The 70,000-nt window shown below is 40.6% G+C and overlaps 8 protein-coding genes, 3 long non-coding RNA genes and 1 pseudogene across 11 annotated transcripts in view; 5 read left to right on the plus strand and 7 right to left on the minus strand.

Moving 5' to 3' along the window:
- The first annotated feature begins 7,505 nt into the window (after positions 1-7,505).
- LOC9647454 lies at positions 7,506-8,477 on the plus strand (annotated as a pseudogene).
- Positions 8,478-25,291: 16,814 nt separating this feature from the next.
- Positions 25,292-27,920, plus strand: LOC112350328 (LRR receptor-like serine/threonine-protein kinase GSO2). Its single transcript, XM_024686302.1, has one exon. The coding sequence runs from the start codon at positions 25,292-25,294 to the stop codon at positions 27,830-27,832; it is 2,541 nt and encodes an 846-aa protein (XP_024542070.1). The 3' UTR covers positions 27,833-27,920.
- A 209-nt stretch (positions 27,921-28,129) lies between these two features.
- On the minus strand, positions 28,130-29,339 carry LOC112350329 (pentatricopeptide repeat-containing protein At3g24000, mitochondrial-like). The gene is made up of 3 exons (XM_024686303.1): positions 28,946-29,339; positions 28,712-28,833; positions 28,130-28,510 (listed from the first exon to the last, which is right to left on the minus strand). Exons 1-3 carry the CDS (start codon positions 29,337-29,339, stop codon positions 28,130-28,132), a joined length of 897 nt encoding a protein of 298 aa, XP_024542071.1.
- An 895-nt stretch (positions 29,340-30,234) lies between these two features.
- Positions 30,235-30,672, minus strand: LOC112350370. The gene is made up of 2 exons (XR_002993746.1): positions 30,517-30,672; positions 30,235-30,465 (listed from the first exon to the last, which is right to left on the minus strand). It is a non-coding gene; the product is annotated as an uncharacterized LOC112350370 (long non-coding RNA).
- Positions 30,673-34,069: 3,397 nt separating this feature from the next.
- Positions 34,070-37,671, minus strand: LOC9647215 (DNA mismatch repair protein MSH3). Its single transcript, XM_024686449.1, has 11 exons — positions 36,674-37,671; positions 36,453-36,614; positions 36,235-36,399; positions 36,084-36,182; positions 35,822-36,019; positions 35,551-35,760; positions 35,337-35,508; positions 35,073-35,305; positions 34,964-35,020; positions 34,755-34,904; positions 34,070-34,702 (listed from the first exon to the last, which is right to left on the minus strand). Exons 1-11 carry the CDS (start codon positions 37,667-37,669, stop codon positions 34,292-34,294), a joined length of 2,853 nt encoding a protein of 950 aa, XP_024542217.1. The 5' UTR covers positions 37,670-37,671; the 3' UTR covers positions 34,070-34,291.
- A 4,268-nt stretch (positions 37,672-41,939) lies between these two features.
- LOC112350330 (probable LRR receptor-like serine/threonine-protein kinase At1g34110) lies at positions 41,940-43,251 on the plus strand. The gene is made up of 2 exons (XM_024686305.1): positions 41,940-42,398; positions 42,502-43,251. The coding sequence occupies exons 1-2, from the start codon at positions 41,940-41,942 to the stop codon at positions 43,249-43,251; spliced, it is 1,209 nt and encodes a 402-aa protein (XP_024542073.1).
- Positions 43,252-49,081: 5,830 nt separating this feature from the next.
- Positions 49,082-49,619, minus strand: LOC112350369. The gene is made up of 2 exons (XR_002993745.1): positions 49,437-49,619; positions 49,082-49,364 (listed from the first exon to the last, which is right to left on the minus strand). It is a non-coding gene; the product is annotated as an uncharacterized LOC112350369 (long non-coding RNA).
- A 4,777-nt stretch (positions 49,620-54,396) lies between these two features.
- Positions 54,397-56,904, plus strand: LOC112350366 (LRR receptor-like serine/threonine-protein kinase FLS2). Its single transcript, XM_024686445.1, has one exon. It carries the CDS (start codon positions 54,527-54,529, stop codon positions 56,639-56,641), a length of 2,115 nt encoding a protein of 704 aa, XP_024542213.1. The 5' UTR covers positions 54,397-54,526; the 3' UTR covers positions 56,642-56,904.
- On the minus strand, positions 56,854-58,354 carry LOC112350331 (pentatricopeptide repeat-containing protein At3g24000, mitochondrial-like). The gene is made up of 3 exons (XM_024686306.1): positions 57,710-58,354; positions 57,143-57,520; positions 56,854-57,009 (listed from the first exon to the last, which is right to left on the minus strand). The coding sequence occupies exons 1-3, from the start codon at positions 58,352-58,354 to the stop codon at positions 56,854-56,856; spliced, it is 1,179 nt and encodes a 392-aa protein (XP_024542074.1).
- A 115-nt stretch (positions 58,355-58,469) lies between these two features.
- On the minus strand, positions 58,470-59,965 carry LOC112350332 (pentatricopeptide repeat-containing protein At2g33760-like). Its single transcript, XM_024686307.1, has 3 exons — positions 59,830-59,965; positions 59,396-59,533; positions 58,470-59,221 (listed from the first exon to the last, which is right to left on the minus strand). The coding sequence occupies exons 1-3, from the start codon at positions 59,963-59,965 to the stop codon at positions 58,470-58,472; spliced, it is 1,026 nt and encodes a 341-aa protein (XP_024542075.1).
- A 3,322-nt stretch (positions 59,966-63,287) lies between these two features.
- Positions 63,288-63,838, minus strand: LOC112350371. Its single transcript, XR_002993747.1, has 2 exons — positions 63,498-63,838; positions 63,288-63,452 (listed from the first exon to the last, which is right to left on the minus strand). It is a non-coding gene; the product is annotated as an uncharacterized LOC112350371 (long non-coding RNA).
- A 5,014-nt stretch (positions 63,839-68,852) lies between these two features.
- LOC112350365 (LRR receptor-like serine/threonine-protein kinase GSO1) overlaps positions 68,853-70,000 on the plus strand; it is a 2,338-nt gene continuing 1,190 nt past the window's right edge. Inside the window, exon 1 of the mRNA XM_024686444.1 lies at positions 68,853-70,000. This exon is cut by the window's right edge and continues 1,190 nt beyond it. Coding sequence (XP_024542212.1) covers positions 68,994-70,000 — 1,007 coding nt within the window. The 5' untranslated portion in view covers positions 68,853-68,993.

Raw genomic sequence — 70,000 nt, forward strand, 5'->3', positions numbered from 1 at the left:
ACTTCCATCATTATCCATCAGTGAAATACAAAGTGGATGACTTGGTATTAATTCATTTTCCTAATGTTACAATATATGGTTTGTCTAAGGGGCTCCTTATTCAGTGGAACAAACCATATTAAATATTGTGGTAAGTTAAACTACACATTTATAAGGTTTGGTAAAATATTCAACAAACCAATCCTTTAGATATGCAATAACTTAAACGCTTTGTATAAAGGGATCAAGCACCACCTACAGATCCACCAATGCCTCCTCTTGATGTTCCTCTAAATCCTAGCCTATCAACCTGAAAACCTTAACTACCTTTCATCCTTCTAAAAACATAATGTGAGGTCTAAGTGTATAATTATGATGTTGTATATAAATATTAGTATAGTGGTATTTTGATAGTCATCAGATTGACTACAATTTAGACCACTTACTTTTGTATATAAACTATGGCTTCACTAAGAGTGCTACTTAAGCTATAAATGAGGCTAGAAATAAAACCCCTTTTAATGGCATCTTTCTCAATATTAAATCAAGAGAGTAATAAATAGCTCAATGAAGTTATCAGTCTTTATATTTTTTCTTAGTGAAAATTTGATAACTAAATTATTTTATTAATAGTATATACTTAATATACATATCCAATCAATATAATTTATTGGGAGTAGGTAAAAATACCATAATATAACTAGTAAATTTTAGAAATATAATAAATTTACTTTTAAATAGGACAGAGAAAAATATAATTAAATAGAGAATGGATATAAGTGACAATACAAGTGATAAAGAAGAAACCATTGATATTTTATCCACTTGAAAAGTTCTTCACCACTTAAGAAATAATAAGCTTAAATAGAATATTAATTATATAGTATATTTTAATTCCTTTAAAAGAATTAAATATCCTCAATTTCTTTAAAGGGAGAAATTAAGAAGCATTTGAGGTGGTATTACTTAAAAAACAAGCAAGTATATTCCTAGAGGCAATTCCTCCTTTCCTCTATTTGTTTTCTTCCAATGCTTGGGCTTCTTCCCATCAATCTTCTTGTAGATTCAATGCTGCCCATTTCACTCCACCCACAGCCCCTTGAGATCTACAAAGAGATCCACCACCTTATGCACAAATTGGTAGTTGGCTCCATTAAAGTAATTGTGCCCAAACATGATGAATCTGCCATTGGGCCACATGGGTGAGTGTTAGGATCCTATCCCTTACACCCTAAGCCAACTGGCTAAAGGGGTGATCACTTGATTGTAGGGCCTTTTCTTTATCCTATTATCCTGATCTAGTGCCTAACAATCCTCCCCCTCGTCAGGGAATGATCGTCCGCGATCATACTTAGGCCACCCTCTGATCACTATGGTCCTTCTTTTAGGGTCTACCAAACCTTGGTTCTCCCTCTAGATCCACCATGTTGAATATTCCTTCAGAATATTCATGCCCCACTTGTCAGCCACAAGAATCGAACTGGGCTCCGATACCAATATTATGATCCGGCGCAAAAAGACAGAGATCTAGTCACCCTAGACTATGCTACGCCACCTCTTGAGGTTCCTCACCACCCAACCACCCCCGAGCTACCTCAAAAGCTCCACTGTGCCACCGCTCCTTTGTGAGCCCTAGGGTAGGTTAAGTCCCTTACCCTAACATGCTTTAATATACCCTTGAGCCTCCCTTTGACCAACGTTGACCACATAGTCAAAGTTGGTGCCTAACAGTGAGCATGCGAGATTGATGTCCATCCATGTCGAGTGGAAATCATGCCAACATCCATTTCAATCAAATTTGCCGAGATCCCCAACATGCACAGCTTGTAGAGCCCCATGTTGGTGGAGAATGGCACTGGCACAATGTTGTTACTAGCATTGGAGAAGGCCATATTTTGCAAAAATTGGTTAAAGAGCATCACATTGCTGTGCACCTGGAAAAATTATAAGTTGATATGGCTCTTTGTTTTACTGTAAATAAAGGATCATATTAGCTTTTAGTTTTTCTAAGTTCAACAAAATATGTAACAAAAGGTAATTATGGATGAAATTTGAAGGGTTTTTTAAGCATGTAAGTCATACTTCTATTGAATTCTTAAATAATATATATTTATTTTTATTATATTTAAATGGGATTTTTGATAATTCATACAAAGATAAACCTTAATTAAATTGTATAAAAAACTTCACATTGATGTTAATCATATTAGTCAAACAACAATACTTAAGTAATCTAATTTAACAAAATTTAATTAATTTATACACTATCATTAGTTGTGAGTGCTTGGAATATGGAAAGGGAATACAGAAAATGTGCATCTCAATTAGCCCAAATACCCTAGCTTATATACAAGAGCGAGTGGTCCAGATTGAAACCAATCCGACGGCTACTAAAATCTTACTACGCTAATATTAGTATACAGCATCGTAGCCATACACTTGGCCCTCACATTATCCCCTCCTCTCGGAATAATGGAAGACCATCAGGGTTCTCTTGTAGACGGGCCGGGATTGGGAGGAACATTAGAAGGAGGCATACTTGCCGCAACACTCGATATAGTCCTTTCCACTGCGCAAGGAGCCCCTTAGATAAACCACATATCGTAAGATGGGGAAAATAGACTAACACCAAATCATCCACTTTGTACTCTGCAAGTGGAAGATGATGGGAGTTGTAGTGCCATTGTTGTCCCATTTGTACATGGCCTAAGTGTGTGGCAAACTTAGCTCGGACAAGTGGAAGAATGCTCGTTAAATACTGATCCCACGACCAAGCATCGGCAGCTCATGGCAAGGTAAACCCAGCTCCATTGGTAATATTGAATCATAACCATATAAAAGTTTATATGGTGAAGCACCAATAGAATTCTGCACCCCTGTGACATATGCATACCGAAGAGATGGCAAATAACCATTCTAATCCGAATGCTGAAAGTTCATATACTTCGTAATCATCCTTTTGAATGTCTGAACGAGCTGTTCCACCAGACTATCTAATTGTGGATGATAAGCACTTGTGAAAGTGTGGCGTATCCCCAACCGAGACGTCAAAACATGAAATGCCTTAGCCACAAATGCAGGACCATTATCCGAAAGAATTTGCTTTGAACAAGAATGCTGGAACACCACTCGATTGAGGAGGAAGTATCCAACAGCAGTTGCAAAGGTGCTAGCAAGAGCACCAACTTCCACCCAACGAGTCAAGTAGTCAGAAGCAATAATAACATACTCATTGCTAACAATCGACTGTGGAAAGGTCCTATAAGATCAAATGCTACTAACTCAAATGGACGGGAAATTACAATTGACTCCAACCGTCCTTCTGCAACACGAGGAGGAGTATTACGAACTTGGCACCAAATGCAGCTATGCACATATCGAATAATATCATGTCGCATCTCCGGCCAATAGAAAGACCTGTGTAGCTTCTTGGTTACACGACGATGTCCCATATGCCCACCTAGAATAGGAGAATCATGGTAGGCATGGAAAAACTGCGAAATAAAGACAGAAGACACCACCAGCCGTAAATGATTATCAAGATCCGTCCCCACAAAATAAAGAAGGCCGTCTCTTCAAGGCAATATTGAGAATGTAAATGCCAGAAAGGCAAATCATTAGCAAGTGATGCAGGATTCTCAAACCCATCTCGAATCTTTCGAATCCATGGCTCAATCTTTTGAGCATTGCAAACCTTATCAAGAGAAAGTAAATCTTGCTTTGCACCTTGTAGACATTGAACGTCAAGTATAACAACTGCCGATGACAATGAATCCTCGTCTAAAATATCCACAGATGTAGGAACAACAAGTTCGTCAAAAATATGAGAAGAGAGTGGAAAAGGAAAAGGAGCTCGAGAAAGGATATCAGCATTAGCCATAGAACTCTCTAGGTGATGAATAACATCAAAATCAGTTATTTGAAGCTTCAAAGCCCATCGAGCAATACGACCAACCAGGTTCTTCCACTTCAATAATGAAGTAATAGCAGCATGGTCACCTTCAAGTAACGTCCGAGAACTATGTAGATATGCATGAAGTTTCTTGAAACCCCAGACTATTGCTAAATACTCCTTCTTTGTTGTGGAGTAGTTTATCTCCGCTAGTTGTAATGTACGGCTTATATATGCAATGGGATGGTGCTGACTAGGCACATTCGAGCTCTCTTGCATCAATACACCTCCAAGACCAATGTCAAAAGCATCCACACGCAAAATAAAAGGTTGAGTGTAGTCAAGATATGCCAAAACCAGAAGAGTTGTTAATAGCTCTTTGAGATCCACGAACACCCACTCACAATCCGGAGACCAGATGAAAGATGACGCTGATGACTTCAGCAACACTCGCAACAGTGCAGTGCAATCAGAAAGATGATCCACAAAACAACCAAGATACTGCACCTTGCCCAGGAAGCATTGCACATCATTCACACACTTCGGAGTAAGGAACTTTAGAACAGCCACAAGTTTGTCAGGATCAACTTGCAAACCCTCACGAAAAACACAATACCCAAGATAAATTGTGTTTTTGGACCCAAACACACACTTCGACCGCTTCAGCTTTAAACCAACATCGCATAGCCGATCCAACACTTTACAAACATCATGAATGTGTTCCTCCCACGTCCCCTCCAAGTGGATCAAGACATCATCAATGAAGTCAGTAGTCACCTTTGGCATATCGCAAAGAACCTTGTCCGTTATCCGCTGAAAAGTTACTGAAGCATTGTTCAAACCAAATAGCATCACTAAGAACTTGTACAAACCAAATAGTATACAAAAAGTAGTCTTAGGAATATCTTCTTCGGCCATCGGTACTTGCTAGTACCCAGAAGTAAGATCTAGCTTGTTGAATCAACGACTTTGCCCCAAGCAATCCAAAGGATCAGTAGTGTGATGAAGAGGGTACACATTTAGGATCATCACTTTGTTTAACAAACGATACTCGATGTAGAAACGAATACTCCCATCAGGCTTCGTCACAAGATGAGGTTCATATGCCCAAGGACTCCACGACTTCTGAATAACACCCTTTTCCAACATCTCTTTGACGTTTGCACGTAAAATCTTAATCTCCTTGGGTGATTGACAACAAACAAAAACCTTGATTCAATGAGCATCCTCGGTTGGAATCGAATGACATGTGGCAATCTTAGCTTTAGATGATAGGTCAAATTCAAAGAGATTAGAATACTCTTTTATGAGCTGGTCAACTACTGCAACACAAAGATTGTCAAAAGGATTGGAAAAGGGAAGAGCAGAATAAGACAGAAACATAAGAGGAAATAGTGGGGGAACAAAAGTAATGGAAGTAGAGGTAAAAGTAGAGAGACAAAGAGGTATGGAAGTGAGAGGAATGGATGAAACATAAGGAAGTATGAGACAAGGGGGAGAAGCTTCAAAGTCACACTTAGCATGATTGCGCTGTAACCAATCCATACTAAGAATGAGGTCAAAAGCTTGACTCGGCACCACCTGCAATGACTGCAACTCAAGCTCAAGATCGCCCACATACACAACCAGGTCTGCCTCATCCCGTGCACATACATATGTACGGCTGTTGCCATAAAGAATGAAAACTGGTTCCACCGCACGATGCAAGTGTAGATGGCAACGTGTGGCAATAGGTCGAATAATAGAAGATAAACTTGAACCTGTATCAACCAACACAGAGAGAATAATAGGAGACCTCTTGTTATAAAAATGAGCTTGGAAAGCAAACACTGGATGAACCGATACCAAGTGAACCCCTTGATGATACTCTCGAAAGAAAGATGGAGGGGTCACTAACTTATTTGTGCAAGGTCCTCTATTACTTGTGCGACTCCTCATTTCCCAAATGCATCTTGGTGTCCAAACCTTCCACTTCAGTAGCACCAACGGGATGTTGCTGACGCCAAAGTCTCCACCTAGGAAATAGAGGTCGCTAATCCGGAAAATGCTGACAACGCCGATAAGTATGACCAACTTCATCACACGCCCAGCAGCGAATATCACGGCCACAACTACGTCCTCGCCCTTGTCCTTGGACTTGAGTAGCAGTAGCATCAACCTCCATTGGAATATAACCATCACCCATAGGAAGTGGAGCTGAAGGATGTGTAACGAGAAGTGGAAGAGGCGACATCTCATAACATTGTGCCAAGTGGAGAGCATCATCAAGGGTGGCAGGAGTAAGTGCATGCACAATTCTGACAAGATCTTGACGAAGTGCTGGCCATAACATTCCTAGTTTGATCCGCTCCGACATATTTGGCTCCACACGAAGCAAAAGACTTCGGAAACGAATGCCAAATTGCATCACTGACTCAGATGGCCTTTGGCGAAGATGATGCAATTGTTGGAAGGCATCATCACAATCGTCGGCATGTCCGAAGGCGCATTTGAAGATGTCAAGGAGAACACTCTAATCCCCACGAGTGGCTTTGCTCAAACCATTGTACCACTATAATGCTATCCCTTGAAAACACATGGGAAACTCACGCAAATGTTGAGCATCATCCCAAGAATGATATGTGGCAATCACCGTGAAGTGATCGAACCAAAGGTACATATCATCCCTAGGATTTCTGCGAAAGAACTCCGGCCGAACGTGAGGATTGGCACCAAGAGCAGGAGGAGTTGTACCATGTGTTGTGAATGCCACCATCAACTGAGTTTCGTTGTTTAATTGCAAATGCATAGCATCAAGCAATTGTACCAACTGCTGCTCCAGAGTCAAAAGAGGAGATTGTTGATTTGCCATGAAGATGAACAAAAAAGAAATAGCAAAAGAAGAGAAATGATAAAAAGCTAGAATGAAATGGTAGATCTAGACAATGCAAAAAGCTAAATCTAAACTAAAATCATGAAAGGAAAGAATAAAAGAAAGGAAATGGAAAAAGCTAGATCTAGACGATGCAAAAGCTAAATCTAAACCAAAATCCTAAATCCAAACACTCTTTAGGGACAATCAAAGTTGCCCCTCATCTCCACCAATGTGAGTGCTTGGAATATGAAAAGGGAATACAAAAATTGTGCATATCAATTAGCCTAAAAACCATGGTTTGGATTGAAACCAATCCAATGGTTACCAAAATCCCATTACGCTAATATTAGTATATAGCATCATAGCCATACACTTGGCCCTCACATAGTGTAACTAAAAGAACAAACACAAAGAATACTTGTCTAAAAAAAAAACCTATTCTTTACTTTTGTCTTTAAGTAATAGCTTCTAAAGTGAAACTTTGAGGAGTAGTGACTATGATGTTGTATAGCCTCCTAGATATCAAGAACATTTAAGATCCTATACTATTTTATTGCAGGTGCCATAGCGTAAGAAAGAATAGGGGGTGAGAGAGCACAAGATAAGGACATGAATCTGTAGAAAGATGCTTGTTGAGAGCTCTCACCACCTTTCTGAATTATTAAAAATAGCAGATTAAGATTCTTCTACCTAATCAGACATCCATTACAAACCATGGTCAGCACTCAGACTCAGAGTGTATGGAGTGAATATACTTGATGGGCCGCCCTAATCACGTGAATGGCAAGGTCCATGCTCGTGATCAACTCTAGCAGCTCATCGATCAAGTGAGTAAAGATTTTTGTGAAGAAAGAGTTCCTCTAGAGGGTCAATGTATTGTAGGTATGCCCTGTATCATCTGGGAAGAGTGGCTTCTTGCATTTTCCAGGGCAGTGTGGAAGGCATTGGAACTTCCAAGAGCTCCATCTCCCACAAGAGCATCTCCACTGCCCAAGATCTAAAAATCATGGTATTTATGTTTCAGCAATCTTAAAGCCTTTGTACATGGATAGCTGGGTTGCTAATAGTTTTTGGTTTTCTTCCAGGGAAAATGTATTGGAGACCACGAAGCTGGTCTCAAGAAAGTGATGGATTTGCTCCAGCAGCCACAAAATGTTTGCACTGTTGGGCACCAAGTCGTTCACGGCAATGAGAAATTTAGCAAACCAACGCATATAACGCAAGAGGTGAAGAAAGCAATTGAGAGGGCTATTCCTCTAGCTCCACTTCACAATCCAGCAAACTTGGAGGTAACAGATCTTTACTTTCTTTTTCCAAAAAGAAAAATCCATTTATTTGTCCCATTTTTTCTCCAACCTTTCTCTTAAAATGATCACAAAAACTTTCTAGGGAATTCGAATTGCTGAGGAGCTCTTCCACTGCCCCCACATAGCCGTCTTTGACACAGCCTTCCACTCCACCATCCCCCAGCTATCATACATGTATAGAATCCCCTAGAAGCTGTACAAAGAGCTGGGTGTACGGTGCTATGGCTTCCACGGGACGAGCTACCAGTTTCTTCTTGGCGAGGCCTCCTGCGCTCTTGGAAGGCTAGCGCTGGAACTTAATCTCATTGCCTTCCATCTCGGCACTGGAGCGAGAGTGTGTTTGATCAAATATGTGGAATTGATTGATACAAGCATGGGAATGACTCCACTCGAAGGTTTAGTGATGGCTACTCGGAGTGGTGGTGTTGATCTTTTAGAGACTTAATTATTAGTGAATAAAGCTTATATTAAAACACAAAAGTATTCCAAATAAGTTATCATCCAATCAATCAATAGTAGAGTACATGAACCACTAAGATCAACATATTTGGAAAATATAGGATTCACCATCCAACAAAATTCAATAGCCAGTGTATCATCAAGGAAACTTAATGATAAAACTTAACTACTAAAGATTGTAAATAGCATGTCAAACAACTTACAAAAGATAACTTAAAGAACACAAAGTATCATTAACTAGCAAGTAAGATGCTCGTGAATGTACCACTTAAAGGAAATAACATCCAATCTATTGAATGTATCACCTAATGCCAATCATTGCACTAGCTATTTTGAATAAATCCCAGTCAATAATATGAAGGAACTCAAGTTGCTTAAACAAGTGTTAGCAACATCCTATCAATGTCTCAAACCCGAAAGACCAATCCAAAGCAAACCACAAAAACATGTGGTATTGTGAAAAGCCATAAGCCATTAAAGTAAATAACTAACTATCACAAAAGATCATCAATCATCCTATGCCATCCGCCTCTATCCTTCACTAGAGCTAAGAAAAAGGCTCCGATACTAAATTGTAAGCCATAAATTTTTCCTTTCCAATTTGCCAGGTTACCTTGTCTATCTGACCAACACTGCCTTGGCTTTTGCCAAATTCCCTCACCAAGGTTCCTGCCTATGGTACCAACTCCTACTTGGTCCTACTTGGTTTCAGTTACTCACTACATGAGCAATAGAGCGTTAACCATCCATTCATGGATTCCCAAATCTCTCCCAATCCCCCTCCCCGGGTTAGATTGAACTTAAGGTTCGACTACACTCCCCATAAGCACAAGTAGCCAAGCACACCAAGCCTCCAAGTTCCTAACATCCCTTGGTACCACAATACTTGATCATGGGACCCTCTAAATCCCAAGTCTTGAGTGCAACACATGCTTCAGGACGCCGGGGCGAAACACGATGGCCTAACGGCCTCTACCCCCCCCCAACGGAAAGGCCCAATGAGCCACAAGGTACTCAAGTGGGGCACCACTCCACATGAGCCGAGAGCACCATAGTCGGTTTCCCTTTCAGGAGTGGGAGCTGCTCTTGAGCACTTCCTTGGGTGGCCCCTCTGGCACCATCCGAGTCCATGCTCACTCCCACCCAAGGCCCCTCGGCCCCGGTCTCAACCTCAAGTCAGTTTGGAAGCACCACTGAAGAGTTCCTTCAAGACTGGTTCTTAGACCTCACTATCCTTACTATACGAACATCTCTTTTTATCCTATGACTTGTTGACTATGTCTTCGGGGGCATCCCCCAACTTAGCAGTGTGCCTAAGTTAGCCTCCCCGGCCAAGAGTCCATAGCAACGGAATATAGGTGTCCCTATACCCCTCACCTCACTATGCTTTAGTATAGGGTCGGGACTTGAACCCAGCCTTGCTTTACTAGGGGGTTGGGACTCGAACCCAACCTCCGTAGAATATGTCTACGGATTTGACATCCCCGCAAGGAGTCGGGTATAGTTTCCTACGCCTGGTTGACCTAGCTAGCCCATGCTAATTAGCTTACCTTCGGCGTGCCTTCGGGTCCCAACATACAACTTCACAAATTGATACTTTAATTGAACTTTGCATAAATACATAGAGTTCTGCCTTGTAGAAATTCCTCCACTAAATCTCGCTCATTCGCTAGGTTCTCCTTCGGTTCCCATGTTTCTTCGCAGTGTGGAAATCCTTTCCACTTCACATGGAACTCTCTCACCTCGCGTCCTTGTCACTTGCTCTTGTGTGCATTGATGATGGCCTCGACTTCATATTCCTCCTCCCCTTGGATAACCTCAGGTAAAGGTGTTACTTGGTCCTTGTGAAACGGATCTTCAAAGTATGGCTTGAGTAAGTTCACATAGAACACTAGGTGCATCTTCCCCATCTCTCGAGGAAGTCGGAGACGGTAAACCACTTTACCGATTCGTGCCTCAATCTCGTAAGGCCCTGCAAACCTGCTTAAGGAACTCAAGATCAATTCAATTCTAGGAATACATGCATTTTTACCTTTGGGTCAACTTCCAGCTGATCCCACTTGGCAGCCTGAGGTTCTTGGTGTTCAACCACACCTTCTTCCCAACTTGGAACTCTACATTCCGACGCTTCTGGTTCGCATATTTGGTTTGCCTTTGTTGAGCCCGTTCCAAGGAATCCCTCACTAGATTCCAAATGTTGAATCTTTCCGCCATGAATGCCTCCACTGCGGGTAACTCTCCATGGTACTCAACCATGCCAAGCTCCATAGGACCTTCAATAGCTCGCCCATTGATGACTTCCCATGGACTCACCCCGATACTCGAATGTGGTGAGTTGTTATAACATATTTCCGCAAGTCTCAAATGACTTACCCAATCGGTCTGGTCTCCTGAGACATAGCATTGCAAATAATCCTCCAGTTGCCTATTCACCCTTTCTGTTTGTCCGTCTGTCAAGAAGTGTTAGTGCCATCAAACTTGACTTAATACCCAATACCTATCTATGGGTGATAAGCTGTGCTGAATTTCAACTTGGTGCGATATTGTTCTAGAAGAGTTCTCCAGAACCTACTAGTGAAGATCTTATCTCAATCTGAGATGATCTCTTCCGGCCTTCCCTGCACTCGAACCACTTGTTCGAAGAACAACTTCGCTACACCTTCCGCATCCACTTCCGTTGTGGTGGGTATGAAATGTGCCATCTTCGAAAATCGGTTGGTGCTTGAGCTCCTCGAGTTCTTTTTGGTTTGGCCCCTTTGCTAAATGTGAACCCCAACCTTATCGTGTTCCCCTTTCGTAGGTTATCGTTGAAATGCACCTTGATGGCTGCATCCAACGCTTCCTTGTAGTTGGTCGTGTTCCAATGCATTACCTCATCGCGAGCCTAGGTTTGCAAGCTTGATATGAAGGCATGGAACGCATCCATATCCCCCATGTCTGTGACAAGTATCCTCTTTGCCATAAACCCATTCACATACTTCTGAATGGTTCCAGTCTACTTTAGCCTACTAAGCTCGTTTTTTAGATGTAGAGTAGCATTTGGAGGAACGTAAGTCACGCGGATCCTTGCCTTCATCATTTCCCAAGTGGCCACCGGTCCTTCGTTGGCCTTTATCGTTCCCCACCAAGACTTGGCATTATCTGCTAAGTATGGTTTTGCACATGGGACCTTCTCTAAGCTTGGTAACCGCAACGCTTGAAAATAGTCCTCCATATTGTAAAACCACTCCTTCACCACCTTATAGTCATTCACTCCCTTGAAGATCGGTGGGGGCTTTGGTTTGTACTTGGGACTGATTCTACTTTGGTCTGTTCGACCTTGTTTGGTTTTGCCTCAGTCTCTACCGAAGGGTCCACACCTTCTACACTGCCAGCATCCGCAGTTTTTTGCCTTTTCTTCCGCTTTTTATCATGCTTTAGCTTGCATCCGAGAGTCTTCAGTAGGGCATTGGTCTATGCCAATTGTCCTTCTAGAATGTCCAATTGAGCCTTGGACAACCGAACCTTACTACCGGACTCTTGTTTGGAAGTTTCCTCACTGGAGTTCTCCTTATGCAAGGATTCCTCATCCATAGCCTTTTGTTCGACCAAAGGCTCCAGCTCGGAAGGAGGTTCCATCTCCGCCTTGGTTTGTTTCTGCCCTGCCTTTGCCATCTCCCAGCAATCCGCCTCTATCCTTCGCTAGAACTGAGGAAAAGGCTCCAATACCAAATTGTAAGCCACAAATTTTTCCTTTCCAATTTGCCAGCTTACCTCGTCTATCCAACCAACACTACCTTGGCTTTTGCTAAGTTCCCTCGCCAAGGTTCCCGCCTATGGTACCAACTCCTACTTGGTCCTACTTGGTTTCAACTACTCACTACATGAGCAACAGAGCATTAGCCATCCATTCATGGATTCCCAAATCTCTCCCAATCCCCCTCCCCGGGTTAGATTGGACTTAAGGTTCGGCTACACTCCCCGCAAGCACAAGTAGCCAAGCACACTAAGCCTCCAGGTTCTTAACATCCCTTGGTACCACAATACTTGATCATGGGACCCTCTAAATCCCAAGTCTTGAGTGCAACACATGTTTCGGGACGCTAGGGCGAAACACCATGGCCTAACGGCCTAGTATGGGTACCTCTACCCCCCTAGAAGCTGTACAAAGAGCTGGGTGTACGGTGCTATGGCTTCCACGGGACGAGCTACCAGTTTCTTCTTGGCGAGGCCTCCTGCGCTCTTGGAAGGCTAGCGCTGGAACTTAATCTCATTGCCTTCCATCTCGGCACTGGAGCGAGAGTGTGTTTGATCAAGTATGTGGAATTGATTGATACAAGCATGGGAATGACTCCACTCGAAGGTTTAGTGATGGCTACTCGGAGTGGTGGTGTTGATCTTTTAGAGACTTAATTATTAGTGAATAAAGCTTATATTAAAACACAAAAGTATTCCAAATAAGTTATCATCCAATCAATCAATAGTAGAGTACATGAACCACTAAGATCAACATATTTGGAAAACATAGGATTCACCATCCAACAAAATTCAATAGCCAGTGTATCATCAAGGAAACTTAATGATAAAACTTAACTACTAAAGATTGTAAATAGCATGTCAAACAACTTACAAAAGATAACTTAAAGAACACAAAGTATCATTAACTAGCAAGTAAGATGCTCGTGAATGTACCACTTAAAGGAAATAACATCCAATCTATTGAATGTATCACCTAATGCCAATCATTGCACTAGCTATTTTGAATAAATCCCAGTCAATAATATGAAGGAACTCAAGTTGCTTAAACAAGTGTTAGCAACATCCTATCAATGTCTCAAACCCGAAAGACCAATCCAAAGCAAACCACAAAAACATGTGGTATTGTGAAAAGCCATAAGCCATTAAAGTAAATAACTAACTATCACAAAAGATCATCAATCATCCTATGCCATCCGCCTCTATCCTTCACTAGAGCTAAGAAAAAGGCTCCGATACTAAATTGTAAGCCATAAATTTTTCCTTTCCAATTTGCCAGGTTACCTTGTCTATCTGACCAACACTGCCTTGGCTTTTGCCAAATTCCCTCACCAAGGTTCCTGCCTATGGTACCAACTCCTACTTGGTCCTACTTGGTTTCAGTTACTCACTACATGAGCAATAGAGCGTTAACCATCCATTCATGGATTCCCAAATCTCTCCCAATCCCCCTCCCCGGGTTAGACTGAACTTAAGGTTCGACTACACTCCCCATAAGCACAAGTAGCCAAGCACACCAAGCCTCCAAGTTCCTAACATCCCTTGGTACCACAATACTTGATCATGGGACCCTCTAAATCCCAAGTCTTGAGTGCAACACATGCTTCAGGACGCCGGGGCGAAACACGATGGCCTAACGGCCTCTACCCCCCCCCCAACGGAAAGGCCCAATGAGCCACAAGGTACTCAAGTGGGGCACCACTCCACATGAGCCGAGAGCACCATAGTCGGTTTCCCTTTCAGGAGTGGGAGCTGCTCTTGAGCACTTCCTTGGGTGGCCCCTCTGGCACCATCCGAGTCCATGCTCACTCCCACCCAAGGCCCCTCGGCCCCGGTCTCAACCTCAAGTCAGTTTGGAAGCACCACTGAAGAGTTCCTTCAAGACTGGTTCTTAGACCTCACTATCCTTACTATACGAACATCTCTTTTTATCCTATGACTTGTTGACTATGTCTTCGGGGGCATCCCCCAACTTAGCAGTGTGCCTAAGTTAGCCTCCCCGGCCAAGAGTCCATAGCAACGGAATATAGGTGTCCCTATACCCCTCACCTCACTATGCTTTAGTATAGGGTCGGGACTTGAACCCAGCCTTGCTTTACTAGGGGGTTGGGACTCGAACCCAACCTCCGTAGAATATGTCTACGGATTTGACATCCCCGCAAGGAGTCGGGTATAGTTTCCTACGCCTGGTTGACCTAGCTAGCCCATGCTAATTAGCTTACCTTCGGCGTGCCTTCGGGTCCCAACATACAACTTCACAAATTGATACTTTAATTGAACTTTGCATAAATACATAGAGTTCTGCCTTGTAGAAATTCCTCCACTAAATCTCGCTCATTCGCTAGGTTCTCCTTCGGTTCCCATGTTTCTTCGCAGTGTGGAAATCCTTTCCACTTCACATGGAACTCTCTCACCTCGCGTCCTTGTCACTTGCTCTTGTGTGCATTGATGATGGCCTCGACTTCATATTCCTCCTCCCCTTGGATAACCTCAGGTAAAGGTGTTACTTGGTCCTTGTGAAACGGATCTTCAAAGTATGGCTTGAGTAAGTTCACATAGAACACTAGGTGCATCTTCCCCATCTCTCGAGGAAGTCGGAGACGGTAAACCACTTTACCGATTCGTGCCTCAATCTCGTAAGGCCCTGCAAACCTGCTTAAGGAACTCAAGATCAATTCAATTCTAGGAATACATGCATTTTTACCTTTGGGTCAACTTCCAGCTGATCCCACTTGGCAGCCTGAGGTTCTTGGTGTTCAACCACACCTTCTTCCCAACTTGGAACTCTACATTCCGACGCTTCTGGTTCGCATATTTGGTTTGCCTTTGTTGAGCCCGTTCCAAGGAATCCCTCACTAGATTCCAAATGTTGAATCTTTCCGCCATGAATGCCTCCACTGCGGGTAACTCTCCATGGTACTCAACCATGCCAAGCTCCATAGGACCTTCAATAGCTCGCCCATTGATGACTTCCCATGGACTCACCCCGATACTCGAATGTGGTGAGTTGTTATAACATATTTCCGCAAGTCTCAAATGACTTACCCAATCGGTCTGGTCTCCTGAGACATAGCATTGCAAATAATCCTCCAGTTGCCTATTCACCCTTTCTGTTTGTCCGTCTGTCAAGAAGTGTTAGTGCCATCAAACTTGACTTAATACCCAATACCTATCTATGGGTGATAAGCTGTGCTGAATTTCAACTTGGTGCGATATTGTTCTAGAAGAGTTCTCCAGAACCTACTAGTGAAGATCTTATCTCAATCTGAGATGATCTCTTCCGGCCTTCCCTGCACTCGAACCACTTGTTCGAAGAACAACTTCGCTACACCTTCCGCATCCACTTCCGTTGTGGTGGGTATGAAATGTGCCATCTTCGAAAATCGGTTGGTGCTTGAGCTCCTCGAGTTCTTTTTGGTTTGGCCCCTTTGCTAAATGTGAACCCCAACCTTATCGTGTTCCCCTTTCGTAGGTTATCGTTGAAATGCACCTTGATGGCTGCATCCAACGCTTCCTTGTAGTTGGTCGTGTTCCAATGCATTACCTCATCGCGAGCCTAGGTTTGCAAGCTTGATATGAAGGCATGGAACGCATCCATATCCCCCATGTCTGTGACAAGTATCCTCTTTGCCATAAACCCATTCACATACTTCTGAATGGTTCCAGTCTACTTTAGCCTACTAAGCTCGTTTTTTAGATGTAGAGTAGCATTTGGAGGAACGTAAGTCACGCGGATCCTTGCCTTCATCATTTCCCAAGTGGCCACCGGTCCTTCGTTGGCCTTTATCGTTCCCCACCAAGACTTGGCATTATCTGCTAAGTATGGTTTTGCACATGGGACCTTCTCTAAGCTTGGTAACCGCAACGCTTGAAAATAGTCCTCCATATTGTAAAACCACTCCTTCACCACCTTATAGTCATTCACTCCCTTGAAGATCGGTGGGGGCTTTGGTTTGTACTTGGGACTGATTCTACTTTGGTCTGTTCGACCTTGTTTGGTTTTGCCTCAGTCTCTACCGAAGGGTCCACACCTTCTACACTGCCAGCATCCGCAGTTTTTTGCCTTTTCTTCCGCTTTTTATCATGCTTTAGCTTGCATCCGAGGTCTTCAGTAGGGCATTGGTCTATGCCAATTGTCCTTCTAGAATGTCCAATTGAGCCTTGGACAACCGAACCTTACTACCGGACTCTTGTTTGGAAGTTTCCTCACTGGAGTTCTCCTTATGCAAGGATTCCTCATCCATAGCCTTTTGTTCGACCAAAGGCTCCAGCTCGGAAGGAGGTTCCATCTCCGCCTTGGTTTGTTTCTGCCCTGCCTTTGCCATCTCCCAGCAATCCGCCTCTATCCTTCGCTAGAACTGAGGAAAAGGCTCCAATACCAAATTGTAAGCCACAAATTTTTCCTTTCCAATTTGCCAGCTTACCTCGTCTATCCAACCAACACTACCTTGGCTTTTGCTAAGTTCCCTCGCCAAGGTTCCCGCCTATGGTACCAACTCCTACTTGGTCCTACTTGGTTTCAACTACTCACTACATGAGCAACAGAGCATTAGCCATCCATTCATGGATTCCCAAATCTCTCCCAATCCCCCTCCCCGGGTTAGATTGGACTTAAGGTTCGGCTACACTCCCCGCAAGCACAAGTAGCCAAGCACACTAAGCCTCCAGGTTCTTAACATCCCTTGGTACCACAATACTTGATCATGGGACCCTCTAAATCCCAAGTCTTGAGTGCAACACATGTTTCGGGACGCTAGGGCGAAACACCATGGCCTAACGGCCTAGTATGGGTACCTCTAGCCCCCCCCCCCCACTTCCATTGGGAAGGGCGAGGACCAATGAGCCGCAAGGTACTCAAATGGGGCACCACTCCATATGAGCCGAAAGCACCATAGTCGGTTTCCCTTTCGGGAGTGGGAGCTGCTCTTAAGCACTTCCTTGGGTGGCCCCTCCGGCACCACCCGAGTCCATGCTCACTCCCACCCAAGGCCCCTCAGCCCCAGTCTCAACCTCAAGTCAGTTTGGAAGCACCACTGAAGAGTTCCTTCAAGACTGGTTCTTGGACCTCACTATCCCTATTATACTTTTGGAACCCCTTGAGGCCCCCCCCCCCCCCCCCCCCGGGAGACGCACGCTTTGGGCTTTCACCCCTTGACCTGTATTAGTACTTGGACTCGATCTCGGACTTGATCTTGGACTTGATCTCGAACCCGACTTTGGACTTGGTCTTGGACTCGATCTCGGATCCAATCTCGGACTCGACTTCGGACTCGACCTCGGACTCGGTCTTAGAACCGATCTCGGATCTTGGACTTTATCTCGAACTAGGTCTCGGAGTCGGCCTCAGACTTGAGCCCGGACTCTATCTCGAACTTGGTTTTAAAGTCGGTCTTAGACTCGATCTCAGACTCGGTCCCATCCGATGAACTCTTTGTCATTTCGGTCATGCTTTTGGGGATCCTTTAGCCTACGACACCTCGGGGAGTTGGTTCCTTACAGTAACTCACTTTATAATAAGCATAAGAATTATCATCAATGATCAATATAAAGGATTCAACATCTTCAATATTGATCATTAACTCTTCCCCTTGTAAAGTTAGTATAGTCCACGACTGAATCACTTTTCAAGGAAAAGCTAAAGTTGTTGACCCCTACTAAACAATCTCGTCTAGAACACAACTAACTCAACTTGCAACTCAGTTTATTTGAACGTCAACATAATTGCTAACTAGTAAATACATGAATGCCAATAACATAAAGCTATAGCCCAAACATCAACACTATTTACATCAAGACTAATGAAATTCAATATCAATCTTATGGAGAGATATTTCATTTCAGTCAAATCTCAACAACAAGGCATCACTTCAATGCCATCAACACCATAATAAAGCTAAAAGAAAGCAAGAGCGAATCACCACTCAAAGCTCTTTAGCAACCAAGCTATACAAAGTCAAAGATACCTTAGTTAGTATCTGAGACCAATCCTTCAACATTACTTAGTTACAAATAACACACTATCAAAGAGTGATTCACCACATCCAAGACTCCATGAAATCCAACACCATGGACTAAATGCAAACAAATGACATCGACAAAGGTAGAATTTATATACCAACATGGAAAAACTATATAAGTTTAATGACATGATCTTCTACAACACCATTTGGTAAAGCAAGCCTATCACTGCTAAATCATCATCGAGCAAAGCAAGTGTTAAATAATCCTTAACAAAGTCTACAATCAATCATTAGTTTCTAAACAACTAACAATCACTCTTCAACTTGCCTTCACAAGACTTGAACACTAAACTCATGCCATCAAATCATATACTTGTCTAATATAAATGTAATACCTCAAGTACGAGATAAAGGTTTATGGACAGGCATAAATTAAATGACTACTTGAATCCAACTCAACCGCAATAAGCTCATCAATATGTTTAGATAATAGCTCTGAGCATGCCTTAAAGAGGCTAGCTATGCATGATCAACATTTAGTCATAACTAAAGTGAAAATCATGAGATGGACTCATATCAGTACACAACCTCCTCATATACAAAGTTATAGTATGGGTACCAACATTTTAACCTCAGACAACTAAGTTGGACATCACCATCCTCAGCTAAGGCACAAGGCCACCAAAACTAAGTTAAGATCAGTGAGAGCTCACTACTCTCATATAGTTTAACAAAATGCAAAGTGAACCTACCACCAAGCACAATGCTACAGAAAAAAGGCACAAGAGTCACATTTCTAGAAAATTGTAATAACTACTTTTCTACATCAACTCCAGACTCTATCCAACTCAATTGCTTTAGCCTCAAAAGTTAGCATCCCTTTCGGGCCGTATTATACAAACTACTTACTAGGGTTTAAGCTAACCAAAATTAACTTCAACTCCTTCACTAGTTTGGATTGGCTTACAAAAATAGATTAATTTTTGAGCAAAGTGATCAATAGATCAACCATTGAAAAATCCTGAAAAAAATTTGTAGAAAATTTTCCATCCTAGAGAAAGAATGACTCTCAGTCTAGGAATGCAAACTTTCAAGACTCAACCAACTTCCTCCTACTAACAACTTCACATATGTTCACCTCAACACTAATTCTCATGACTCAACAATATATTTAAGCATCGAACATCATGCCCATATTTCGACATCCAACACAGACATCTGCAAAAATGCATAATGAACATTTAAGGCTTGATCATGAAGACCATATCTTTAGATATCCATATTACACTAACACTATTCTTCAATTACCTTCAACATTTAATATGAAGCCAAAACACTAACAAGAAAAATGACATGGAAAATCAAGTTCTAAAGAAAATTCCTCATCACTTGAAACAACAATGCTACTTCCTTAACACAAGTGCTAACAATGTCAATGCTTCAACTACACACCTTCTCCATCCAACAATCTACTCCAAGTGCTAACGGATCAACTAACAAGCTATAGCAAGTGAATGTTATAACCCTTTTTAACACCTTATGGGCAAACCCTTAAGTAAATAATGTATTAACTTAAGCTTAGCATAATGGATCATCATCCAGAATCTAGTCAAAGCTATTATATGTAAGTAGACTAGTTTTTCCATCAACCACTTTGGGGTTTATCATCATTTACAACTTCATAAACACATTGCACACTATCACATGGGTATGATATAAATTCACAATAACTTAATCATTAATTAAGCAACACCACAAGCAATACCCATGTCACTACTACAAAGTTTATGTGAGTATCAAGTATTAACTCAATTTGACAAAATGCAACATAAATGCCACACCCCATCGATAGAGATTTACAACACCCAATACCACTAACTTTTGTTCACAATATGGACAAACTCATACCACTTTTTTTTTTACTAAACTCAAAACTAATTTAACACCAAGCTACTTAAGGAGCAATAGCAAGGTTCTCTAGAAAAGATTTGAGCATTATAACCCAAGTCTTCTAATAGTAAGTCAAGTTAAAATGGTTTAACATTTCACGATTATCCATCTTTAACCAAACCTCAAGCTTGCGTTTGCACTGCCTTCAGTCCAATCCAAGAAAATTTTATGAGAGAGTACGGCAATGATTATTTGAACCAATAGACTTATCCCTATAGTCTTGATTGATCCACTTATAATTATGCCTAGGAATGATCCACTAGTGTCATGCTAAACAACTATAGGCCAACCTATTTACCACTCTTAGAAAACTCAAGGAAGGTTTACTTTTTCTCACGGTACATAGAACAACTCATGGAACCATTGGAATAACTTATGGAATCATTGATAGGTTAATATTAATCCTATTAACTCAAAGTGTAACCTCGAGTTGCTAATGTGCTTCACTCACGAGCCTAAGCACAAACTCGTGTATAATGGTACATCTCAGTCCTTCTTAGGAGCCCAAGAGCAAACTCATATAATAAGGTACAAAAATGCAACCAAATCCATACCCAAGAAACAAATGTGAAGCCTTTGCACCCAAACGTGTACCCACTCGGATCATCATTTTCATCTCTACATATTCAACGAAATTAGTTGCCCAATCTCATTGGATAGTATTTACTAAGACTCATCCTCTGATACTAATTGTAGCGCATGTGGTTTTCACCCTTTATCCTATGGTGATTTACCATAGGATAACCACGAAGCGGAACCTAAACCCTCTATATACCATGTGTCACATGCCACGTGTCCAAAAGATAGTGGAGTGGAGCTTGAGTTTCAAAGCCTTGGGCCACTGAATGAAAGAATGGTGCCAAACTCCCAAGTATAGAACCAAAGAGTAATGGCACTAGAGCATGGAATGAATCCCAAGCATATAGCCCAAAGAGTGAAGAGATAGAAGCACGAAGCGATTTGGAATAGTTATAGAGCATCTAACATCCCAATGCCAGAACCAACACGTAAAATGGTGCCAAATGGAGTCTGGCGTTATTTCAGCATATCGGTGGCCTAACATAAAGATATAAGTACTCCACCTGGAACTTAGGTTTAAACCCAAGCCGGATGTAGAATAAAGATAAACACACAAACGAGAGCTAGATTATGCCCCAAGTTGGTCAGCTATGCCCAACCTACCCATTATCCCTACTATACATTTGGAACCCCCTATATCCTGCTACACCTCCTCCCCCTCCCCCCCCCCCTGAGGAACACATGCTTTGGGCTTTCACCCAAGCTTCCCTTAGTATTAGGAGTTAGTTTCTGAGACAAGCTCGAAACTTACTAAATGTGGAATCCCCCTAAATTGTGAATTTGAACATGGGACAAACACCATTGTGTTCAAGACAATCTCTACATTCTGTAAATATGTCAAATGAGCAAATCTAAACACTTTTCATAAATAACATTTGGGACTAAAATGAGATTAATACAAAGAACATGATAGTGAGGGTATTGTAAGCTCTTGAGTTTTGGACTTCCCGGGAGGTCACCCAGCCCAGTACTATTCAAACCCAAGGACGCTTAACCCCAAGTATCCCAAGACCCTTAACCGATTGGAAAAGGGGGTGCACTCTTGTTCATGGGCCCTTTCCCTCTATATTTGAACCCCATGGATCGTCTCTCGAGTCGTTCCCTTTGGTTGCTTACAAGTATTTGGCAAACACAGTAAGCTATCGTTTAGTGAATATTGAGGGACGAAGCTCAATATTACAAGGGTTCTTAACACTAGCAAGTGCAAATCAACAACACGAGTTTCTCGTTACCATGTTTAGTATGCTTGATTTAATAATAACTTAGGATTTCCTTCTTTAGTGCCCTTCTGGCTTAAGTGCATATGTGCTAACCAGTTTCTCAACTAGCTTGGGTGGAGACCATAAGGGAACTAACAGTAGTAACCTTTTGCTATTATGGTAATATGGAGAGAGTGTATGTAAGGATTGGTTGACAAATATCTTTTGATACCTGAAGTCATATTTGCGACAAAAATGTGCTTGTGTTGTCATAACTATTGTAAGTAATGTTACTTCCAATAAACACACACATATGATTAACTTTTCTTTCATAAAAAGTATCAAAGATTTATCTACTTCTTGAGCAGTTAAAAATCTAATTAAAATTAAAATTAATTGAATTCAAAAAATTAAATCAATTAGTACCATAAAACTTCTCCAAGTAAATATATTACTTTCTAGTGTTGTGTTTCCCATTATAAAAATGGGATAAAAATCCTAATAACTATATTAATTAACATTTTAGTAAATTTAGAAACGTACTCATAGTAAATGAAGCCAATTGTTTTCATACCTATTAAATTACCTTTCTCATCTATACAATTTGAAAATTCAGTTCCATATATTGTAAACACTTTAAAAGCCTCTATATTATCAATAAATCATTTATTTTGATGACTTGTTAATGTCCAAGTTCTATGATCAATTTTTCCATCATGTAGCAGCCACATATTTTACTTCATTTTGCACACAACTAAGTCTTTTTTAGTACTTAATTCATCATTTTTACCAGTAATAGTTTTATATATAATTTCAAAAACATTCTTAAATATATGCGTGTAATCCTTTAAAAATGCTATTGGCAACTTATAAAAATATGGAAGTTGATAAAATGTGGATATAACCATTTCATACCATTAGGTAATGATATTTGATCTTCTTGTCTAACCAAATAATAATATGGTACCTATTTTTTTGGATTCATTTGTCCTAGTATTGGTCAAATATAATTATGACTATTAAATAAACTACTTAAAATTATGCTTTAGAAATAATAACTAAAATCTTACATTCTATTAGTAGACCTAAATAGATGATCTATAGGTAAGAAACACCAATGACCAATATATATGCTTTTTTATAAACTTCTTGACTATATTCTAAGAATCTAGATCCACAATCTGGGTAAAAGTATTTTCCCATTAGTTCAAAGTCTTGGAACAAAATCATAATCCAGGAAAATCATGAATAAACTATCACACTACTTCTCTAAGCTTAAAAAATTGTTGACCCTCTAGCTTAGAATTATCTTTGCATGGCACTCCATCCCATAATTGTTTTAACTCTTCCAAAAATAATAACCAATAAATATTAAGTACCTTAGGAAGTTTTGGGCCTAGAAAAATTATAGATATAAATATTTCAATTTATTTTTTTAAACTAATACCTAGTATAATCATAATAAGGAATATAAATGAAGGCTTAATTGCTAGAGTTGGTGGTATATTATTATTAATTGCAACAATTGCCTAACATGAATATATTTTTGCCATTAATTTTGTTGGAGAAAGATCATCTGCAGCCATACTAAGATGTATATTTCTTGGATCTACTGCAAAATCTGGATAATCATCTTCGAATTTTATTTTAAGTTGAACCATCTGCAGGCATTTTCATTATTCCATTAGTGGATTGATGATAAAATGATAAGTTATATATTGTGTTATTTCTCTATATTGAAATTATTGTTGGGTATAATAAATAAATAATGCATTATTTTCTCAGGTATATAATTATTAAAATCTTTGTGCTTGCTAGCATTAGAAATTCTACAAAATTGAAGGTCCTTATTCTCCTTATAAAATAACATACAATCATTCTTCCTTTTTTCTTCCAAAAGGTACTCTGACACTAGAGCATACAGTCAATCCAAGCTTGCAAACATCTTTCACGCCAAAGAACTGGCAATGAGATTCAAGGTATTCATCTAATGCTTTGAAATCTCTCCCACCTTTCTCTTTTGTCAATGCTTTCTCTTTTAGGCTGAAGGAGTTGACATCACAGCTAATGCTGTTCATCCAGAGTTTATAATGACACCTTTGATGTGGTACACATTCTACATAATGAGTTTGTCTCTTTGCCTTATTTGTTTTCGGTTACTTATGGAACTTTGATCTTCATGCAGGGGTTCTCAAGTTCCTCTCCAGCTTCCTTTGGAAAAATGTCCCACAGGTAAGAAAAATTCTCTCAATTATCTGGAAGTTTTTTGTGACTAATACGTGATCGATCTCTCAGGGCGCTGCTACGACGTGCTACGCGGCTTTACATCCAAGCCTCAAGGATGTCACCGGGCAATACTTCGTGGATTCCAACAAATCCAACTGTAGCGCTTATGGCAGAGATCCCGAGCTCACTCACAAGCTATGGACCTTCTCCCAGGAGCTTATAGACAAGCATTCTCCATCCTAAAGGTAAAAGGTTGATAGTGCTAGAGAGCGAGTGAGCAAACAAGGACAACTCAGCTGTTTACCATAAAGACGAATATGATTTATAATAATTTGTATAAGGTAAATATAATTACTTCTACACCTTAAACACCAACATGCAACTCTCATTCCTAAATCCTAAACAAAAAACTTAATACAGATCTGAGGAGAAAAACAAATTAGGAAATTATGTGTTAAAAGTGGGTACATTATACTACTATTAGTAAGTTAGTTGATGTAAATATTGTTGAAATTTATGACTAAAAATTTTGGAACTACAAACCTTAAGAACTTACATTTTAGTCACAGTTTAAAAGTTGTAAATTGCAACTCTAATTAGCAGCATATATGAACTTATCTAGCTTTAAAGAACAAATTATGATTTATATTTTAGTTGTAAAGGAAAACTATAATTTCCAACTTAAATTTGAGTAACTATAAAGCTATCACAAATTACAACTTAAAATTTGTAACTAAAGCCAATTTGCTACATTTAAGTTGAGTTGAAAATTACAACTTAGATTTCAAACAAACACAAAAATTTCGTTGGAAAAACATATCATTATAATGCTTTTATGTAGTAGTGTACGGACTCGCAGAAGTCAAGTCTAAGTCTTGACCTGCCGAAGTCCACATTGTATCCACCGTGGCCAAAAAATCACCACAAGAAAAAATTGTGCAAAGGTCTATGTTATGTAATATAGTTGATAGCCCAGTATACCAATGGCAAATCCCAAATCCCCCACTTTATTGACTACCAAGGCTTTCATCAAGGTTCAATCGGCTCGAAGTCAAGTGTGCCAAGAATTGATTAACATTTGTGCGTGTAAACTCTGCGAAAAGAAGAACCTCATCTTTCATGATAGCTCCCACTCTTTGATGTTCTGATCCATGGCCATGTCTCTCGCGGATTTGCTGCTGCCTTTGTTTCTACTCGTCTTTCTCACAAGATCCCGGTCACAGTGCCCCACAAATCCATCCGCAATCGTGAACGACACACAGGTTCTTCTCTCTCTCCGTGACAGGCTTGGCATCAAAGTGTGGAACGAGACTGCCGATCCAAGAGCATGGCGGGGAGTGGAGTGGAGCTCGGACAACCAAGTGGAGGGCCTCGCTCTGTCCAGGTTTAATCTCTCGGGAGTTTTTCCTGCCACCTGGGCCGAGCTTCCATCGCTGGCTCGCCTGGACCTCTCGCAAAACGGCCTCTCCTCGCTGGAAGTCCCTTGCAAAAATACGCAGCTCAACCTCCTCAACTTGAGCTCCAATTCCCTGCAAGAGTTCCCCGGAAATCTCTCCAACCTCAAGAGTTTGGAAAGCCTGGACCTCAGTGGGAACTTCTTAACAGTGGCCGGACTCCCAAAGTTTAGCTTGACGCTGCGATCGCTCAACCTGTCCATCAACAACTTAACTGGGAGCTTTTCCATTGGTGGTAACCTGGGACTGGAGGCACTGGAACTCTCGCAGAACGGACTCAGCGGCTCCATTCCAGAAACTTTCGGGGAGATGACGAACTTGACGCGCCTGGACATATCGTATAACAGGTTTAGAGGAGATCTACCCGATATTTGGAGCAAGAACTTGGAGCTCAGGTACATGCGTATCTCCAACAATTCGCTCCATGGTGGTTTGCCACCGAGCTTGAGAAGGCTACGCAAGCTCTCTGTTTTACGCGCTGCATACAACTCTCTCTCCGGGCCACTGGAGCTGGAAGATGGCAACTTTGCAAGCATCGAGGTTTTGAACCTCGGGCTAAACGGGTTTAGCGGAACGATCCCGGCTACGCTGGGAAGCTTGAGGAACTTGAAGATCCTGGTTCTCACGGGGAATCATTTTAGTGGCGCCATACCACTGGAGCTTGGAAACTGGTCGAACATCAGAGAGATATGGCTTGACAGCAATAACTTGACTGGAACAATCCCAGGCGAGCTCTCGAAGCTCTCGCATCTCCAGAGGGTGGTTCTCACGGGGAATCGTTTTAGTGGCGCCATACCGTCGGAGCTTGGAAACTGGTCGAACATCAGGGAGATATGGCTCAACAGCAATAACTTGACTGGAACAATCCCAGGCGAGCTCTCGAAGCTCTCGCATCTCCAGAAGCTGGTTCTCACGGGGAATCGTTTTAGTGGCGCCATACCTCCAGAGCTTGGAAACTGGTCGAACATCAAAGAGATATGGCTCGATAGCAATAACTTGACTGGAACAATCCCAGGCGAGCTCTCGAAGCTCTCGCATCTCCAGCAGCTGGTTCTCACGGGGAATCGTTTTAGTGGCGCCATCCCAGGCGAGCTCTCGAAGCTCTCGCATCTCCAAAGGGTGGTTCTCACGGGGAATCGTTTTAGTGGCGCCATACCTCCGGAGCTTGGAAACTGGTCAAACATCAGGGAGATATGGCTCAACGGCAATGATTTGACTGGAACAATCCCAGGCGAGCTCTCGAAGCTCTCACATCTCCAGCAGCTAGTTCTCAGCAGTAACGACATCGGTGGGGAGCTCCCTTCCGGACTCTCCAACTGCACTGAGCTCGTCGTTCTCTGGCTGGGGCAGAACAAGTTCTCTGGAAATCTCCCTGACAGCTTCGGGAATTTGAGCCGCCTGCTCCTTCTGTCGCTTTCCAGCAACGATCTTGTCGGTTCAATCCCGGCCATATTGCAAAACATGTCGTCTCTGCAGTTCCTCTTCCTCTCAAACAACAGCTTCAGCGGCTCCATACCGGACTGGCTTCCCAGGCTCACGAACTTACGAGCCATGGACTTCTCGGTTAACAGGTTCTCTGGGGAGATGCCGGAAAGCATTGGCCGACTGTTTGCCAACGTCCAGCTTTACAACAAGAACAAACGGTCTGTGATGATTCAAACCACGCGAGGACTCCTCTACAACGGCTTCGCCTTCCCGACCTCCATAGACTTCTCCTTCAACCAGCTGACTGGAAGCATTCCAGCTGCCATTGGCGACCTCTACAAGCTCCAGGTGCTGCACCTGAGCCACAACCAGCTAACAGGTCCCATTCCCGAGTCCCTGGGGAAGGCAAGGAATCTCTCCTGGGTGGCGCTCGCGAGCAATCGTCTCAATGGCTCCATACCATCGTCCGTGGCGGACCTCTCGTTTCTCACCATCTTCGACGTCTCCAACAACAGCCTGGTGGGACGGATACCTGACAGCCCGCAACTCTCGTCCATGGACGCGGCTCTCTTCGCTGGGAATCAGCTCTGTGGCTTGCCACTGACCAACACCTGTTCGAGCACTGCTATGCCGCCACATAAGCTTAGAACAGAGGGACAAGGTGGTAGCGAACAGGACCAAAGAGAGGTGATAACACTTGTCAGCGTTGCCATCTTCGTGGCAGCCTTCTTCAACGCGTTCTTCTGGACCTACTTTGCGGCAAACCGCAGAGCTCATTCCCAGCTCTGTGGATGCTGGCAATCAAATCTCTAGCTCGTCCACCATGTTGCTGCCGTCCTTTCTACCTTCCAGTTTGTAATCCATCACGACTGCTTGATGAAGTGAACTCTTCTTATCCGCTTTCAAGGCCGCCTCCTGTATAGTCTTGAGCTTATCATGATCCTCCCACAGCCCCGCGCTCCGGTAGATGCTCGCCAGCAGAACGTACGCAGCCGAGTCATTCTCGTCGATCTTCGTCAGTGCCTCGAACGCACTTCCACTTACAGCAGGCCCCGAGGACGCTCCTCCAAACCACAGCATCCGCTCTCAAAGGCATGCTCTCGAGGACTTTCACGGCCTCTTCCAGTCGGTTAAGAGATCCACCAAGCTGCTGTAGTGATGAATCCCGCAAAAAATGCCAGAGTCCGGGTCCATTGCCTGGAAAAACTCCCTGCCTCGTTCAACTAGGCCGCCGTGGCTGCAAGCAATGATGACCGAGACAAACGTGATTGCGTTTGCTCGCACGCCATCTTCTCGCATCTCACGACAGGCTTCGAACATGCGCGACGTGTCACCCTGTTGGCCGAATCCTGTGATCAGTGCATTCCAGGCGACGATATCTCGGACTGCCAGAGATCCAAACAAGTGCTCGCACTCATAACTCCGCACTTCCTGTAGAAGTTTACTCCCCACAACTTGATCGTCTTCCAGCCCACGCCTGTAAAGCTCAACCTGGATTCCTTCCAGCTAGGCCGTAAGTGCTACAAGAGTCCGAGAGGTTGGAGCACAGTCCACTCCAAGAGTTCCAGCCCGAGCTCACTCTCACCGTTGTCTATATATCCCTGTATCGAGCTCGTCCAAACGACAACGTCCCGGCTAGGCATGCGTTTGAAAACTGCTCGAGCTTTCACCATATCTCCACACTTGGCATACATATCCACCAAGCTGCTCCCAGCGTCCAAACTTCGCGGCGAGAGAATGAATCTCCATCCCCTTTTCTAGGCTCTGGATTCGCACTAGCTTTCCATCTTCTCGCGGAACAGGTGGCTCGGACGCTGAAAGGTGGACGCAGGCCATGAGCGCAGCAACAAACGTTCTCTCGTCCGGATCGTTCTCCCGAGCCATGCCAAAGAACAGCTCCAAGGCCAGCTTGCTGTCTCCACTTACATCGGCCAGCCATGCCATCGAAGACCTTGCGAGCTTCCTCTAGCTTCTCACACTTCGCGTACATATCGATCAGAGTGTTCCCCACGAACACGTCCTCACAGCACCTGCTGTTTGAAGCTTCACCGTGGATAGCCACCCCGGTTTCCAAGCTCTTTCTCTTCACGAGTTTGCCGTCGACATCCACCGCTTCTTCTCGCATTGCCGAGCTCGCACAGGCGGCAAGCGCAGCAACACACGTCCGAGAGCTTGGACAGCACCCAGATAGCTTCATATCTTCGAAGAACACGAGAGCCAGCTCGCTTTCCCCGTTGTCCACAAAGCCTTGTATCAAGCTCGTCCAGAGCACGACATCACGATGAGGCATGCTCTCGAAAACCATCCGCGCGTCGACCATGCTCCCACACTTTGAGTACCTGTCACTTGGCTGCTCCCCACGAAGATATCTCCACAGCAGTGGCTTTTCACAGCTCCATCGTGAACAGCGAGCTCCTTCTCCAGGCTCTTCGTCTTCACCATCTTTTGGTGGCCTCCTCTTTCACTGCTAGATTCGCACAGCCCTTGGCAGCAGCAACGAAAGTCCGAGAGTTTGGCGAGCAGCCCATCTTCCGAAAGAACTCGAGAGCGACCTCGCTTTCTCCATTCTCTACGTAGCCCAGTATCAACGCGTTCCAGGAGACCACGTCTCGCTGTGGCTCTCATCGAAGACCGATCGAGCATCGGGCATGATGCCGCACTTAGCTCGAGAGGAAAACGTCTTCGCTGCAAGACGGTCCCATCTGCTTGGCTTGAGAATGGATGCCTCTGCCGGTCTCGAGACTAGCCTCCTTGACGAGCTTCCCATCGACCAAAACAGCGTCTTCCTTCGCCGCGAGGCTGCTACAAGCCTTTGCCGCGTCCTGGAGTTTGGCTTGCAGCCCGACCGCCTGGCTTGCATCCTCTCGAAGAGATCCAGAGCCACATCGCTCTCGCCATTGGAGACGTAGCCCAGCATCAAGGACATCACGTTTGGGTGAAGAATGCTGTCGAACAGTCCTCCATGCTGCCGCATTTCGCGTACATGTCCACCAGCGCATTGACAACAAGCTGCTTGTTCTCCGCCGCCTGGCCGTGGATCGCCCAGGCGCAAATTGCCCTTGCGCAAATCCCTTGTGACCTTCAACGCCGACACCTGCTGATCGGGCGCCCGCGGCGGCGCTGCCGAAGGAGCGAATGCCGGTGCGGCGCATCGAATCGCTGCCATCACCAAGTCTCATCCATCGCAAGAACCCTAAAAATTTGCTAGCAACATGGAAATTCAATCAAGGCCGTCGATTCAAGAATATCTGACGGTTGGAATGAATCGGGGATGGAAATGCTCGGCCTCCGAATGCTCGATGCTGAGGTACTCAGGAAAAATCGCCCTGTACAACCCAGCGTAGCCTTGGGTGCGAACAATGTGCCTCAGCGCGCTCGCAATCCCAGGCTTGTAAGCCGGTGTCCATCTCCGGTCGCCCTCCGAGTTAAGTCGATCGGAAACACCGCTGAAAACAGGAACTATGGCGATCAAGCGTAATCGCTCTTGAGACTCTTACCTGTTGAGGCAGCGATTCCTGCTACTCCACCGGAGATCAAGCTCGTCACCATCCTACTCGGGCCTGAAAGTAACCATGCAATGCCAGGAGGCCTAAGCATGTCAAAACTGTGTTTACCAATGCGATGGTGCTCTGTGCCTGTAAAGCTTTTCCAAAAATTTCTCACTCTGAAACTAAAAATAATCCAACTTTGAGCGTTCCAGTAGTTGTAGAGAGTGTCATACAAGCAGAAGTTTATTGCAATCGTTGGGCCTATGGCAGGAGTCAAGTCTGTGGCATTTGGCAGGGAGGAAAACCAATACCAAAAGCGTCGGTCAGAGTTCCTTATAAAGGCTAAGAAAGCTCTCCTGTTGATGGATTGTGGAAAGCGTGTGATAGATGTGGACGCACAGCAACATCTACACGCAAGAACACAAAAGCTGTAAAGGGAACAACTAACAACAAAGATCACAAAGCTCAAGGTGAGGAAATTCAGGAGAAGATTCCAGAACAAGATCCTGAACATGTAACCACCTTGCAGGTTCCAAACTGACAGGTGTCAAACCAGTGTAACGTGAACATGACCCAGCAGGAGCAGTCTCCAGCATCCCCACCGCACACAGCAACACCAACACAACTAGCTCTCAATGCCGACACCGACAACATGCTACATCACGGCAAACACCACAGTTGAGAGCATCCCGAGCAAGAGTGATGCTGCAAGCCTGAGCTTACACTGGATCTTAAGCTTGGCATTTCTCCAGTTTGTGGACAAAATGCAATGTCTCCAGTCAACACCATAGATGCCAATACCAGCAAATTTTGCAAGGCTTTTCCACGACAAGCAGATGAGCATTTTCATGTGAGACAAAGTCCAATCAACACCTTTGTCTACCAGCCCCTAGATGTGAAGTTCACGAAGATCCAGAACCATATTTTCCAGCTCAAGAGGAGCATTCAAGGTACAATTTTCTAGGAATTTGTATGCACAAAGACTTAGCACATGAATAAAGAACTCCCCAAGGAGAATGCAGAGCTTCACAATGAGATCTGACAACTCAAGGTGAAGCAGCTATAGGGATAGGGTGCGCTACAACAGAAGAACAAGTTCAAGAATGAGCTCTCTGGAGTCATAGTAACAATAAAACAGCCCAATGCTATGGAGAAATGAGAGCTTCAAAATGAAACTCAACTCAGTTATGGGAGAAAGTGGAGCATAGAAAATCAACGTTATATTTAGAAACATCATCCTAAGTCTTGAAATTTAAATCTTAAGACTGGCAGTTGCCAGAACTTATTAAGGAGGTGAGTTAACACTCAAACTCTATCCCTTTCTTTTGTATTCCAACTTTCCATCATCAATGCACATCTATTTGTGCAAAATCTACAGTACTCAAGTGATGTTAAGTTTATCTTTGCTCATGACTTCAACAAAAGCCTTCATAGAAATTGAAGGACTCAAGTCATTCCTTTTTTACTTTTTATATGTTTATTTGTGTTTAACTGAAGCAAAATGCAAAATCAAGTCAAACAAGTGTAGTAGTAAGCATCCACTTTACTCTTACCTTCTTTTATCTTTCACTCTTATTTTCTTTTCCTCTTTCTTTTTTTTCTAGTACAAGCTTTTAGCATACAGACTTTTACCCAAGTTTCTAGGAATGGCTTGTTTTAACATTTAAAGGAATGATTGCAAAACATATAAAATTTTAGCATTTAAATTGGGATGGATATTTGTCGTTTCTTTGGTATACATATATCATAGGGTATAAAGTTCCATTGGTGCTTCACTTTATAAACTTTTATGTGGTCATTATTTGATACTACTAATGGAGTTGAGTTTACCTTCGTGATTGCTATAAAATGCCAATACTAAGTCTTGGGATCAACATTTGATGAGTATTTTTCCATTCATTCAAGTGGAGTTTATTGAGCATTTAAGCTATGTATAAGTGGGATAATAACAACACAACAACTTCCATCATCGTCCACCAATGGAGTATAAAGTGGATGATTTGGTGTTAATCCATTTTCCTAATGTTACAATATATGGTTTGTGTAAGGGGCTCTTTATTCAGTGGAAGAGACTATATTAAGTGTTTTGGTAAGTTAAACTGCATGTTTATAAAGTTTGGCAAAACATTCAATAAACTAATCCTCCAGAAATTATATATATGCAATAACTTAAATGCTTTGTATAAAGGGATCAAACACTACCTATAATCCACCAGTGCCTCCTTCTGATGTTCCTCTAGATCCTAGTCTCTCAACTTGAAAACCTTAACTACCTTTCATCCTTCTAAAAGAATAAGATAATATGAGGTCTAAGTGTATAGCTATGATATTGTATATAAATATTAGTATAATTTTCAAACCACTCACTTTTGTATATAAACTATGGTTTTTGGGCTAATTAAGATGCATATTTCTATATACACTAAGAGTGCTACTTAAACTATAAGTGAGGCTAGAAAATAAACCCTTTTATGGCATCTTTTTTAATATTAGATCAAGAGAGTAATAAATAACTCAATGAAGTTATCAGTCTTTATACTTTTTCTTAGTGAAAATCTTATAACTTAATATACATATCTAATCAATATAATTCATTGGGAGTAGGTAAAAATACCATAATATAACTAGTAAATTTTAGAAATATAATAAATTTACTTTTAAATAGGACAGAAAAAAATTAAAAAAAGAATGGATAAAAGTGAAAATACAAGTGATAGAGAAGAAACCATTGATATTTTATCCACTTGAAAAGTTCTTCACCACTTAAGAAATAATAAGCTTAAATAGAATATTAATTATATAGTATTTTAATTCCTTTTGAAAAATTAGATATCCTCAATGTTTTTAAGAGGAGAAATTTAGAAGCTGTAAGCTCCTGAATTTAGAATTCCCAGAAGGTCATCTAGCCTAGTACTATTCAAACCCAAGAACATTTAATACAAAATATCCCAAAACTTTTAATCGATTGGAAAAAAAGGTACACTCTTATTTATAGGCCTTTTCCTTTTATATTTGAACCCTATGAATTATCTCTCTCTTTGGTTATTAAGAATCTACTACACTTCTTTGCAAATTCATGCCTTTGAGAATGGAAGTTGAGAGCAATAGCTCTCCAGAAAGCCCTGCTCTTTTGACACCCTACCCCTTGGGTTGAACCTAGCCGGAGCAAATTGAACCTGCCAAATATCAATTAACATATAGTGCAATTCCCTTAACCAACCAACAATATAGACTGTTTCTTGAGTCATTTTTTTTGGTTGCATTTTAAGTTACCAAATGGTATTACTTAAAAAACAAGCAAGTATATTTCTAGGGGCAATTTGTAATGCATGTGGTTTTTACCTTTTATCTTATAGTGATTTACTATAAGATAAAAATGAAGTGGAACATAAACCCTCTATGTGCCACATGTCATCCAAAGGACTTTGAGTTTCAGGGCTTTGGGCCAATAGTGCCAAACTCTTAAGTATGGACCCAAGGAGTGAAGGTATTATAGCACAGAGTGACTTGAAACAGTCCTAGAGTATTTAATATCCCAATGCTAAGACTAACATATAAAATAAAGCCAAATGGAATTTAACATTATTTCAACATACTAATGGCATAATACAAGGATATAAATACTCCACCAACTAACATCATATGAAACTTAAGCTTAAACTCAAGCCAAATACAAAACAAGGACAAACACGCAAGCAAGAGCTAAATTATACCTCAAGTTAACCAGCCATGCCCAATCTACCCACTATCCTTATTATATATATGGAACCCCTATAACACCGAACTAGAGCTTGTAGAGGAACGTCACCTTTTGTACCACTTCTTGCACGGAGCTTTTGTCAAGGTCTCCTTCCAGGCTCTCCACAAGATATGACATATGGTATGCTTGAACCTGGCTGGGAAAGAGCTTCACCACCTCCGTGACGTTCAAGTAGTGAGTATGAACCTCTTGGAGAAGGTGATGGAGCATCGCATACGCGATGGTGATGCCGTCGTGCGTGCTGGTTCCTCTTCCCAGCTCGTCGATGACTACCAGCGAGCGAGAAGTTGCCTTGTGGAGAATAGTTGAAGCTTCACTCAGCTCCTCGAAAAACGTACTGGAGCCCCTCTGGATTCTGTCCATCGCCCCCATTCTCGTAAACACGGCATCGAATACATGCAGTTTGGCTGTCGCGGCTGGAACATACAATCCTATCTGCACGATAACAAAACATACGGAGTGAAAAGAAATAAAGATAGTTGCGAACCTGGGACATGATTGTGATTAGAGCAACTTGACCGATGTAGCAACTTTTACCACCCATTTTTGGACCAGTGATTATTTGCGATCGTTCACCCTCACCAGAAACAACTGTGTCATTTGGTACAAATGCATCTTGCAGAGTCGAATCTAGGACCTGCTCACGGAAAGACATTCCAGTAAAAATATTAAACGACAAGAGCAAAAGAAACAAACCGGATGTCCTATCTTCAAAAGGCACGCTTCATCCACGAACTCCGGTCGAACATACCCCTGAAGCACATTATTCATTCAGATAAGCGTTGAAAAACACAAGGAGACAGACCTGATTGCACGAGACAACAGCAAGGGAATAAAGACAGTCGAGAGCTGCTAGTGCCTGTACTGCAGCCCGGAACTCCATGTGATAGGAGGTAAAGTCAGTCAGGAACATGTCCCATGCTTTGGCGCAAGATATATTTAATTGCTCCTTTGCAAGTGCCATTCTTTCCGATGCTTCCAAGACCTCCGGAGGATGATAGCGGTTTGCCTTTTTCGTACTGTTTATTTTAACCCAATCTGCGCGCACATGGAACCTGAAACTACAAGCTTTTAGCAATCAAATAACTGAATTGAGAAAAAGAAAGTACCTCGACCAAAAACGACGTTCCCGAGACGCTCAAGTATTCCAGATTTGAACACTTCAACAGTTCCCGATAACTGGGAAGAAAACTTTCGAGATCCTTCTCAATACTTTTTATGGTCTCTTTGCATTCGTCTACCTGAAGCACGACTTAAACGAAGTCTGGGAAACGATAACAAACCTCGGGAAACTGGCCGGCAACAAACAAGTTAATCTTATCCCCGGCAGCTGCTGCCTCTGCATTCAAACTTGTCACAAGCTTGTTTGCGTGATCTATCACTGAAGTTGAAGTCACTGCGGAGATTAGCCTGCTGAGGAGCGCAGACCTGGCGTCGCGAACCCGTTGAAACTGGGACGCTGCTTTCATAATCGCATTAATCACGTTAATGAACTGCAGCAAACATTACGGTCAGAAAAGAATTAACCACAGGATTACAGAAAAGGAAAGGTACCTCATACGTTGTTGCTGTTTTGTGATAAATTCTTGTGATACCACGCTCAAGATCAGGCAATTTTCCCAGCAGCAACAACGTTGAAGCTAAAGTTGCAACTGTTGTACCTCTGCCTTTATCTCCAATGGATTCGGCAATTTCCGCAACGGCGTCTAAACGTTGAGAAATAAGCATGCGGTCTCTTAACGGATGGGTCACCTGAAAATAGACATGAATGAAAAAACGAAAAATCCAAGATTGTGACTGAGACCAAACTCCTTACCCAATACTTAAGCAGCCTCGCGCCAAAAGCAGTTTTTGTGTGATTCATAAGCCAGAATAAATATCCGTTTTCAGTACCATCAGTTTGGTTATGTAGAATCTAGAAAGAAAAAACTTGTTACTGGTAAGTAAACATCGCATTCAGTGGTTACCTCAAGCTGGCGGATGGTATTGGGCGAGAGCGTCATCTCTTGCTGCCCGGCAAATGGTCGGAAAAGAGCTCCCAAGCGCAGTACATTTTCCAGGTTAAACTGCTTCAGATAAGCAAATATATGCGCAAACGCAGCAACCACGATTTCTGGCATCGTCATCAACGCCTGCAAACTTCAATTCTCATCCGATAATGTAATCAAGACAACTAGAAAATTACCTCTAACCCTGCATCAACCTTCTCGTCCAGACAGCCTTTCTTAGAAGACGCCAAGCTCCCGTAGAAGTCCGCAAGAGCAGCAACAGTACCGCCATTTTCAAACGAGTTCTCAGGCGTCTTCTCGACTCGAACATCCGCTGCGCCTGCATAGTCCATCAACAACTATAGAAAAATCACCATCATTCATATACAACCCGATCAGAGAAAAGAAAACAGCTTACCTTCTTTGTAGAAGCGGACAAGGACGCAGATAAAAGAAGTTCTGCGGGAGCACACGCAAGCAACCGTGATTCCAGTTCCGTCCTGGTGACAGTGTCCAGAAAGTGGCCATACATCACGTCTCCGGTCGAGGTTTCCACGGCCACCACCCCAAATCTAGCATCAAAACTTCCCCTCACTTCATCCTTTCCAGCGTTGGCCTTGTGCTCGGTGATTGCCTCCTCCACAACACACATGATATAGCTGCTAAGACGAATAGGTCCATCCCTTTCCCCGCTCTCTTCTCCCCCAAGAAACTCGCCCGCCTCGAGCGTGGCCTTGGTATATAGCGCCGAGAGATCTCTCGAGAACGGGCCAGCCTTGTTCGTCCCGTGAGCTTTGATAGCCGCTGTCTCGGTCTGCTTGACAACGCCAACTTTGTAGCCAGCTTCCACAAGCCTTCTCACATGTACGTGCAGCCGGAACGTTGGAACGCTGGCAGTGAGAAAGTTGTGGCTGTAGTAAGCAACGATTCCCAAAACATTGGCTGCTTTCTCCGCATCCTCTCCGAAAAATCGAAACTTGTATCCCACCTCGACCATGAGAAGGATGTCTGGGAATTTCTTCTTGAGCTCCACAATCTGCTGCTCCAGAGGAGTAAGCTTCTCCTTCCCTGACGGCGGCTTTCCATAAAAGGAGGAATTTCCACCACCGCCATCCCTGTCCCCCTCTCCAAGAAGAACATCTACAAACTTTCTACGCCTGTCTTTAATCGCTTCCCCCGATACTCCACAATCGGCATCCTTCCCATCGCCCGACCCGGCGTCTACATCTAAATTCAAGCACCGTTTCTTACTCGCGCTGGCCGCATTCTCGGCTGATCGCCTGAGATGATGCGGCGATGGCCACACAAGTGTGGGAGCCCGCGATGCATCGGTCTCACCTCGCTTGAAGAAGCTGGGGATGATCGCCTGGCCCTTGGCGGCGGCAGCGCCCTCGTCCTTCTTTCTCTTTCCCATTCAAAAACTTATAAACCCTAAGATTCTTGCCTGGCCCAACAATATTATGGATAACCCCAAATCTAGCAGACAAATTGGTCCATCTCTTTCACCACCCTCTCCTCCCAGAAGCTCCTTAGCCTGGTATATAGAGCCCAAGAAATCTCTGGAGAATGGGCCAGCCTTGTGTCTTGGTAGGCCAACTTTGTAGCCAACTTCCACAAGCCTTCCCATACATGCAACCGGAATGAGAAAGCAGCCAATTTTCTTAGAATTTGCTTATCATAGCCACAGCTTTCTCACTGCCAGCGTTCCAACATTCTGCCACATCCTCTCCAAAAAATTGAAACTTTGTATCCCACCTCAACAATGAGAAGAGTGTTCAGAAATTTTTTCCTGAGCTCCACAATCTGCTGCTACAGAGGAGTAAGCTTCTCCTTTCCTGACGGCAACTTTCCATCACAGGAGGAATTTCCATTAGAAGCATCCTGTCCCCAATAACATTTACAAGATTTCTATACCTGTGTGCTTGCTTTAGATGTAGAAGCCAGGTTAGGGTATTGATTGGCTGCATTCTCAGCTGGCCGTTTAAGATGATTCTTGAAAAAGCTGGTGGCGGCAGTGGTTAGTATATTTATTATAAGATTCTTATATTATTTTGTTAGAATAATATTATTTGTAGGTGAACCATATATTATAGCTTACTTGCTACACTAAATCTGAGAGGGAGATGGAAACTCTTTGGCTAATTATTTTCCTGTTGCATTTGTTAGTTATTATTGTTAGTTATTGCAAGAGTGAAATTTCTACAATATTTATCTTAGATTCATTGGTAGATTATGGAAATAATAATTACATTTTAAACACTTATGCAAAGGTCAATTTTCCTCCCTGTGAAAGAGAATTCCTTAGTGAAGCAACAAGGAAATTTTCAAATAGAAATCTCATTCTTAATGTGAATAAAGTGTTTAACTTTGTTCATTTGCAACTTCATATTGGAATCTTTAATTAATTCAACCATTTTTGTCACCCACAAAGAATATATAATAATCAAAATAATCTTTAATTTAGTCAGTGAATTAAATTAAAAATAACACTATTCTTTTATACATATAAAGTTATTTTTATCCCATAATATTAATAATAAACATTTCTTCTATAAACCTCATACAATGTTTTATTAAGAAACTTCATTTAATTAAATTTATTTTAAAATTTTCCGATTCAGCTATATCAAGGTATGCATATATTACATTTTACTTAATTAATCTTTGGTTTTTCCTTGATGTTGGTTCAAATAAATATATTAATAACTGTTCATTATATAAATGGGAAGAAACTATGATTTGTTACAATGGCTTGAAATATTTTTGAAAGTTGAAATTTGAAAATTGAAATCTCTATAATAGGATTTGCATAAGTTAACTCTTTAAATAATAAAGTTATTTTTTTAAAAAAAATATTTACCATATAATATTAAATATATTTTATAATTAATTAATTAAATATTCATTTTAAAAAAAACTTCTTACTTGAAAGAACTCTTGTTTATTTTTATTTTAGATTAGACTATATTTACAATATTTCTTGTTTTATTTAAAGTGTTCTTCATTTTGGTTGCTATATCTCTCTGGAAAATTAAATTATAAATTATTTTCAGAAATTTTAAATTAACTTTTAATCCTAATATCCTAATCATTGTTGTAAATCTATTCAATTTATTGTTGTAAGCACTTTAAAAGTTTTTATATTATCAATAAATAATTTATTTTGATAACTTGTTAATGTCCAAGTTCCATGATCAATTTTTCCATCACATCACAGCCATATATTTTACTTTATTCTGCACACAACTAAGTCTTTTTTAGTACTTATTTCATCATTTTTATCAGTAATAGTTTTATATATAGTTTCAAAAATATTTTTAAATATATACATATAATCCTTTAAAAATGCTACCGGCAACTTATAAAAATATGAAAGTTGATAAAATGTGACTATATTATTGGGTAATGATATTTGATCTTCTTGTCTAACCAAATAATAATATATTTCTTATTGTTATGGAGTCATCTGTCCTAGTACTAGTCAAATATAATTATGACCATTAAATAAACTAATTAAAATTAAAAATTAATTTATGTTTTATAAATAATAACTAAAATCTTACGTTCTATTAGTAGACATAAATGGATGATCCATAGGTAAAAAACACCAATGACTAATATATATAAATTTTTATAAACTTCGTGACTATATTCCAAGATTGCAGATCCATAGTCTAGGTGAAAGTATTTTCCCATTAGTTTGAAGTCCTGAAAAAATTTATAATTCAGGAAAATCATGAATAAACTATCACATTGCTTCTCTAAACTTAAAAAACCTTTTAGATTAAAATTATCTTTCCATGGCAGTTAATCCCATAATTGTTTTAACTCTTCCAAAAATAATGACCAATAAATATTAGGTACCTTTGGAAGTTTTGGGCCTAGAAATATTATAAATATAAATATGTAATTTTATTTTTTAAACTAATACTTGGTATAATCATAATAAGGAATATAAATGAAGGCTTAATTGCTAGAGTTGGTGGTATATTATTATTAATTGCAACAATTGCCTAACATGAATATATTTTTGCCATTAATTTTGTTTGAGAAAGATCATCTACAGCTATAGTAAAATGTATGGATTGATGATCAAATGATAAGTTATATATTGTGTTATTTCTCTACATTGAAATTATTATTGAAATTAAGGTATAATAGAGAAATAGTGCATTATTTTCTCAGGTATATAATTGTTAAAATCTTTGTGCTTGTTAGCAATAGAAATTTGACAAAATTGAAGGTCCTTATTCTCCTTATGAAACAACATAAAATCATTGATGCATAAATCAATCTTTTTATATGTAAGTCCATTATGTTTAGTGATATTTACCATTATTTATAATTATTTGAAAAACTTTATTTGTAAGCAACATTTTTTTGAAGAGTTTTCATCCAAATAATGAAAAATTTAATACTAAATAATAAATAAAAATTAATTACTTTAAAAAATGATCCGTTGCTTGGCTTGATATTCCAATATTAACTTGGACATCTAGAAATATTAAACAAGCCAACAAAATAGAAGCACTTGCCCCTTTATAAATAGGTAATAAATTGTCTTCATTTCCATGTAAGCAATTTTAGAAATAATTAAATACATTATTATCCTCAATATCATCATTGCCACTACCATTATCACCACTCAAATTAATATAACAATCATTTGGAACTATAAAGCTTTTATCAATTTCAAAAAATTGTTATACTAAAGTAGTAGATCTGCATAATCTAATCCCTTGAATATTTTCCATTGAAAACCATGCATCATGTGATGCTAAAGGATGTTTACCATAAAGACAAATATGATTTATGATAATTTGTATAAGGTAAATATAATTACTTCCACAACATGCAACTCTCATTCCTAAATCCTAAACAAAAAGCTTAATACAGATCTGAGGAAAAAAACAAAGTTCTTTTATTAGGAAATTATGTGTTAAAAGTGGGTACATTATACTGCTATTAGTAATTTAGTTGGTGTAAATATTGTTGAAATTTATGACTAAAACTTTTGGAACTACAAACCTTAAGAACTTACATTTTAGTCACAGTTTAAAAGTTGTAAATTGCAACTCTAATTAGCAACATATATGAGCTTATCTCGCTTTAAAGAATATGTTACTACAAATTATGATTTATATTTTAGTTGTAAAGGACAACTATAATTTCCAACTTAAATTTGAGTAACTATAAAGCTATCACAAATTACAACTTAAAATTTGTAACTAAAGCCAATTTGATACTAACATTTAAGTTGAGTTGATTACAACTTAAATTTCCAACAAACACAAAAATTTCGTTGGAAAAACATATCATTATAATGCTTTTACGGACTGGCAGAAGTCAAGTCTAAGTCTCCACATTCCATCCACCGTGGCCAAAAAATCACCACAAAAAAAAATTGTGCAAAAATCTATGTTATGTAATATAGTTGATCAGTATACCAATGGCAAATCCCAAGTCCCCCACTTTATTGACTAGCAAGGCTTTCATCAAGGCCCTTTGCTAGTCAATAAAGTCAATAAAGTATTTTACAATGGTAAATCCCAAGTCCCCCACTTTATTGACTAGCTCAATTGACTCGAAGTCAAGTGTGCCAAGAATTGATTATCAAATGTGCGTGTAAACTCTGCAAAAAGAAGAACGTCATCTCGCACGTTCACTCTTTGATGTTCTGATCCATGGCCATGTCTCTCGCGGATTTGCTGTTGCCTTTGTTTCTACTCGTCTTTCTCACAAGATCCCGGTCACAGTGCCCCACAAATCCATCCGCAATCGTGAACGACACACAGGTTCTTCTCTCTCTCCGTGACAGGCTTGGCATCAAAGTGTGGAACGAGACTGCCAATCCAAGAGCATGGCGGGGAGTGGAGTGGAGCTCGGACAACCAAGTGGAGGGCCTCGCTCTGTCCAGGTTTAATCTCTCGGGAGTTTTTCCTGCCACCTGGGCCGAGCTTCCATCGCTGGCTCGCCTGGACCTCTCGCAAAACGGCCTCTCCTCGCTGGAAGTCCCTTGCAAAAATACGCAGCTCAACCTCCTCAACTTGAGCTCCAATTCCCTGCAAGAGTTCCCCGAGCCTCGAGAGTTTGGAAAGCCTGGACCTCAGTGGGAACTTCTTAACAGTGGCCAGACTCCCAAAGTTTAGCTTGACGCTGTGATCGCTCGACCTGTCCATCAACAACTTAACTGGGAGCTTTTCCATTGGTGGTAACCTGGGACTGGAGGCACTGGAACTCTCGCAGAACGGCCTCAGCGGCTCCATTCCAGAAACTTTCGGGGAGATGACGAACTTGACGCGCCTGGACATATCGTATAACAGGTTTACAGGAGATCTACCCGATATTTGGAGCAAGAACTTGGAGCTCAGGTACATGCGTATCACCAACAATTCGCTCCAGGGTGGTTTGCCACCGAGCTTGAGAAGGCTACGCAAGCTCTCGGATTTACGCGCTGCATACAACTCTCTCTCCGGGCCACTGGAGCTGGAAGATGGCGACTTTGCAAGCATCGAGGTTTTGCACCTCGGGCTAAACTGGTTTAGCGGAACGATCCCGGCTACGCTGGGAGGCTTGAGGAACTTGAAGATCCTGGTTCTCACGGGGAATCGTTTTAGTGGCACCATCCCAGGCGAGCTCTCGAAGCTCTCGCATCTCCAGCTGCTGTTTCTCATGGGGAATCGTTTAAGTGGCGACATACCTCCGGAGCTTGGAAACTGGTCGAACATCAGGGAGATATGGCTCGACAGCAATGACTTGACTGGAACAATCCCAGGCGAGCTCTCGAAGCTCTCGCATCTCCAGCAGCTAGTTCTCAGCAGCAACGACATCGGCGGGGAGCTCCCTTCTGGACTCTCCAACTGCACCGAGCTCGTCGGTCTCTCGCTGAACCAGAACAAGTTCTCTGGAAATCTCCCTGACAGCTTCAGGAATTTGAGCCACCTGCTCCTTCTGTCGCTTTCCAGCAACGATCTTAAACACTTATACAAAGGTTAATTTTCCTCCATGTGAAAGAGAATTCCTTAGTGGAGCAATAGGGAGATTTTTAAATAGAAATCTCATTTTTGATATGAATAAAGTGTTTAAATTTGTTCATTTGCAACTTCATATTTAAATCTTTAATTAATTCAACCATTTTTGTCACCCACAAAGAATATATAGCAAGGTATAAATTATGGAAGTGTTGGATGTGGATTGTTCAATACTATTGAAAATACATTTCTAAGTTTGTCTAAAGATAATTCCTTTAATTTTTTATTTTTTGTCAAGAGAATCTTTCCAATCCAAAATTATCTATGACATATCTATCTACAAGAGAAAAATTTCATTGAAGATAAATATATATTCATATCTCAAATTAGTCTAAATGCAACACTAAACATTATAAATAAATCTATATTTTACATAACATATGGATTTAATGATATAATTAATAATTACTATGAACCTAGTTTTTTTTTGCCAAATCAATACATAATCTTAGAGTTTCTTGATATTTTGATGCAACTTTATGATACTCACATTCGTAAAATAATTTAAAGCTTACTCACATTCAAATAAATATAATTCATAGCTTTAAATTATTTTATGACCTCTTTATTTATGTTATAAGTCTTGTATCAAAAAGGAGCATCCAAAATTGTGATTGCATAGTTATTTCTGTTAGGTTGTAGTACACTCTTTTTTATCAAACACCATTAACCAACCTAACAAAATAGCAATACAGTTTAACTGCAAGTTTAATTTAATTTAATTTTATCTTAGATTAAATTTACCATCACTCAACATTTTCTATGCAGACTTTTACACTATACTATTTGATATTGTTCAAAATCCTCTATCATATAATAAATTTGTATTAAAGTGAAAGTACTTATTGATACATTTTAATTATGGAAAATTGTAACAAGCTTCACAAATCTTAATGTTGAATGTTACAACTTTATAGGACCAAGTAAAAAAACTTTAGTGACAGAATGTTTACCCTTAACTTCATTTTATTTAAATCCAATAAATTATATTTATTGGGATCAATTTCATCCTACCTCCAAAATTTATAATATATTTATTGATCTATTTTGAATGAAAATGATTATATATATCTTATAAACATCCAGCAAGTAACTGTTATATATAATAAAAGTTTAATACAAAGTTTTGTTAGTCTGATTTTATTTAAAAAATTTATAACAAAATTTTAAACTGAAACTTTTTAAAGTAATTTAAAATATCTTAAATACTATATTATAATAATATTTATGTTTAATGTTTTAGAAAAATGATGAAGCATGATGCCGCATGATGGCGCACTTAGCTCGAGAGGAAAACGTCTTCGCTGCAAGACGGTCCCATCTGCTTGGCTTGAGAATGGATGCCTCTGCCGGTCTCGAGACTAGCCTCCTTGACGAGCTTCCCATCGACCAAAACAGCGTCTTCCTTCGCCGCGAGGCTGCTACAAGCCTTTGCCGCGTCCTGGAGTTTGGCTTGCATCCTCTCGAAGAGATCCAGAGCCACATCGCTCTCGCCATTGGAGACGTAGCCCAGCATCAAGGACATCACGCTTGGGTGAAGAATGCTGTCGAACACGCGGCGGGAATCCTCCATGCTGCCGCATTTCGCGTACATGTCTCCCCAGCTGCTTGCTCTCCGCCGCCTGGGCGTGGATCGCCCAGGCGCAAATTGCCCTAGCGCAAATCCCTTGTGACCTTGGGCGCCCGCGGCGACGCTGCCGAAGGAGCGAATGCTGGTGCGGCGCATCGAATCGCTGCCGTCGCCAAGTCTCATCCATCGCAAGAACCCTAAACATTTGCTAGCAACATGGAAATTCAACCAAGGCCGTCGATTCAAGAATATCTGACGGTTGGAAATGAATCGGGGTGGAAAACCTTAGGAAAAATCGCCCTGGTCGCCCTCGAGTTAAGTCGACTGAAAACAGGAACTATGGCGATCAAGCGTAATCGCTCTTAAGACTCTTACCTGTTGAGGCAGCGATTCCTGCTACTCCACCGGAGATCAAGCTCGTCACCATCCTACTCGGGCTTGAAAGTAAACATGCAACGCCAGGAGGCCTAAGCTTGTCAAAACTGTGTTTACCAATGCGATGGTGCTCTGTGCCTGTAAAGCTTTTCCAAAAATTTCTCACACTCGGAAACCACAAAAAAATCCAACTTTGAGCGTTCCAGTAGTTGTAGAGAGTGTCATACAAGCAGAAGTTTATCGCAATCGTTGGCCCTATGGCAGGAGTCAAGTCTGTGGCATTTGGCAGGGAGGAAAACCAATACCAAAAGCGTCGTCAGAGTTCCTTATAAAGGCTAAGAAAGCTCTCCTGTATGTGATAGATGCGGACACAGAGCAACGTTTACACGCAAGAGCACAAAAGCTGTCAAGGGAACAACCAACAACAAAGATCACAAAGCTCAAGGTGAGGAAATTCAGGAGAAGACTCAGGAACAAGATCCTGAACATGTAACCACCTTGCAGGTTCCAAACTGACAGTCATCAAACCAGTGTAACGTGAACATGACCCAGCAGGAGCAGTCTCCAGCATCTCCACCGCACACAGCAACACTAACACAACCAGCTCTCGATGCCGACACCGACAACATGCCGCATCACCGCAAACACCACAATTGAGAGCATCCCGAGCAGGAGTGACGCTGCAAGCCTGTGGATCTTAAGCTTGGCATTTCTCCAGTTTGTGGACAAAATGCAGTGTCTCCAGTCAACACCATAGATGCAGATATCAGCAGATTTTTCAAGGCTTTTCGACGACAAGCAGATGAGCATTTTCATGCGAGACAGAGTCCAATCAACACCTTTGTCTACCAGCCCCTAGATGTGAAGGTCATGAAGATCCAGATCCAGAACCATATTCTCCAGCTCAAGAGGAGCATTCAAGGAATCTGTATGCACAAAGACTTAGCGCATGAATAAGGAACTCCCCAAGGAGAATGCAGAGCTTCGCAATGAGATCTGACAGCTCAAGGTGAAGCAGCTGTAGGGATAGGGTGCGCTACAATAGAAGAACAAGTTCAAGAATGAGCTCTCAGCAGCAATACAACAGCCCAATGCCATGAAGAAGTGAGAGCTTCAAGATGAAACTCAACTCAATTGTGGGAGAAAGTGGAGCATAGAAAATCAACCTTATATTTAGAAACATCATCCTAAGTCTTGAAATTTAAATCTTAAGACTGAAGAACAAGTTGCCCCATGTAAAATTAATTAAGGAGGTGAGTTAACATTCAAACTTTATCCCTTTCTTTTGTACTTTAGCCTTCCATCATCAATGCATGTCCATTTGCTCAAAATCTAGAATACTTAAGTGATGCTAAGCTTATTTTTGCTCATGACTTCGACAAAAGCCTTTCTAGGGATTGAAAGACTCAAGTAATTCCTTTTTTACTTTTTATATATTTATTTGTGTCTAGCTGAAGTAAAATGCAAAATTAAGTCAAACAAGTGTAGTAGTAAGCATCCACTTTACTCTTACCTTTTTTTATTTTTCATTCTTATTTTCTTTTCCTCTTTCTTTCTTTTCTAGTACAAGCTTTTAGCATACAGACTTTTGCCCAAGTTTCTAGGAATGGTTTGTTTTAACATTTAAAGGAATGATTGCAAAACACATGAACTTTCAGCATTTAGATTGGGATGGATATTTGCCATTTCTTTGGTATACGTATATCATAGGGTATAAAGTTCCATTGGTGCTTCACTTTATAAACTTTTATATGGTCATTATTCGATATGGTTAATAGAATTGAGTTTACTTTCGTGATTGCTATAAACTGCCAATATTAAGTTTTGGGATCAATATTTGATGAGCATTCTTCCACTCATTCGAGTAGAGTTTATTAAGCACTTAGGTTGTGTAGAAGTGGGATAATAACAACATAATAACTTCCATCATAGTCCATCAATGGAGTACAAAGTGGATGATTTGGTGTTAATCCATTTTCCCAATGTTACAATATATGGTTTGTTTAAGGGGCTCTTTATTCAGTGAAAGGGACTATATTAAGTGTTTTGGTAAGTTAAACTACACATTTATAAAGTTTGGCAAAACATTCAACAAACTAATCCTCCAGAAATTATATATATGCAATAACATATATTGCTTATAGCCACCACAACCACCACCCCAAATTTAACATCCAACTGCTAAGACAAATTGGTCCATCTCTTTCACTACCCTCTTCTCCTCACATAAACTCCTTAGCCTCAAGCATGGCTTTGGTATATAGAGAGAATGGGCCAGCCTTGTGTCTTGGTATGCCAACTTTGTAGCCAACTTCCACAAGCCTTCCCATGCACGCAACCGGAATGAGAAAGCAGCCAATTTTCTTAGAATTTGCTTATCATAGCCATAGCTTTCTCACTGCTAGCATTCCAATATTCTGCCACATCCTCTCCAAAACATTGAAACTTTGTATCCCACCTCAACAATGAGAAGAGTGTCTAGAAATTTCTTCATGAGCTCCACAATCTGCTGCTACAGAGGAGTAAGCTTTTCCTTTCCTGATGGCAACTTTCCATCACAAGAGGAATTTCCATTGGAAGCATCTTGTCCCCAATAACATTTACAAATTTTCTATACCTGTGGTTGCAAGAGGATTTAGATGTAGAAGCCAGGTTAGGGTATTGATTGGCTGCATTCTCAGCCGGTCGTTTAAGATGACACAACGATTATTCTTGAAGCAGCAGTGCCTAGTATATTTATTATAAGATTCTTATATTATTTTATTAGAATAATATTATTTGTAGGTGAACCATATATTACAGCTTACTGAGATGGAAACTTTTTGGCTAATTATTTCCCTGTTGCATTTGTTAGTTATTGCAAGAGTGAAATTTCTGCAATATTTATCTTTAGACTCATTGGTAGATTATAGAAATAACAATTACATTTTAAACACTTATGCAAAGGCTAATTTTCCTCCCTATGGAAGGAAGATTTTTTAGGAATTTAAACATTATCTACTAATTTAAGAGCATTAGATTATATACAAAATAGTTTTACTTATATTTTCTTCACCATTATAGTTTTAAAGATAAAATAATCCTTAATTTAGGTAGAGAATTAAATAAAAATAACACTATTCTTTCATAGATATAAATTTTTTTTATCACACCAAATTAATAGTAAACATTTCTTCTATAAACCTCATATAATGTTTTACTATGAAAGTTCATTTAAGTAAATTTATTTTAAAATTTTTGAATTCAGCTTTATCAAGCTATGTATATATTGGATTTTTCTTAATTAATCTTTGGTTTTTCCTTGATGTTGGTTTAAATAAATATATTAGTAACTGAATGGGAAGAAACTATATTTTGTTGTTTAAATTTTTATTACAATAACTTGAAACATTTTATTAAAAAAATTTGAAATTTCTATAGTAGGATTTGGATCAGTTAACTCTTTGAATAATAAATTTATTTTATAAATAAAATTATTTACCATATAATCTTGAATAAAATCTAATGAATAATTAAATAATATATTAACTATTTATTTTCAAAAAGACTTCTTACTTGAAAGGGCTCTTGTTTTTTTCCTTTTATATTGGAATGTATTTGCAATATTTCCTGTTTTATTTAAAGCCTTCTTCTTTTTGGTTGCCATATCTCTTTTGAAAATTAAATCATAAAATTATTTTCAGAAATTTTAAGTTAACTTCTAATCCCAATCTCCTAATAATAGTGCTAAATCTATGCAATTTATCGTTCATCCAATGCTAATGCCATCCTAATCACGATATTAATGGCTTCCTAATTGCAATCCTAATCCATGTAATCAGTATTAATTATACTCCTAATTGCAAGGTAATGGCACAAACCTAATCACATCCTCTCAAGGATTCAAGGTTTTTTTGATTCAAGCTTTTTGTTCTTTCAATCAAGCATTGCTGAGAGTTGGAATTCAAGGAGTAACGGTGAGCAATGTTCGTGGTTTAGGCACTCAAGGTGGAGCTGTGTTTTCTTTCTTTTTTCCCTGTGGAGAACAAAAGCTTCCAGGAGAAAAGAAACCAGTTCTTACCCTTGATACTTGGGAGTCTCCAAGGTCTAGAAAAAAAAGAGAGAGAAGCAAAGAAATTGGTATCACTGCGTTACTAGTCAGATCCGAGCTCCAAAGAATCCGTCCACATCAGCAATCCAAAAGAAAAGAGAAAGAAAGCTCAAACCTTTCTGCAGCATGTTAAGATCCTTGAGCCCTCCAAGAGCGGTGCATCTATCCCTGCCCTCTCCAAATCCTGGCGCCTACCACACCCAATGGTGTGTGGGACGAGGCTATTGCCACTGGCCAGCATCGCTCGGTACAGAATCTCGCCTTAGCGGCCAAGAAGATTTCCCATTTAGCCCTAAATTCTGACACCTCTTCATCTGGCAATTGGATGATTTTATCTGACTCATTCATTTTGACAGCATTTAATGAGCCAGCTGAGGCAAATGATATACACTTCTAGGAGTCACTGAGGTATAGAAGTATCTGTGCTGATATCCTTGATCACAGAACTTTGGATATCTAAAACTATTCCCATCCAAAAGTTTTACTTGATCAATCACCATGGATAGCATATGATTTTCCTCTCCTTCCTTAATATTGAACCACTGAACTTTAAAAATAATTCTCTTGAATGATCTAAACTTTACCTCATAAATATAAAAGGTATCTATAATAATAAGAACGAATAACCCAAACCCCTGCAGCCGTCTGGGGCAGCCTCGGAAGCCATGGTTCTCAACAAGGGGAGGCCAGCTTAGGCTTTGGCCAGGGCCGGTGGCCATGGTTAGCGGGAATATTGGCTCAATGTTGTGGCGGCCAATGGGTGGGATGCATGCGTGGCAGGGAAGGGAAGAGGGCGTGGTGACATGTGTTATGCCATGCACTCCTAGGGCTCCATTGGTGCTCTGGTCGGACACGGTTGTGTGGGCATTTCCGGGAGAGCCTGTGCATGGTAAGTAACAGGGGCGGGTAGAATGGTAGTCGGGCACACAATCCAGGCTCCTCTTGGGATCAACTCAGGACTGTGAGAGGCAAATTGGCTCATCTCCAACTCAGCAAAGCTTTGATCCCTGTTTGCCATTGCCTCACGAGCTCTTTGGCCTGTAGGAAAGCAATTATCAAGGACACTCCCTCTTCATCCCTGGATTCTCTCGAGGAATCCCTTGTTGCTGGGCCTGGTGAGGGATTGTTGTTTCAGCACATGCTCGGGATCAACTCCATTTGTAGGAACCTGTTTTGAGTTGACGTAGGGCTGTCGAGTGGCTGTGCCAGCCAACACTGCTCCTGAAGTTTTGGAAATCTGACATGGCACTGATGTCTGGGTTCTCTCGAAAGAGAAGGAGAGAAGCAGAAGGTGCCACCGCAAGCATCCCGCCAACTGTTGGGAAAGGATGGGAAAGCTGGCATCAATCGATTTGTTGCAGTAGCCCATGGATAAAACTGTAGTCCATGGATAGATGTATGACATTATAGTCAGCATTCCAGAATCAATCCTAAGATAAATTTGTTTAGTATGATCATGTTAAACTAACAAAATTCACCTACATTGTCTGGAGTTCAGTCAAGCCTACAAATGATGGAACTGGCTGAGGAGAAAAGGAGTTGTTTCCAATGCTTCTGTTATGCATACACATGCATCAGGTAAACTCCAAGTTAAGAAGAAATATTACATTAGTTGGAGAGCTTTCAACCTGCTTAGATCAGGTAACGTTCCAGTAAAAGCATTATCATTGATGTGTCTGTAAATGAAACAAAACTTGAGTGCAAAGTAGTTACCATATTAGCTATTTACATTTCAAAGAGGGTTGATATCCGCCCCAAACTGCTCGGCAATGATCCAGCAAATCGATTTTTGTCAAGTCTCCTGAAAATACATCTCTGGAGAAGTTCCCGATGAAATTGGAAACTTTTCCAAGCTGACCATCATGTAAGTCATTGATGGCTAGAATACAATCTCGTGTAATAGAGCAGTTATTGTCCAGTAACCTGAAGGACAACAGGTCCAAAAACCTCCATGAAAATGAGAAAAATACGTACAAGTGCCTGAGTTCAGGTAAGAAATATATTTCTGGTGCGTCCACCTCTTTGTAAACCACCCAGCATTTGCTGGGCAAGTACTCGTAAAAAACTAAGATAGATCAAAATACATACCTGGAAAATCAATATGAGGTTGTTGTGGATTCCTTAACGTAATTATAATGCTGTCCATTGTTTTCTTATTTGCATCAATTTGAGAAACTCTAAAATGCTTTCCATTAATCTAATATACTGTATAACTCATGGCCTAAAATTTAAAACTAATTAATGATTAATTAATGTTAATTATGACTTTGCATCCATTACCCAAATCCTTAAAAACATTTGATATTGATTCACCTCTTTGAATAGTATATTGTATGATTTCATATATAATAGCCATAATAGGTAATAGTGGTAGCTATTTTAAATTTTCAGGAATCTATTAGTTTGGATGGTCAATAACATATTGCATTCTTGCATTATCTCTTTCAATTCTTGCTTGTTGATACTTTTGAAGGATAAGTTGCATTTCCTCTTCATTAAAGTAAATATATAGAGAACTATTTTCATATGCTTCTTAACTAAGTTGAATTTGTTTTCCTAGATGCTACAATCGAATACTACTATAATCAAATGGAGATATAAACTATGAAATACTTAAGCAAATTAGAACTAAAATATTATGCATATAAAAACTCTTTCTTAATAGCAGACCTTCAGCTATAGATCTTCAAGTTTTACTTTTTGTCTTACCAAAGATTTTAAAACCCTTAAATAACACTCAATAAAAAATATATTTCAGCTAGTTCTAGGACCAACCATCTTTAACTCATCAATTAACTATACTAATAAATGAACTTGTGTTGTCATAGCTGTTGTAAATAATGTTGCTTCCAATAAACACACATAAATGATAGACTTTTCTTTCATAATAGGTTTCAAAGATCTATCTACTTCTTGAGCAGTTTAAAATCTAATTAAAATTAAAATTAATTGAATTAAAAAAATTAAATCAATTATTACCATACAACTTCTCCAAGAAAATATATTGCATCCTGTAATTGAGGTGTTGTGTTTCCCATTATAAAAATGAGATAAAAATCCTACTAAATATGTTAATTTACGTTTTAGTAAATTTAGAAACTTATTTATAGTAAATAAAGCCAATTGTTTTCATACCTATTAAATTACCTTTCTCATCGACACAATTTGAAATTCAGTTCCATATGTTTTAAGCACTTTAAAAGCCTCTATATTATCAATAAATAATTTATTTTAATAATTTGTTAATGTCAAAATTCCATGCTTAATTTTTCCATCACATCACAACCATATGTTTTACTTTATTCTGCGCATAACTAAGTCTTTTCTAGTACTTAATTCATCAATTTTACCAGTAATAGTTTTATATATAGTTTGAAAAACATTCTTAAATATATGCATGTAATCCTTTAAAAATGCTACTGGCAACTTATAAAAATATAGAAGTTGATAAAATGTGAATATAACCATTTCATACTATTAGGTAACAATATTTGATCTTCTTGTCTAACCAAATAATAATATGTTGCCTAACGTTTTGGAGTCATTTGTCCTAGTATTGGTCAAATATAATTATGACCATTAAATAAACTAATTAAAATTTAATTTTAATTTATGTTTTAGAAATAATAACTAAAATCTTATATTCTATTAGTAGACCTAAATGGATGATCCATAGGTAAGAAACACCAATATCCAATATATATATGCATATTTATAAACTTCGTGACTATATTCCAAGGATCTAGGTCCACAGTTTAGGTAAAAGTATTTTCCTATTAATTTGAACTCCTGAATAAAATCATAATCCAAGAAAATTATGAATAAACTATCACATTGCTTCTCTAAGCTTAAAAAACTGTTAACCCTCTAACTTAGAATTATCTTTGCATGGCACTCCATCCCATAATTGTTTTAACTCTTCCAAAAATAATAACCAATAAATATTAAGTACCTTAGGAAGTTTTGGGCCTAGAAAAATTATAGATATAAATATTTCAATTTATTTTTTTAAACTAATACCTAGTATAATCATAATAAGGAATATAAATGAAGGCTTAATTGCTAGAGTTGGTGGTATATTATTATTAATTGCAACAATTGCCTAACATGAATATATTTTTGCCATTAATTTTGTTGGAGAAAGATCATCTGCAGCCATACTAAGATGTATATTTCTTGGATCTACTGCAAAATCTGGATAATCATCTTCGAATTTTATTTTAAGTTGAACCATCTGCAGGCATTTTCATTATTCCATTAGTGGATTGATGATAAAATGATAAGTTATATATTGTGTTATTTCTCTACATTGAAATTATTATTGAAGTCAAGGTATAATAGAGAAATAATGCATTATTTTCTCAGGTATATAATTGTTAAAATCTGTGTGCTTGCTAGCAATAGAAATTTGACAAAATTAAAGGTCCATATTCTCCTTATGAAATAACATAAAGTCATTGATGCATAAATCAATCTTTTTATAGGTAAGTCCATTATGTTTAGTGATATTTACCACTTCCTTATATATATTTGAAAATGTTTATTTGTAGGAAACATTTTAGTAACAGTTTAAAAGTTGTAAATTGCAACTCTAATTAGCAACATATATGAGCTTATCTAGCTTTAAAGAATATGTTACTACAAATTATTATTTATATTTTAGTTGTAAAGGACAACTATAATTTCCAACTTAAATTTGAGTAAGTATAAAGCTATCACTTAAATTTTGTAACTAAAGCCAATTTGCTACTAACATTAAATTGAGTTGATTACAACTTAGATTTCCAACAAACACAAAAAAATTGTTGGAAAAACATATCATTATAATGCTTTTACGGACTGGCAGAAGTCAAGTCTAAGTCTTCACCTGTCGAAGTCCACATTCTATCCACCGTGGCCAAAACATCACCACCAAAAAAAATTGTGCAAAAATCTATGTTATGTAATATAGTTGATAGTCCAGTATACCAATGGCAAATCCCAAGTCCCCCATTTATTGACTAGCAAGGCTTTCATCAAGGCCCTTTGCTAGTCAATAAAGTCAATAAAGTATTTTTACAATGGTAAATCCCAAGTCCCCCACTTTATTGACTAGCTCAATTGACTCGAAGTCAAGTGTGCCAGGAATTGATTAGCAAATGTGCGTGTAAACTCTGCAAAAAGAAGAACCTCATCTCGCACGTTCACTCTTTGATGTTCTGATCCATGGCCATGTCTCTCGCGGATTTGCTGCTGCCTTTGTTTCTACTCGTCTTTCTCACAAGATCCCGGTCACAGTGCCCCACAAATCCATCCGCAATCGTGAACGACACACAGGTTCTTCTCTCTCTCCGTGACAGGCTTGGCATCAAAGTGTGGATCGAGACTGCCAATCCAAGAGCATGGCGGGGAGTGGAGTGGAGCTCGGACAACCAAGTGGAGGGCCTCGCTCTGTCCAGGTTTAATCTCTCGGGAGTTTTTCCTGCCACCTGGGCCGAGCTTCCATCGCTGGCTCGCCTGGACCTCTCGCAAAACGGCCTCTCCTCGCTGGAAGTCCCTTGCAAAAATACGCAGCTCAACCTCCTCAACTTGAGCTCCAATTCCCTGCAAGAGTTCCCCGGAAATCTCTCCAGCCTCGAGAGTTTGGAAAGCCTGGACCTCAGTGGGAACAACTTAACAGTGGCCAGACTCCCAAAGTTTAGCTTGACGCTGCGATCGCTCAACCTGTCCATCAACAACTTAACTGGGAGCTTTTCCATTGGTGGTAACCTGGGACTGGAGACACTGGAACTCTCGCAGAACGGCCTCAGCGGCTCCATTCCAGAAACTTTCGGGGAGATGACGAACTTGACACGCCTGGACATATCGTATAACAGGTTTAGAGGAGATCTACCCGATATTTGGAGCAAGAACTTGGAGCTCAGGTACATGCGTATCTCCGAAAATTCGCTCCAGGGTGGTTTGCCACCGAGCTTGAGAAGGCTACGCAAGCTCTCGGAATTACGCGCTGCATACAACTCTCTCTCCGGGCCACTGGAGCTGGAAGATGGCGACTTTGCAAGCATCGAGGTTTTGCACCTCGGGCTAAACGGGTTTAGCGGAACGATCCCGGCTACGCTGGGAAACTTGAGGAACTTGAAGATCCTGGTTCTCATGGGGAATCGTTTTAGTGGCGCCATACCTCTGGAGCTTGGAAACTGGTCGAACATCAGAGAGATATGGCTCGACAGCAATAACTTGACTGGAACAATCCCAGGCGAGCTCTCGAAGCTCTCGCATCTCCAGAAGCTGGTTCTCAGGGGGAATCGTTTTAGTGGCGCCATACCTCCGGAGCTTGGAAACTGGTCGAACATCAGAGAGATATGTCTCGACAGCAATAACTTGACTGGAACAATCCCAGGCGAGCTCTCGAAGCTCTCGCATCTCCAAAGGGTGGTTCTCACGGGAAATCGTTTTAGTGGTGCCATACCTCCGGAGCTTGGAAACTGGTCAAACATCAGGGAGATATGGCTCAACGGCAATGATTTGACTGGAACAATCCCAGGCGAGCTCTCGAAGCTCTCACATCTCCAGCAGCTAGTTCTCAGTAGTAACGACATCGGTGGGGAGCTCCCTTCCGGACTCTCCAACTGCACCGAGCTCGTCATTCTCGGGCTGGACCAGAACAAGTTCTCTGGAAATCTCCCTGACAGCTTCGGGAATTTGAGCCGCCTGCTCCTTCTGTCGCTTTCCAGCAACGATCTTGTCGGTTCAATCCCAGCCATATTGCAAAACATGTCGTCTCTGCAGTTCCTCTTCCTCGACAACAACAGCTTCAGCGGCTCCATACCGGACTGGCTTCCCAGGCTCACGAACTTACGAGCCATGAACTTCTCGGTTAACAGGTTCTCTGGGGAGATGCCGGAAAGCATTGGCCGACTTTTTGCCAACGTCCAGCTTTACGACCAGAACAAACGGTCTGTGATGATTCAAACCGAGCAAGGACTCGTCTACAACGGCTTCGCCTTCCCGACCTCCATAGACTTCTCCTTCAACCAGCTGACTGGAAGCATTCCAGCTGCCATTGGCGACCTCTACAAGCTCCAGGGGTTGTACCTGAGCCACAACCAGCTAACAGGTCCCATTCCCGAGTCCCTGGGGAAGGCAAGGAATCTCTCCTGGGTGGAGCTTGCGAGCAATCGTCTCAATGGCTCCATACCATCGTCCGTGGCGGACCTCTCGTTTCTCACCATCTTCGACGTCTCCAACAACAACCTGGTGGGACGGATACCTGACAGCCCGCAACTCTCGCCCATGGACGCGGCTCTCTTCGCTGGGAATCAGCTCTGTGGCTTCACATAAGCTTAGAACAGAGGGACAAGGTGGTAGCGAACAGGACCAAACAGAGGTGATAACACTTGTCAGCGTTGCGATCTTCGTGGCAGCCTTCTTCAACGCGTTCTTCTGGACCTACTTTGCGGCAAACCACAGAGCTCATTCCCATGCTGGCAATCAAATCTCTAGCTCGTCCACCATGTTGCTGCCGTCCTTTCTACCTTCCAGTTCGTAATCCATCACCATCGTGTGACCGCTTGATGAAGTGAACTCTTTTTATCCGCTTTCAAGGCCGCCTCCTGTATAGTCTTGAGCTTATCATGATCCTCCCACAGCCCCGCGCTCCGGTAGATGCTCGCCATCAGAACGTATGCAGCCGAGTCATTCTCGTCGATCTTCGTCAGTGCCTCGAACGCAATCCTCCCCACTTCCACTTACGGCAGGCCCCGAAGACGCTCCTCCAAACCACAGCATCCGCTCTCAAAGGCATGCTCTCGAGGACTTTCAAGGCCTCTTCCACTCGGTTACGAGATCCACCAAGCTGCTGTAGTGATGAATCCTGCAAACAATGCCAGAATCCGGGTCCATTGCCTGGAAAAACTCCCTGCCTCGTTCAACTAGGCCGCCGTGGCTGCAAGCAGTGATGACCGAGACAAATGTGATTGCGTTTGCTCGCACGCCATCTTCTCGCATCTCGCGAAAGGCTTCGAACACGCGCGGCGTGTCACCCTGTTGGCCGAATCCCGTGACCAGTGCATTCCAGGCGACGATATCTCGGACTGCCAGAGATCCAAACAAGTGCTCGGCCGCACTCATAACTCCGCACTTCCTGTAGAAGTTTACTCCCCACAACTTGATCGTCTTCCAGCCCACGCCTGTAAAGCTCAGCCTGGAGTTTCCTTCCAGCTAGGCCGTAAGTCCCGCTACAAGAGTCTGAGAGTTTGGAGCACAGTCCACTCCAAGAGTTCCAGCCCGAGCTCACTCTCACCGTTGTCTATATATCCCTGTATCAAGCTCGTCCAAACGACAACTTCCAGGCTAGGCATGCGTTTGAAAACTGCTCGAGCTTTCACCATATCTCCACACTTGGCATACATGTCCACCAAGCTGCTCCCGACAAATCTGTGCTCGCAGCGTCCAAACTTCGCGGCGAGAGAATGAATCTCCATCCCCTTTTCTAGGCTCTGGATTCGCACTAGCTTTCCATCTTCTCACGGAACAGGTGCCTCGGACGCTGAAAGGTGGACGCAGGCCATGAGCGCAGCAACAAACGTTCTCTCGTCCGGATCGTTCTCCCGAGCCATGCCGAAGAACAGCTCCAAGGCCAGCTTGCTGTCTCCACTTACATCGGCCAGCCATGCCATCGAAGACCTTGCGAGCTTCCTCTAGCTTCTCACACTTCGCGTACATATCGATCAGAGTGTTCCCCACGAACACGTCCTCACAGCACCTGCTGTTTGAAGCCTCACCGTGGATAGCCACCCCGGTTTCCAAGCTCTTTCTCTTCACGAGTTTGCCGTCGACATCCACCGCTTCTTCTCGCATTGCCGAGCTCGCACAGGCGGCAAGCGCAGCAACACACGTCCGAGAGCTTGGACAGCACCCAGATAGCTTCGTATCTTCGAAGAACACGAGAGCCAGCTTGCTTTCCCCGTTGTCCACAAAGCCTTGTATCAAGCTCGTCCAGAGCACGACATCACGACGAGGCATGCTCTCGAAAACCATCCGCGCGTCGACCATGCTCCCACACTTTGAGTACCTGTCACTTGGCTGCTCCCCACGAAGATATCTCCACAGCAGTGGCTTTTCACAGCTCCATCGTGAACACCGAGCTCCTTCTCCAGGCTCTTCGTCTTCACCATCTTTTGGTGGCCTCCTCTTTCACTGCTAGATTCGCACAGCCCTTGGCAGCAGCAACGAAAGTCCGAGAGTTTGGCGAGCAGCCCATCTTCCCAAAGAACTCGAGAGCGACCTCGCTTTCTCCATTCTCTACGTATCCCAGTATCAACGCGTTCCAGGAGACCACGTCTCGCTGTGGCATCTCATCGAAGACCGATCGAGCATCGAGCATGATGCCGCACTTAGCTCGAGAGGAAAACGTCTTCGCTGCAAGACGGTCCCATCTGCTTGGCTTGAGAATGGATGCCTCTGCCGGTCTCGAGACTAGCCTCCTTGACGAGCTTCCCATCGACCAAAACAGCGTCTTCCTTCGCCGCGAGGCTGCTACAAGCCTTTGCCGCGTCCTGGAGTTTGGCTTGCAGCCCGACCGCCTGGCTTGCATCCTCTCGAAGAGATCCAGAGCCACATCGCTCTCGCCATTGGAGACGTAGCCCAGCATCAAGGACATCACGTTTGGGTGAAGAATGCTGTCGAACACGCGGCGGGAATCCTCCATGCTGCCGCATTTCGCGTACATGTCTCCCCAGCTGCTTGCTCTCCGCCGCCTGGGCGTGGATCGCCCAGGCGCAAATTGCCCTAGCGCAAATCCCTTGTGACCTTGAACGCCGACACCTGATCGGGCGCCCGCGGCGGCGCTGCCGAAGGAGCGAATGCTGGTGCGGCGCATCGAATCGCTGCCGTCGCCAAGTCTCATCCATCGCAAGAACCCTAAACATTTGCTAGCAACATGGAAATTCAACCAAGGCCGTCGATTCAAGAATATCTGACGGTTGGAAATGAATCGGGGTGGAAAACCTTAGGAAAAATCGCCCTGGTCGCCCTGAAACTCCGCTGAAAACAGGAACTATGGCGATCAAGCGTAATCGCTCTTAAGACTCTTACCTGTTGAGGCAGCGATTCCTGCTACTCCACCGGAGATCAAGCTCGTCACCATCCTACTCGGGCTTGAAAGTAAACATGCAACGCCAGGAGGCCTAAGCTTGTCAAAACTGTGTTTACCAATGCGATGGTGCTCTGTGCCTGTAAAGCTTTTCCAAAAATTTCTCACACTCTGAAACTAAAAATAATCCAACTTTGAGCGTTCCAGTAGTTGTAGAGAGTGTCATACAAGCAGAAGTTTATCGCAATCGTTGGGCCTATGGCAGGAGTCAAGTCTGTGGCATTTGGCAGGGAGGAAAACCAATACCAAAAGCGTCGTCAGAGTTCCTTATAAAGGCTAAGAAAGCTCTCCTGTATGTGATAGATGCGGACACACAGCAACGTCTACATGCAAGAGCACAAAAGCTGTCAAGGAAACAACCAACAACAAAGATCACAAAGCTCAAGGTGAGGAAATTCAGGAGAAGACTTAGGAACAAGATCCTGAACATGTAACCACCTTGCAGGTTCCAAACTGACAGTCATCAAACCAGTGTAACGTGAACATGACCCAGCAGGAGCAGTCTCCAGCATCTCCACCGCACACAGCAACACTAACACAACCAGCTCTCGATGCCAACAACGATAACATGCCGCATCACCGCAAACACCACAGTTGAGAGCATCCCGAGCAGGAGTGGCACTGCAAGCCTGTGGATCTTAAGCTTGGCATTTCTCCAGTTTGTGGACAAAATGCAGTGTCTCCAGTCAACACCATAGATGTGGATATCAGCAGATTTTTCGAAGCTTTTCGACAAGCAGATGAGCATTTTCATGCGAGACAGAGTCCAATCAGCACCTTTGTCTACCAGCCCCTAGATGTGAAGGTCATGAAGATCCAGAACCATATTCTCTAGCTCAAGAGGAGCATTCAAGGAATCTGTATGCACAAAGACTTAGCGCATGAATAAGGAACTCCCCAAGGAGAATGCAGACCTTCGCAATGAGATCTGACAGCTCAAGGTGAAGCAGCTGTAGGGATAGGGTGCGCTACAACAGAAGAACAAGTTCAAAAATGAGCTCTCAGCAGCAATAAAACAGCCCAATGCCATGAAGAAGTGAGAGCTTCAAGATGAAACTCAACTCAATTGTGGGAGAAAGTGGAGCATAGAAAATCAACCTTATATTTAGAAATATCATCCTAAGTCTTGAAATTTAAATCTTAAGATTGAAGAACATGTAAAATTAATTAAGGAGATGAGTTAACACTCAAACTCTATCTCTTTCTTTTGTACTTTAGCCTTCCATCATCAATGCATGTCCATTTGCTCAAAATCTAAAAAACTTAAGTGATGCTAACTTAGAGTACTTAAGTGATGCTAAGCTTATCTTTGCTCATGACTTCAACAAAAGCCTTTCTAGGGATTGAAAGACTCAAGTCATTCCTTTTTTACTTTTTATATATTTATTTGTGTTTAGCTGAAGTAAAATGCAAAATCAAGTCAAACAAGTGTAGTAGTAAGCATCCACTTTACTCTTACCTTCTTTTATTTTTCATTCTTATTTTCTTTTCCTCTTTCTTTCTTTTCTAGTACAAGCTTTTAGCATACAGACTTTTACCCAAGTTTCTAGGAATGGCTTATTTTAACATTTAAAGGAATGATTGTAAAACACATGAACTTTCAACATTTAAATTGGGATGGATATTTGCCATTTCTTTGGTATACATATATCATAGGGTATAAAGTTCCATTGGTGCTTCACCTTATAAACTTTTATATGGTCATTATTCGATACGGTTAATAGAATTGAGTTTACTTTCGTGATTGCTATAAACTGCCAATATTAAGTTTTGGGATCAATATTTGATGAGCATTCTTCCACTCATTCGAGTAGAGTTTATTAAGCACTTAGGCTGTGTATAAGTGGGATAATAACAACATAATAACTTCCATCATCGTCCACCAATGGAGTACAAAGTGGATGATTTGGTGTTAATCCATTTTCCCAATGTTACAATATATGGTTTGTTTAAGGGGCTCTTTATTCAGTGAAAGGGACTATATTAAGTGTTCTAGTAAGTTAAACTGCACATTTTAAAAGTTTGGCAAAACATTCAACAAACTAATCCTCCAGAAATTATATATATGCAATAACATATATTGCCTACAGCCACCACAGCCACCACCACAGCCACCACCCCAAATCTAGCATCCAACTGCTAAGACAAATTGGTCCATCTCTTTCACCACCCTCTTCTCCTCACATAAACTCCTTAGCCTCAAGCATGTAGAGAGAATGGGCCAGCCTTGTGCCTTGGTATGCCAACTTTGTAGCCAACTTCCACAAGCCTTCCCATGCACGCAACCGGAATGAGAAAGCAGCCAATTTTCTTAGAATTTGCTTATCATAGCCATAGCTTTCTCACTGCTAGCATTCCAATATTCTGCCACATCCTCTCCAAAACATTGAAACTTTGTATCCCACATCAACAATGAGAAGAGTGTCTAGAAATTTCTTCATGAGCTCCACAATCTGCTGCTACAGAGGAGTAAGCTTCTCCTTTCCTGATGGCAACTTTCCATCACAAGAGGAATTTCCATTGGAAGCATCTTATCCCCAATAACATTTACAAAATTTCTATACTTGTGCTTGCAAGAGGATTTAGATGTAGAAGCCAGGTTAGGGTATTGATTGGCTGCATTCTCACCCGGTCGTTTAAGATGACACAACGATTATTCTTGAAGCAGCAGTGCCTAGTATATTTATTATAAGATTCTCATATTATTTTATTAGAATAATATTATTTGTAGGTGAACCATATATTATAGCATACTTCCTAAATCTGAGAGGGAGATGGAAACTCTTTGGCTAATTATTTCCCTGTTGCATTTGTTAGTTATTGCAAGAGTGAAATTTCTGCAATATTTATCTTTAGACTCATTGGTAGATTATAGAAATAACAATTACATTTTAAACACTTATGCAAAGGCTAATTTTCCTCCCTATGGAAGGAAGATTTTTTAGGAATTTAAACATTATCTACTAATTTAAGAGCATTAGATTATATGCAAAATAGTTTTACTTATATTTTCTTCACCATTACTGCCACTATAGTTTTAAAGATAAAATAATCCTTACTTTAGGTAGTGAATTAAATAAAAAATAACACTATTCTTTTATAGATATAAATTTTTTTTATCACACCAAATTAATAGTAAACATTTCTTCTATAAACCTTATACAATGTTTTACTATGAAAGTTCATTTAAGTAAATTTATTTTAAAATTTTTGAATTCAGCTTTATCAAGCTATGTATATATTGGATTTTACTTAATTAATATTTGGTTTTTCCTTGATGTTGGTTTAAATAAATATATTAGTAACTGTTCATTATATAAATGGGAAGAAACTATATTTTGTTGTTTAAATTTTTATTACAATAACTTGAAACATCTTATTACAAAAATTTGAAATTTCTATAATAGGATTTGGATCAGTTAACTCTTTGAATAATAAATTTATTTTATAAATAAAATTATTTACCATATAATCTTGAATAAAATCTAATGAATAATTAAATAATATATTAACTATTTATTTTCAAAAAGACTTTTTACTTGACAGAATTCTTGTTTTTTTCCTTTTATATTGGAGTGTATTTGCAATATTTCTTGTTTTATTTAAAGCCTTCTTCTTTTTTGTTGCCATATCTCTCTGGAAAATTAAATCATAAGATTATTTTCAGAAATTTTAAGCTAACTTCTAATCCCAATTTCCTAATAATAGTGCTAAATCTATGCAATTTATCGTTCATCCAATGCTAATGCCATCCTAATCACGATATTAATGGCTTCCTAATTGCAATCCTAATCCATGTAATCAGTATTAATTATACTCCTAATTGCAAGGTAATGGCACAAACCTAATCACATCCTCTCAAGGATTCAAGGTTTTTTTGATTCAAGCTTTTTGTTCTTTCAATCAAGCATTGCTGAGAGTTGGAATTCGAGGAGTAACGGTGAGCAATGTTCGTGGTTTAGGCACTCAAGGTGGAGCTGTGTTTTCTTTCTTTTTTCCCTGTGGAGAACAAAAGCTTCCAGGAGAAAAGAAACCAGTTCTTACCCTTGATACTTGGGAGTCTCCAAGGTCTAGAAAAAAAGGAGAGAGAAGCAAAGAAATTGGTATCACTGCGTTACCAGTCAGATCCGAGCTCCAAAGAATCCGTCCACATCCTCTATCCTCAGCAATCCAAAAGAAAAGAGAAAGAAAGCTCAAACCTTTCTGTAGCATGTTAAGATCCTTGAGCCCTCCAAGAGCGGTGCATCTATCCCTGCCCTCTCCAAATCCTGGCGCCTAGCACACCCAATGGTGTGTGGGACGAGGCTATTGCCACTGGCCAGCATCGCTCGGTACAGAATCACGCCTTAGCGGCCAAGAAGATTTCCCATTTAGCCCTAAATTCTGACACCTCTTCTTCTCGTGATTGATCTGGCAATTGGATGATTTTATCTGACTCATTCATTTTGACAGCTCATTTAATGAGCCAGCTGAGGCAAATGATATACACTTCTAGGAGTCACTGAGGTATAGAAGTATCTGTGCTGATATCCTTGATCACAGAACTTTGGATATCTAAAACTATTCCCATCCAAAAGTTTTACTTGATCAATCATCATGGATAGCATATGATTTTCCTCTCCTTCCTTAATATTGAACCACTGAACTTTAAAAATAATTCTCTTGAATGATCTAAAGTTTACGTCATAAATATCCATTAATGTACCTGTGTAATATAAAAGTTATCTATAATAATAAGAACGAAGAACCCAGACCCCCACAGCCGTCCGATCCTAGGCTCGGGGCAGCCTTGGAAGCCATGGTTCTCAGCAAGGGGAGGCTAGCCCAGGCTCGGGCCAAGGCCGGTGGCCATGGTTAGCGGGAATATTGGCTCAATGTTGTGGCGGCCAATGGGTGGGATGGATGCGTGGTGGGGAAGGGAAGAGGGCATGGTGACAGGTGTTATGCCATGCACTCCTAGGGCTCCATGGTTGCTCTAGTTGGACATGGTTGTGTGGGCATTCCCATGAGAGCCTGTGCATGGTAAGTAACAGGGGCGAGTAGAATGGTAGTCAAGCACACAATCCAGGCTCCTCTCGGGATCAACTAAGGACTGTGAGAGGCAAATTGGCTCATCTCCAACTCAGCAAAGCTTTGATCCCTATTCACCACTGCCTCATGAGCTTTTTGGCCTGCAGGAAAGCAATTATCAAAGACACTCCCTCTTCATCCCCGGATTCTCTCGAGGAATCCCTTGCTGCTAGGCCTGGTGAGGGATTGTTGTTTCAGCACATGCTCGGGATCAACTCCGTTTGTAGGAACTTGTTTTGAGTTGACATAGGGCTGTCAAGTGGCTGTGCTAGCCAACACTGCTCCTGAAGTTTTGGAAATCCGACATGGCACTGATGTCTGGGTTCGAGAGAGAGAGAAGGAGAGAAGTAGAAGGTGCCACCACAAGCATCCCGCCAACTGTTGGGAAAGGATGGGAAAGCTGGCATCAATCGGTTTGTTGCAGTAGCCCATGGATAAAACTGTAGTCCATGGATAGATGTATGACATTATAGTCAGCATTCCAGAATCAATCCTAAGATAAATTTGTTTAGTATGATCATGTTAAACTAACAAAATTCACCTACATTGTCTGGAGTTCAGTCAAGCCTGCAAATGATGGAACTGGCTGAGGAGAAAAGGAGTTGTTTCCAACGCTTCTGTTATGCATACACATGCATCAGGTCAACTCCAAGTTAAGAAGAAATATTACATTAGTTGGAGAGCTTTCAACCTGCTTAGATCAGGTAACGTTCCAGTAAAAGCATTATCATTGATGTGTCTGTAAATGAAACAAAACTTGAGTGCAAAGTAGTTACCATATTAGCTATTTACATTTCAAAGAGGGTTGATATCCGCCCCAAACTGCTCGGCAGTGATCCAGCAAATTGATTTTTGTCAAGTCTCCTGAAAATACACTATTACACGAGATTGTATTCTAGCCATCAATGACTTACATGATGGTCAGCTTGGAAAAGTTTCCAATTTCATCAGGAACTTCTCCAGAGAAGCTGTTATTGTCCAGTAACCTGAAGGACAACAGGTCCAAAAACCTCCAAGAAAATGAGAAAGATACGTACAAGTGCTTGAGTTCAGGTAAGAAATATATTTCTAGCGCGTCCACCTCTTTGTAAACCACCCAACATTTGCTGGGCAAGTACTCGTAAAAAACTAAGATAGATCAAAATACATACCTGGAAAATCAATATGAGGTTGTTGTGGATTCCTTAACGTAATTATAATGCTGTCCATTGTTTTCTTATTTGCATCAATTTGAGAAACTCTAAAATGCTTTCCATTAATCTAATATACTGTATAACTCATGGCCTAAAATTTAAAACTAATTAATGATTAGTTAATATTAATTATGACTTTGCGTCCATTACCCAAATCCTTAAAAACATTTGATACTGATTCACCTCTTTGAATAGTATATTGTATGATTTCATATATAATAGCCATAGTAGGTAATAGTGGTAGCTATTTTAAATTTTCAGGAATCTATTGGTTTGGATGGTCAATCACATATTGCATTCTTGCATTATCTTTGCTTGTTGATACTTTTGAAGGATAAGTTGCATTTCCTCTACATTAAAGTAAATATATAGAGAAATATTTTCATATGCTTCTTAACTAAGTTGAATTTGTTTTTCTAGATGCTACAATCGAATACTACTATAATCAAATGGAGATATAAACTATGAAATACTTGAGCAAATTAGCACTAAAATATTATGCATATAAAAACTCTTTTTTAATAGCAGACCTTCAGCTATAAATCTTCAAGTTTTACTTTTTGTCTTACCAAAGATTTTAAAACCCTTAAATAACACTCAATAAAAAATATATCTCAGCTAGTTCCAGGACCAACCATCTTTAACTCATCACTTAATTATACTAATAAATGAACTTGTGTTGTCATAGCTGTTGTAAATAATGTTGCTTCCAATAAACACACATAAATAATAGACTTTTCTTTCATAATAAATTTCAAAGATCTATCTACTTCTTGAGCAGTTTAAAATCTAATTAAAATTAAAATTAATTGAATTAAAAAAATTAAATCAATTATTACCATACAACTTCTCCAAGAAAATATATTACTTCCCATAATTGAGGTGTTGTGTTTTTCATTATAACAATGAGATAAAAATTGTACAAAATATGTTAATTTACGTTTTAGTAAATTTAGAAACTTATTTATAGTAAATGAAGCCAATTGTTTTCATACCTATTAAATTACCTTTCTCATCGACACAATTTGAAAATTGAGTTCCATATGTTTTAAGCACTTTAAAAGCCTCTATATTATCAATAAATAATTTATTTTAATAACTTGTTAATGTCAAAATTCCATGATTAATTTTTCCATCACATCACAACCATATGTTTTACATTATTCTGCACATAACTAAGTCTAAACTAAATTTAGAAACTTACTCATAGTAAATGAAGCCAATTGTTTTCATACCTATTAAATTACCTTTCTCATTGACACAATTTGAAAATTCAGTTCCATATATTGTAAGCACTTTAAAAGCCTTTATATTATAAATAAATAATTTATTTTGATAACTTGTTAATGTCCAAGTTCTATGATCAATTTTTCCATCACTTCACAACCGCATATTTTACCTTATTCTATACACAACTAAGTCTTTTCTATTACTTAATTCATCATTTTTACCAGTAATAGTTTTATATATAGTTTCAAAAAAATTCTTAAATATATGCATGTAATCCTTTAAAAATGCTACTGGAAACTTATAAAAATATAGAAGTTGATAAAATGTGAATATAACCATTTCATACCATTAGGTAACGATATTTGATCTTCTTGTTTAACCAAATAATAATATGTTGCCTAACGTTTTGGAGTCATCTGTCCTAGTATTGGTCAAATATAATTATGACCATTAAATAAACTAATTAAAATTAAATTTTATTTTATGTTTTAGAAATAATAACTAAAATCTTACATTCTATTAGTAGACCTAAATGGATGATCCATAGGTAAGAAACACCAATATCCAATATATATATGCATTTTTATAAATTTCATGACTATATTCCAAGGATCTAGGTCCACAGTTTAGGTAAAAGTATTTTCCTATTAATTTGAACTCCTGAATAAAATCATAATCCAAGAAAATTATGAATAAACTATCACATTGCTTCTCTAAGCTTAAAAAACTGTTAACCTTCTAACTTATAATTATCTTTGCATGGCACTCCATCCCATAATTGTTTCAACTCTTCCAAAAATAATGACCAATAAATATTAGGTACCTTAGGGAGTTTTTAATCTAATATCTGGTATAATCATAATAAGAAATATAAATTAATTGCTAGAGTTGGTGGTATATTATTATTAATTGCAAAAATTGCCTAACATGAATATATTTTTGCCATTAATTTTGTTGGAGAAAGATCATTTTCAGCCATAGTAAAATGTATATTTTTTGGATCTACTGCAAAATTTGGGTAATCATCTTTGAGTTTTTTTTAAATTGAACCATCTGCAGGCATTCTCATTATTCCATTAGTGGACTGATGATCAAATGATAAATGATGTATTGTGTTATTTCTCTACATTGAAATTATTATTGAAGTCAAGGTATAATAGAGAAATAGTCCATTATTTTCTTAGGTATATAATTGTTAAAATCTGTGTGCTTGTTAGCAATAGAAATTTGACAAAATTAAAGGTCCATATTCTCCTTATGAAATAACATAAAATCATTGATGCATAAATCAATCTTTTTATAGGTAAGTCCATTATGTTTAGTGATATTTACCACTTCCTTAAATATATTTGAAAATTTTTATTTGTAGGCAACATTTTAGTCACAGTTTAAAAGTTGTAAATTGCAGCTCTAATTAGCAACATATATGAGCTTATCTAGCTTTAAAGAATATGTTACTGCAAATTATTATTTATATTTTAGTTGTAAAGGACAACTATAATTTCCAACTTAAATTTGAGTAACTATAAAGCTATCACAAATTACAACTTAAATTTTGTAACTAAAGCCAATTTGCTACTAACATTTAAGTTGAGTTGATTACAACTTAAATTTCCAACGAACACAAAAATTTCGTTGGAAAAACATATCATTATAATGCTTTTACGGACTGGCAGAAGTCAAGTCTAAGTCTTGACCTGTCGAAGTCCACATTCTATCCACTGTGGCCAAAAAATCACCACAAAAAAAAATTGTGCAAAAATCTATGTTATGTAATATAGTTGATAGCCCAGTATACCAATGGCAAATCCCAAGTCCCCCACTTTATTGACTAGCAAGGCTTTTATCAAGGCCCTTTGCTAGTCAATAAAGTCAATAAAGTATTTTTACAATGGTAAATCCCAAGTCCCCCACTTTATTGACTACCTCAATTGACTCGAAGTCAAGTGTGCCAAGAATTGATTAGCAAATGTGCGTGTAAACTCTTACAAAAAAAAAGAAGAACCTCAGCTTTCATGATAGCGTTCACTCTTTGATGTTCTGATCCATGGCCATGTCTCTCGCGGATTTGCTGCTGCCTTTGTTTCTACTCGTCTTTCTCACAAGATCCCGGTCACAGTGCCCCACAAATCCATCCGCAATCGTGAACGACACACAGGTTCTTCTCTCTCTCCGTGACAGGCTTGGCATCAAAGTGTGGAACGAGACTGCCAATCCAAGAGCATGGCGGGGAGTGGAGTGGAGCTCGGACAACCAAGTGGAGGGCCTCGCTCTGTCCAGGTTTAATCTCTCGGGAGTTTTTCCTGCCACCTGGGCCGAGCTTCCATCGCTGGCTCGCCTGGACCTCTCGCAAAACGGCCTCTCCTCGCTGGAAGTCCCTTGCAAAAATACGCAGCTCAACCTCCTCAACTTGAGCTCCAATTCCCTGCAAGAGTTCCCCGGAAATCTCTCCAGCCTCGAGAGTTTGGAAAGCCTGGACCTCAGTGGGAACTTCTTAACAGTGGCCGGACTCCCAAAGTTTAGCTTGACGCTGCGATCGCTCAACCTGTCCATCAACAACTTAACTGGGAGCTTTTCCATTGGTGGTAACCTGGGACTGGAGGCACTGGAACTCTCGCACAACGGACTCAGCGGCTCCATTCCAGAAACTTTCGGGGAGATGACGAACTTGACGCGCCTGGACATATCGTATAACAGGTTTAGAGGAGATCTACCCGATATTTGGAGCAAGAACTTGGAGCTCAGGTACATGCGTATCTCCAAAAATTCGCTCCAGGGTGGTTTGCCACCGAGCTTGAGAAGGCTACGCAAGCTCTCGGAATTACGCGCTGCATACAACTGTCTCTCCGGGCCACTGGAGCTGGAAGATGGCGACTTTGCAAGCATCGAGGTTTTGAACCTCGGGCTAAACGGGTTTAGCGGAACGATCCCGGCTACGCTGGGAGGCTTGAGGAACTTGAAGATCCTGGATCTCAGGGGGAATCGTTTTAGTGGCGCCATCCCAGGCGAGCTCTCGAAGCTCTCGCATCTCCAGCTGCTGGTTCTCACGGGGAA

This window comes from Selaginella moellendorffii, unplaced genomic scaffold (assembly GCF_000143415.4).
Source record: "Selaginella moellendorffii unplaced genomic scaffold, v1.0 SELMOscaffold_48, whole genome shotgun sequence".
In the NCBI taxonomy this organism is placed as follows: Eukaryota; Viridiplantae; Streptophyta; class Lycopodiopsida; order Selaginellales; family Selaginellaceae; genus Selaginella; species Selaginella moellendorffii.

Coding starts and splice junctions, on each gene's coding strand:
- LOC112350332 (XM_024686307.1), bottom strand. CDS start 59,965: ATGCTGGAGACTGCTCCTGCTGGGTCATGTTCACGTTACACTGGTTTG. Junction 59,534..59,829: donor ATTTCCTCACCTTGAGCTTT/GTGATCTTTGTT, acceptor AAAGCTTTACAG/GCACAGAGCACCATCGCATT. Junction 59,222..59,395: donor AGGAATCGCTGCCTCAACAG/GTAAGAGTCTTA, acceptor GCAAATGTTTAG/GGTTCTTGCGATGGATGAGA.
- LOC112350330 (XM_024686305.1), top strand. CDS start 41,940: ATGGCCATGTCTCTCGCGGATTTGCTGTTGCCTTTGTTTCTACTCGTC. Junction 42,399..42,501: donor ACAGTGGCCAGACTCCCAAA/GTTTAGCTTGAC, acceptor GAACTCTCGCAG/AACGGCCTCAGCGGCTCCAT.
- LOC112350366 (XM_024686445.1), top strand. CDS start 54,527: ATGGCCATGTCTCTCGCGGATTTGCTGCTGCCTTTGTTTCTACTCGTC.
- LOC9647215 (XM_024686449.1), bottom strand. CDS start 37,669: ATGGGAAAGAGAAAGAAGGACGAGGGCGCTGCCGCCGCCAAGGGCCAG. Junction 35,761..35,821: donor AAACAGCAACAACGTATGAG/GTACCTTTCCTT, acceptor TGTTTGCTGCAG/TTCATTAACGTGATTAATGC. Junction 35,021..35,072: donor CTGTTGTCTCGTGCAATCAG/GTCTGTCTCCTT, acceptor AATGTGCTTCAG/GGGTATGTTCGACCGGAGTT.
- LOC112350328 (XM_024686302.1), top strand. CDS start 25,292: ATGGCCATGTCTCTCGCGGATTTGCTGCTGCCTTTGTTTCTACTCGTC.
- LOC112350329 (XM_024686303.1), bottom strand. CDS start 29,339: ATGGTCGACGCGCGGATGGTTTTCGAGAGCATGCCTCATCGTGATGTC. Junction 28,834..28,945: donor CGATGGCATGGCTGGCCGAT/GTAAGTGGAGAC, acceptor TCCACCTTTCAG/CGTCCGAGCCACCTGTTCCG. Junction 28,511..28,711: donor GGGAGCAGCTTGGTGGATAT/GTATGCCAAGTG, acceptor GAAGGAATCCAG/GTTGAGCTTTACAGGCGTGG.
- LOC112350331 (XM_024686306.1), bottom strand. CDS start 58,354: ATGGTCGACGCGCGGATGGTTTTCGAGAGCATGCCTCGTCGTGATGTC. Junction 57,521..57,709: donor GGGAGCAGCTTGGTGGACAT/GTATGCCAAGTG, acceptor CTTACGGCCTAG/CTGGAAGGAAACTCCAGGCT. Junction 57,010..57,142: donor ACAGCAGCTTGGTGGATCTC/GTAACCGAGTGG, acceptor GCACTGACGAAG/ATCGACGAGAATGACTCGGC.